The sequence below is a fragment of the Tasmannia lanceolata genome, unplaced genomic scaffold (genome assembly GCF_043159265.1).
Source record: "Tasmannia lanceolata isolate RefF3 unplaced genomic scaffold, GAP_Taslan_0.1 ptg000018l, whole genome shotgun sequence".
NCBI classification, from domain to species: domain Eukaryota; kingdom Viridiplantae; phylum Streptophyta; class Magnoliopsida; order Canellales; family Winteraceae; genus Tasmannia; species Tasmannia lanceolata.
The window spans coordinates 31,243,770-31,315,197 of NW_027518695.1; the positions used below are offsets into that span (position 1 = coordinate 31,243,770).

The 71,428-nt window shown below is 41.7% G+C and overlaps 3 protein-coding genes and 3 pseudogenes across 6 annotated transcripts; 2 read left to right on the forward strand and 4 right to left on the reverse strand.

Annotated features, from left to right (window-relative positions):
• Positions 1-2,960: 2,960 nt before the first annotated feature.
• Positions 2,961-8,284, reverse strand: LOC143851194 (mannose-1-phosphate guanylyltransferase 1-like; annotated as a pseudogene). The gene is made up of 4 exons (XR_013236250.1): positions 7,736-8,284; positions 4,132-4,171; positions 3,803-4,042; positions 2,961-3,707 (listed from the first exon to the last, which is right to left on the reverse strand). The product of XR_013236250.1 is annotated as a mannose-1-phosphate guanylyltransferase 1-like (transcript).
• Positions 8,285-13,477: 5,193 nt separating this feature from the next.
• On the forward strand, positions 13,478-21,749 carry LOC143851663 (uncharacterized). The gene is made up of 2 exons (XM_077361144.1): positions 13,478-13,922; positions 20,989-21,749. Exons 1-2 carry the CDS (start codon positions 13,568-13,570, stop codon positions 21,519-21,521), a joined length of 888 nt encoding a protein of 295 aa, XP_077217259.1. The 5' UTR covers positions 13,478-13,567; the 3' UTR covers positions 21,522-21,749.
• A 4,388-nt stretch (positions 21,750-26,137) lies between these two features.
• On the reverse strand, positions 26,138-35,714 carry LOC143850286 (wall-associated receptor kinase-like 20; annotated as a pseudogene). The gene is made up of 6 exons (XR_013235975.1): positions 35,558-35,714; positions 35,308-35,441; positions 34,670-35,179; positions 33,197-33,203; positions 27,981-28,025; positions 26,138-27,391 (listed from the first exon to the last, which is right to left on the reverse strand). The product of XR_013235975.1 is annotated as a wall-associated receptor kinase-like 20 (transcript).
• LOC143849386 (L-type lectin-domain containing receptor kinase IV.2 pseudogene) lies at positions 29,993-32,202 on the forward strand (annotated as a pseudogene).
• A 10,491-nt stretch (positions 35,715-46,205) lies between the features above and the next one.
• On the reverse strand, positions 46,206-55,028 carry LOC143850287 (uncharacterized). Its single transcript, XM_077359544.1, has 3 exons — positions 54,855-55,028; positions 47,666-48,769; positions 46,206-46,484 (listed from the first exon to the last, which is right to left on the reverse strand). The coding sequence occupies exons 1-3, from the start codon at positions 55,026-55,028 to the stop codon at positions 46,206-46,208; spliced, it is 1,557 nt and encodes a 518-aa protein (XP_077215659.1).
• A 7,859-nt stretch (positions 55,029-62,887) lies between these two features.
• On the reverse strand, positions 62,888-67,591 carry LOC143849788 (putative beta-D-xylosidase 6). Of its 2 annotated transcripts, none has more exons than XM_077358982.1 (6): positions 66,770-67,591; positions 65,547-65,713; positions 65,317-65,414; positions 64,298-64,537; positions 63,796-64,212; positions 62,888-63,640 (listed from the first exon to the last, which is right to left on the reverse strand). In XM_077358982.1, exons 1-6 carry the CDS (start codon positions 67,502-67,504, stop codon positions 63,042-63,044), a joined length of 2,256 nt encoding a protein of 751 aa, XP_077215097.1. In that variant the 5' UTR covers positions 67,505-67,591; the 3' UTR covers positions 62,888-63,041. The 2 variants fall into 2 exon arrangements, with proteins under 2 accessions (XP_077215097.1, XP_077215096.1); XM_077358981.1 differs by having other exon boundaries at positions 64,298-64,648; positions 66,770-67,590.
• Positions 67,592-71,428: the final 3,837 nt, after the last annotated feature.

The window sequence follows — 71,428 nt, forward strand, 5'->3', positions numbered from 1 at the left end:
CCCCAAAAAAATTCTCTTTCACTTGTAAATACGAACCCTCCTGCGTTTAGCAACACGCAATCAATGATCTTGAAAGTTAGGAGAGGAATTAATAGAAATATCCCTTAGAAATGTCTTTACTCAATTAGCAAAATTCCTAATCTCAATCAGCCTTTAGTGCTCCCAATTAGAAATCTCCTAATCTAAATTAGCCTCACCCTAGGATCCCTAATCTAGTTAGCATTCTAAATCTAGTTATACTAGTCTAACCTTAAAATTCCTAGACCTACTTAGGGCCCTAAACTTGATCAATTTAGCCTAACCCCTGCATTCTTATACCCTGTAGGCCTAAACCCCAATTCCAAAGGAGACTCACAGCCTCCATTGATGCTTCATTAAGCACATCAACAAATAAAAAGTTTTTCATTGTCCTTGTCCCTTCTCACATTCCCTTCATCAGCTTTAAGCTATCTTCGTCAGCTTTAGAAGAACATTATGACTCGAAAACTGATTATTAGACTCAAAATTAAGGCCCTGTTTGTTTTGTATTCTGAGAACTGATTGTGAGTCTAAAACTGATCGTTGGACTCAAATTGACATTTAGGCTCTGCTCGTTTCAGATTATGACAACCGATTCTTGGCCCTAAGCCTATTATTGGACTCAAATTTAAATGTAATTTTGAGTCCAACAATAGGTTTTGGACTTTCGGTTGTCATAATGCCTGAATTTTTAGTCCAATAATCAGTTTTGGACACAATCAATTCTCAAAATCCAAAGGCCCTGTTCGTTTAAGATTCTGACTACCATTATATTCCAACCAATTATTGGACTCAAAATTAAAATGAATGGGGCCAAAACAAACAAGGCCTTAATTTTGAGTCAATAATTGGCTCTGGACACAATCGTTTGTCAAAATCCAAAACAAACAAGGCCTTGCAATATGTTAACAAATGCTTAGAAAGGCATTATTTTTTATAAAAATAAGTAGCTCAACCCGTAATCTTACACAGTGCCCAAAAAACACTATTTTTTGGTAGGTAAGCTGAGATTGAACCTACAACCTCAAGGTTGATATAAACATTGTATAAACAAAAGGGTTTCTACTTAATACCAACACAACATTAAATCAAAGACTTTTTACAAATGAAAACCTTGAAGATGTTCTTCAGATGGTTGGAGGTGATATCATGTCTAAAAAACAAGATGGGTAAAAGTTTGGTGGCAGGGATCAAATTGCAAGAGAGTGTGAGATTGAGAGTTTTGCCATGATCTTGGGATGCAAGCTTGGATGTTTTCCAATTACATACCTAGGACTTCCACTAGGCTTTGAGATACCCACACCATCATTGTGGGATCCATTCCTTGAAAGGATCCATGATAAACTTGCTTCCTATCTATAATTGAGTGGTAGAATTTCTCTAATTAAATGAGGCCTATTTAAATGAGGCCTATGAAATCTTGCTGTGTATTCCATTGTATTTTCCAAATGCCATCAAGCGTGACAAAAATAATACGAAAGCTCCAATAAGACTTCCTTTGGGAAGGAAGAGAATAGAATAAAATATTCAAATATTTTATGCAATGAGAAAGAGTATGCAGACTGAAAAGAAAGGGAGGAATTGAATTAATAAATCTCAAATGCAGGAATAAGGCTTTCTTGGGTAAATAGCTATGGAGATTTAGCCAACAAAAAAAAACACCATGACACTAAATGCATCATTGGGATGAATTACAAGACAGATTGAGACAGAGTAGGAATCTGCATATTGTCAAGGGGTACAACTATCTCTTCTGCAGTTGATAGTTTTCCGGGTAGAATAGGGTTCTTGAAAATGACTCGACCAGATAGGTTTTCGGGAAGGGTAGGGTTCTGCCCGACCCCCCAAGTTGCAACCCTGCCTAAAAGAAAGTGAAATTGAGAACTTTTCTTCCCTTCTGGATATTCTTGATAGGGTATACATTCCTTATTAAAAATTTGATAGAAGGATATGATGCCAAATCTTTTTGTTTCATTGCATCATGTCTGTACTGTTTTGTGTCTGAATTCAATTATCATTTTCCAAAAGAAACATTAAACCAATGTGCATGTCCTACTAAGAAAACATGGATAAATTACTCCTTTTTTTTTTAAAGTTGACATATTTCATTAATATTAATATTAAGATAGCAATCGGGACCAGTAGTTCCATCCTGCATTACAAAATATTAAGGTGGGACTGGAGCTACATGCAAGCACCAGTCCAAGAAAAAGATGACATTGACATTGGATTATGTACATCCCTGTACTGCACAAAGGTTGTGATCTTTACAATATCATTCAACCACAAAATATTTACCGACTAATCAAAAGTAGGTCACCCGACAAGTACACTCTACTTGGCCACACCTTGGGACCTATAAACTTCATCTTACGAGAATGGGAATTAAATGATTTTACCCCTTTGACCTCTGCATTTCAAGATTCCTTCATCCCCGCCGCAGGACCCAAATGAAAATAACCAGACAGAACGAAGCGAAAGAACGAATCTCTCAAGCTACTACCTTTAAGAGAATTCTGGCTATTTTTCAACCAACGAGTAGTCCACAATTCCTGGGGATGAGCGTACGTCAGATTCTTAAATCGGAACTTTGGCACACATGGCCAACCCAGAGACCCTTAAAACCAACTAAAACAATCCTAAAATCAAGACTCCTTATCTCTTAGAACTGAAACATATTACTCCTACTGTCTTCTCCTAATCCTTTTATCATTTTCTTATTTTCCTTTCCTCATTCCATTTGTCTACTCCTTTACTCTAATCCATCATTTATTTTACTGATTTTCTTTTTCCTCTCCTTTCTTCTTTTGTTTTGCTTCCTCGGGGCCAGATGACAAATCATTCAGGGTTAATCCCCTCAGAATTACTCCTTTCTCAAGTTTTTCCTCTCAAACTCACTAAGACGAAAGACAGGCATAAGCTTTACACTTGCAAACCAGATGGAAAGAAGAAGAGAAAACAGACCTCCATATTTACAAGCACACTCCAAGACACTCTTTTTAAGTTAAGCACCACAAATCACATGATCATTTCCGGCTTCAAGATGTTGGATCTGATCTCCTTGTGAGGGAGGACGACACCTCCATTGATGGATATCTCATCGCAGACATGGACATCTTCTCCGAGGATGGTCAACTTCTCAATTCTCGCCCACTGCCCGACTGTGGAGTGCCAACCAATGATACTGTTAGAGATGCACATGTACTTCTTGATTTGGGCCCCACGCATCACCGTACATTGTGACAACCTCACTCCCGACTCCACGCAGCCCGGACCGATGGCCACATCAGGTCCAATCAAACACCCCTCGCCAATCATAGCACTCTCGTGCACCAAGACTTTTCCAATTATAAGAGGGCCGATGGCCAATTGAGAAGATGTTTTCTTGCGTAACGAACTTAAATACAGTCTCAAGCCAGTGATGTAGTCCCTCGGCTGTGTCCAATATCCATCCAGATTCCTGGTAAATCCATCGCATATAGCTTTTGATCTGCCGCAATATTAGGGAAGACTTCTTTCTCAATCGATGTGGGTCACAATTGGATTCGATCAAGAACGGAGGGGTTCAGCAAGTAGATCCCGGCATTGATCTTGTTACCTACAAAGTTTTTTGGCTTTTCAACAAATTTCTCCACCTTCCCAGTCGCCTCCTTCATAACCACAACACCATATTTTGAGGGCTCATCTACCTATCAGTACAAAAACTTATTTAGAAGCTTCTCAGATGAATCTTGTAATTGAATGATCGATCAACAGAGCAACGAGATTAGAAGATTTGAATTACCTGGGTTATCATTATGGAGGCCTCTTCGCCATGAGCTTTGTGGAATTGACTCAGTTCTTTGAGCGGGTAGTCACTGATAAGATCACTATTGAGGACAAAAAATGGCTCACCAGAATCATCGATCAGTTTGTCTCTTGCAAGAGCAAGTGGACCTGCAGTTCTGAGCGGCTCAGTCTCTTGCGAGCAGGTGATCTTGATCCCAAGTTTAGCCTCAATTTCTTTCAAGAAATTCAACATCACCTGAAGCAATACAAAAATTTAGCTGCAGAGTGATCTAAAATAAGTGTTGATAGTCTGTTGAGATAAAATGGATGCTTACTTTCTTTTACCTGTGGTTGGTAATTGATGGGCAAAACAACTTCAGTTACACTAACAAAAAACACAAACAACTCCTTGTTAGTAGAGGTTGATTCATCCATGAAAATAAGCAGAGAAATAAAATAGAAACATTCATTTTTCAGACAGAAGGCTACTTCTGCAAGAACCTTGATATTCCATCTGATGTAGAATCTATGCAAAAAACATAGAGGTAATATCAGAGGTTGGATTCAATTCCTGAAATTAAAAGTCGTAAATATAGAAGAGAGTATTTTGATTGTTCTTCTTCTTCAGTCGGCAATGGGAGACAGTTTTTCATGTGCATAATCACTTGATCTGACTTAGAACTTACAGAAGCATCAGATTAAGAGACAATGATTTACTGCACAACCACCAATTGACAAGAAATTTTACCCATACAATTTTTTCAATTTAAATGGTAAATTTGGAGTCTTTTTACATTGCTCACAGAGGACTTGATTTGAAAATATGTGATATAGGATTTAGAGAAGTAAGCAACTCCTGAATAAACATAGAGATTGGAGTCGAGCAACTTGAGTTTCAACCCTCAAAACCAATAGACAAATACCGCAAGAAATCTAACTAGTGAAAATCCTTATAAAATAAATAGAGTGAGCCCTTCATTGTTTGGGTGATCCAAACCGTTCATTTGTTGGGCGCTGAAGTGGATAGGGTGAGCCCCCACAAATCCTCTCCAAAGGATGATCCTAACATTCGTTTATGTTGGCTCATGCGCGCCGAGTTTCAGGCCGATATAATCCACAATACTGCATCTTTTGCAAATGTGGAGGACAATCCACAATGGTGGCAATGGGAGAAAAAATTAGAAAAATTAAACTTTTGATTTCCATTCCGATTTCATTGAGTTGAGATTTATGAGACGTATTTATATAAAATATCACACAAATGGGCAAATGGCATGAGCCAACGAAAGCGAAAATAAGTCCCTCACACACGCAAGAGACGTGTATTCGGAGGTAGAAAAAAAAATGGTTTCTTTGGGGTTTCACTTCCAGCCTCAATCCAACGTCGCACCCTCCTTCACACAGAGCTTGTATTAGCAATTAAATTAGAAAAGATATTACTAAAATCTCTCTCTCCCTCTCTCTACACTATTTAAACGAGAATTCTTGAGATTTGATCCAACAGCTCACAAGTCTCTAAAAATCAGCAATTAAATTAGAAAAAATATTCCTAAAATCTCTCTCTCTCTCTCTCTCTCTCTCTCTCTCTCATTAACTTGCATCCAAACATAATTAAGCTCATGACTTTCCCCAGGTTTACATGGCATCCAAAATCCTGTCCCCCTCCATAGTCTTTACTTCCCTAAAGAATGCTTAAGCATCCAAACAAAGCCTTGCGGCCCATCAAATGGACGGTTTGGATCATCCTATGGGTGTCACGTACAATACTTCTTAAAAAATACTGGAATATAAGGTTTTACACCATATAAAATCCCGAGAAATTATATGTTGGGTTTGCAGCTCAAAAATCTTCCCCATAGGATGATCCTAACCCTCTGATTTGTGGAGGTTCTCCACAGATCAGAATGTTAGGATCGTCTTTGGAGAAGTTTTTTGGGCCTTACCCTGTCTACTTCAGGGCCCAACCAATGAACGATTTGGATTACCTATACAACGATTTGGAGAAGTTATTCTCTATTCTCATAAACAATTCTATGCCTGATTAACCTTAGACATCATTGGTGGGATACGTGGAGAATACTTCAATTAGGATTCAAATAGACTGTGACCTAGACATGGGTGGATCCAATCTGAATTATGTCCGTTAATAACTCAGTTAAAATGTCTCAAGATGTGTAGGGTTTAGGATCCAAACAGACAGTGATATAGGCATGGGTGGATCCAATCCCAATTATGTCTGTTAATATACCTAATAAAAACGTCTAAACCTGAAATTTGGTATAGAGTATTGGAAAATGGAGTTGGATACATTTAAATCTCTTGATAAACAAAATAGCTCTGCGCACAACCCAAAAAAAAAAAAAAAAGAACAAAAAAAAGAAGATAATCTAGCTATTATTTATTTATTTTTTGATCGGTAAGCTAGGGTTAGGCAGAAACCTACGAGTATATTAATTAAAGAAAGATATACAATAAAAGAAGGGGGGTGAAAAATCGACTCCCAAATATGATAAATTGACTCCCCATGTGTCTTTCTCTCTCCTCTGGGATAGAGAGAGAAAGAGGAGAGAGATAGACACATGGGGAGTCGATTTATCATTTTGCGGGGGTCGATTTATCACTGCCCTAAAAGAAACAAGACTACACCCCAATCCTTAGAACAAAGTCTAAGGAAGGGTAGAACAACCAAGGTCACATGATACCCTTGAAATCGAAACTCAAAGAAGCAAGAGAAGAGAGATAGATGAAGAAGAACAGAAGGGCTTTGATGAGTTACGAGGCAACCGGAGAGCCGGAAGAAGTAGGGGAGTGCGAGAGATAGGGGAGTTTTTGAGGTGGTCGATGATGGGTTGGAGGTTTTGTTTTGCTTCTTGTGGTTTGTAGAAAAGGAGGCCTAACTGAATGTAGTGAAGAGAAAGGTGAGATAGGTCCCAGCCTGTTAATGGGCAGTGTTGTTTTTGTTCTTCTGGAGTTCGGTGTGGTTTGAGGGTGCAATGAGAGATGTGTCGGACATGTGACTGACTCATGGTTGTTTCAGGTGAGGTCAAGACTAAATAATCATTGTTGAGAAGAGTTAGAGAAGATATTGAAACACAAGGGAATCTACCGTTTTGTAATGCGTAAATGAGACAATCACGTCGGACAAGCAAACAAGCATTGTTTGCTCCCTTTTCATACTTATTTGAAAGAGGAATGCTAGCATCAAGTGGTAGAATTGCGGATTGAATGCACACGGGTTCCTATTGCTTAATAAAACGCCCACATAGCAAATTTGAGTCGACTTTTCCTGCTCTTTTTTTAGGCTGCTTTTGTTGGGACTAAATTGCCCTTCTTTCATTCAACTTCCCCTGCTAAGTTGGGCTCCTTTCACTCGACTTTCCTACTTTTATGGGCTCCCTTGCAAATGGACTCTCTCTCTCTCTCTCTCTCTCTCTCTCTCTCTCTCTCCATCCATGGATGATGTATTGATGAACCCCAACTTCACAGCAGTCACACATTAAGACATTTGCCTCGCTGCTTTCTGCAAGAGGGAAATAGTTGAGACGGGAAAAGAGCTGGAACAAAGGCCATGGGTATTAAGCAAGAAGTAGTAAGAAAGAGAAGATGATATAAAGCCAGATTGAATTTAATTGTAGAAACTGAAACAGGCAGTAAGCAAGATGAGATTTTATAAATTATTAAAGATTTTAATCACACTATAGGCTATATTGGTCTATGAATCACAAAGAGATCAGAAAAATGCATATAGGGTTTCTTACTCAACCAAATAAGTAAAACTAAAGTGATCAATTCAACTGCAAAACTGAGTTGAGTGTGCCTCAAAAGCTGCAAGAAGATTGAAATTGAAGATCAAATTTGCTACTAGAGACTCTTGAAATCAAAACCTAGTAGAGAAATCATGTAAGAATACTAGTAGAAACTTTAAAAGGGCAGAAGAGAGAATGTTTACATGAAACATTGAAACGAGCCATAATCAGACCGGTTTTACGAGAGGTCCCTTATTTCCTTTCTATTTACTATCTTCCAGAATTGGACTTTTGCAATTGCTGGAACATTCTACAACTCAACAATTGGAAAAGAAAACCCCTCTCTGATTTCTTGCCAAAATTCTATCCGTCTCTTCTATTCGTTAAGAATTATGGAATCAAACAAGAAGGAAACCTTCAGCATCGTGTATGATTATTTTTCTTCTTGGTCTTTTGGTTTATGATGTTGGAGAGAGAGAGAGAGAGAGAGAGAGAGAGAGAGAGAGAGAGAGAGAGAGGTGTTTCAGAGGCTAAATGCAAAGAAAATACAGCTTCGTTTCAGGGACCGAGTGGCGGAGGAAGAATATAGCCCAAGTGAGGGGGTAGGCCTTTCAGAAAGGCAATCCTGAGACAAAGCAAAGCACCCCTCCTGCTTTTATTCTTCTCCTTCCCCCTCTTCTTCTCCAACGTCACAGCTATCCCATAGCTTTTGTTAAGCATGTAGATTTAGCAAGTGAAACTCGTTTTGAAAGGCAGTGCATAAAAACAGGGAAGTGGAATGAGGGAAGGGTCACAATCAAAGCAGTTTAAAAAAAAACAGGAAAAGTTTGACTCAAATTTGCGATGCAATTCTACCGCTTGATGCTAGCATTCCTCTATTTGAAAAGGGAGATATATAATAATTAAATTAAAGGATTTGCTAGGGACCATTGTGGAAGGCATTTCGCGGATGGGCTGTTGCATGTGAGAGCAGCCACCTCAGGTGAATTAAATGAATTAGACAAAATCACCTGAGGTGGCTGTTCTCACATCTGACCAGTGTTTAAAAACTCGTTGACTCGGCTCGGAACTCGGCCGAGTCGACTCGGATTTGTGTTGACCGCATTTTGGAGTCGCAGACTCGCCGAGTCCGGGCCGAATCAAACATGAATCAAACTTTTTTTTTCCAGATGGGATCTACCAGCATGTGAATCTAGGCGATCCGTGACTCCTAAACTTCAAAAAGACAAGAAAAAAAAGGATCGGATCTTGATTTTTTCAACAAAATATCATACGATTCCCATTTCCATTCATCCTGAAATAGCCAGATCTACCTTAGTTTCTGCGCAAAACCCTCTTCTCATTGCCTTCATAAACTGGTTTTTGGTGGGTAGAAGAATCAACTGTTTTTGTTGCAATCATAAGCTGGTTTTTGGAGGAAGAAGAAGAAAGGTTTCCTTTTGTCTTGAGGTAAGTTGGCAAAGGAGGAAGAAGAAAGGTTTCTTTCTGTCTTGAGGTAAACGAAAATGAAATCCTAAATCACTAAATGTAGGTAAATGATACACTCAACCCTTTTTCTTACTTGGGACAGCCCTCTCTAGGTAAAAGTACAGTCATAGACACGCTGGGGTGATTTTCTCGAGTAAAAGAAAGTGGTGCACATATCACATTTGGGGCATAGCGTATTTAAATAGACAGCTGCCCATCAAATGGACAGCTGCCATTATATCACATGGGATGATCTAAGCTGCCCATCAAATGGACAGCTTAGATCATCCTATGATGTAAGCCTCTGGATGATCCAAGCTGCCTATTATAGGTCAAAGCGTAAAGAGGTTCTGCCCAAAAATTCATTTCAATAGGACGATCCCAGCCCTACTATCTGAAGTGGAAACTGCATATTATGGAATCCTCTATATAGATCAGAGGGTTGGGATCATCCAATGAAAATGATATTTGGGGCAAAATGTATTTATGATGTGGCTCATCAAATGGATGGGTTAGATCATCCTATAATGTTAGCCTTACAGCTTTAATTGGCTTTCCATAATATGCCGTTCCACTTCAAATGGAAGGTGTGGAAGGCTTGGATCATCCTACTGAAATGAATTTTTGGGCACAACGTATTTAATTTGTGGCTCAACAAATGGACAGCTTAGATCATGGGATCATCCCATGATGTAAGGCTTACATTTTTAATTGGCTGGATGATCCAAGCCCTCCATTTGACTTGGCCGCGTCAACCGCGTTCTTGATCGCGTCCTTGCCGAGTCGACAAGGATTTTCTTCTGCCGCGTTCCGCATCGAAACCGCATTTTTAAACACTGCATCTAACAGTCCATTGGTGAAATGTCTTCTGCGATGGTCCCTAGCAAATCCCATATTATTATGTAGACTTTAAAATAATAATGAGGAATGCTAAACTCAGGGGTGCCTTTGAAAAAATCAGATGAAAGAGCTCCCCAATTGGCCATTGAGTTTAACATTCGTCATAGTAATATATTTGGTTTACAGATATAAAAATATCCCAAATCGCAAAAAGGAAATCTTCTGCAAGGAAGAAAATGAAAAAAGAATCTCTCTCTCTCTCTCTCTCTCTCTCTCTCTCTCTCTAAGACACACAGAGAGAAAGGAAAGAGGGTTTTTTATACCAGTTGGAGCTGTTCCCATCATGATTAATTAGACAGTCATGTTAGGATTTAATCCTGGCCTTTAGTTCCTCATAATAATATTATGTCATCCTCAAAACACTCTATAAAGCATCCTCTGGTTCTTGCTTGAGCACTCCATCTTTGTTTCTTGTCTCTTCACAATCTACAATGGATCAAGAGAGAGAAACCGGGACCATTATCGATTAGTTGTGAGGTGAGGAGAACTAGAGGAGGAGAGAACATGCCTACCTTCCACAAACATCTCCGGCCAATTCTCAAAAACTAGTAAAGCTTTGAAAAACCGATACCAATGGCCTCTTGTAACTTTGTAAGCATGGTTTCAAATTTCGGTTTCGGAATGTGTTTCGTTCCTCACTGTAATCCGAAGCCTTTCTAACACGACCATAATCAGGTTCTGAATGGATCTTCCAATTGGGTGAATAAGGGCTCTCGGATTCACTTTTCTCTTTTTTCGGTATACTTTGCTCTTTTTTCGGTATACCGGCCATTGATGTATTCTTTCATCGAGACCCAAATCACGATGTCATTTTCTTGTTCCTATGTTCCTTCTGCCTCACTCCTCACCGAAATCAGAAGGCACACTACCAGGAAAGTCAGATAGCTTCTCCTCTCTTTTCATGTCTATACGTGAGTTACAGGGTCTTGTTAATGAGAAAGACTGATTGCCACAGCTCAAAATTTTCTAAATTTCAGCTGAAATCAGATGAAACCTATAAACTAATGTTTTATCTCATCCTAAAATTTTGGCCCAAATTACTGAGCATGAAATTTCGGAAGGATATTAAATTTCGGTAGAAATTTTGTAAGGTTTCGAGCATGGTTTTAAATTTCAACCAAAATCCAAAATTTCGGGTTTCGGTGGAGATTGAAACGGAAATCATAAATAGTCAAAACTGTATTTTATTTCAACCGAAATTATAGGGATTTCATAATTATTTAATATTTTCCCGGCATTTCAATAATTTAGGCCGAAATTCTGTATGAGCTTAAATTATAGGGATTTCATAATTATTTAATATTTTCCCGACATTTCAGTAATTTAGGCCGAAATTCTGTATGAGATAAAATATAATTTTATTGGATTTCGTTAGATTTTGTTCGAAATTTTGAAATTTCAGTTTCCGTTAGTACCGAAACGCATTCCAAAACCAAAATTTGAAACCATGCTTCCTCCCACCTGGAGTCCCCACTCTAGTGTCAGTCAAGGTTGCCTCAAACAACTCTCCTAGTATTGGATACCACATGTGTAATGGATGGAGGCCATTGATATTATTGCTCCCCGGGGGTGATCCACATCGTCCTAGGTTCCATGCCACACGGAAGTCCCATCTATATATCAATTAGTACAAAAATAGCAATCACAGATCTAGGCATCCAACTTTGAAGATTACAAACATATAACATTCCTTTAGTTTTGAATTTCAGCAGGAAAAGGTACTTACTACGAGGAAGTGGGTGTTGGGTTTTCCAGGCGAAAGAGGATCCCATCTTGGAAAAGCGAATGGATGTGGAAGAGGCTTATAAAGACTTGGGCACCCTTCCCTTTACAGCTAGGGTCTTTTCCCCTCAGGAGCCGGAAAATAGTTAAAATTTTAGATTAGACACCTTAAAATAAGGTTACCAAAAAGGCACTCAGTGCTAAAAAGGAGAAACCAAAATTCGAAAATGCCCTTGAGCCATTTTTACCTTGTTTCATCCATTTTCATCTCTTATTTATCTAGACTTGATAACCCCTGGCTAGAACTTGATAGAACTTGATAACGCGTGGCTAGACTTGATAACCTCGTGTTGGACTTGCTAACCCCTTGTGAGAACTTGATAACCCCAAGGCACATTAGAACAAAAGTAGGTTGGTATCGCAGAAATAATTTGGGGGTTTCTACTGATCCTTTCCGGAGAATTAGATGGTCTTCCCGAGCATGTATTGTATTGTTCAAAATAAATCGTTCTTTCTATCCATTATATATATATATATATATATATATCTATTCCACAGTGGATGCTTCCTTCATAACACAAAAAATACGGATACATGCGCATCACATATAATATAACTAGGGATGGAAAAAAAATGATGTGGTTTTCAAGGAATTTTTTTTTACATCTCTATTCCATATATTGTTCGAAGAAATAATAATTCGACTTGGGGGTGGGGTGCAGGGCGGACGATTTCAAAACGGATTCCTCGTTCATTAGATAGACAAAATCGCCAAGATTTATGATCCGCTGCAGAACCTATTCCAATTCCAACCCGCTACAATATGATTATTGTATATGAATGGACCATTTGTCCAACAAAACAAGGGAGTAAAACGTAATCAAGAAACTTGATGCACTATCTGGCTTAAACCCTTTGAGCGAAATGTGGCAAAATGAAGGAAAATCCGTGGACCAACCCCATCGTCTCCACCCTGTAGGAACTATGAGATCACCCCAAGGACGCCTTCCATTTTTTCTGAGGAATTGGCCGTGAGACATCCGATCCATGCATAATATCATGAGCTTGAATAAATAAATGAGTTCTAATAGAAATAGAATATATATGTTCTTTTATTCCAGTAGGGTGAGTCAATTCACCATAAACATATGAAAAAAGGGTTTACTGACTTCTGTTAAGCCCATATACTTAATTTCCCTGTAAGATGGGTGTAAAATGAAAAAAAAAAAAAAACTTAAAATTTGTTTTACGCTCATTTTACACCGAGAAAAGACAGACGAAAACAGTCATAAAATACATTTTTAATAGGGAAATGATAACAGTGCCAAAGTGTTTTGATAAACATGCTCTCCACTTGTCTGTCATGAAGTATTTAAAAAGATGTCAGAAGATATTACGGTTCTCAAAAAGCTCTTAAAACTCTTTAAATACTACATGATAGACAAGTGGAGCGCATGGTTATCAAAACACTCCCTTTTTACATGGTGTAAGCCCTTAGAGTCCACTAATTTTGAAAAAGCACAGCACCCCATTGGATGATCTAAACCATCCATTTGATGGGCCACAACATAAATAGGTTTTGCCCAAACATCCTAACCCTCCTATCTACTGAGGAATTGCACATCATGGAAACCTATATAAAGATCTTTAGAGCAACTGTATATTATGGAAACCTCTATATATCGGAGGGTTGGGATCGTCCTACGAAATGATATTTGGGCCACAACCTATTTATGTTGTGGCCCATCAAATGGACGGTTTGGATCATCCTATGATGTCACGTATAGTACTTTTTTAAAAAAAATATTAAACTCTACGGGTTTACGGTTTACACCCAATAAAATCTCCAATAGAATTTGTACTTCGTTTCTTTTTTGTGAAAAGATTAGGGTTATTTTTTTCGTCTTCAACGAAAGAAACCCCCCACACAGTCTCTCTGTGTAACCATGGCGATCGACAGTTCCAGACCGCCGGCAACTGCACCGGCCAAAATCCGGTGGGGAGAGCTAGAAGAGGACGAAGGAGAGGATCTGGATTTTCTGCTACCGCCTCGTATGATAATCGGACCTGACGAGAACGGAGTTAAAAAGGTCATTGAGTACAAAGTCAACGAAGAAGGAAAGAAGGTCAAAATAACTACCACTACCCGTACGAGAAAGCTCGCGAAGGCTCGTCTGAGCAAGAGAGCGGTGGAGCGACGCGCCTGGTCCAAGTTCGGTGATGCCGCTCATGAGGATTCCAGTAGCAGGCTCACCATGATCTCTACTGAAGAGATTCTCATGGAGAAACCTAGGGCTCCCGGTAAGTTTTTTTTTTTTTTTGTCCTATTCTCTGAATCTTTTATCTGTATATGATTTTCTATTTAATCTTATCTCTGTGCTTCTTCCTTTATTTGGGGCTAATGGTGTAGATATGTTATTGAGTTTCTAGGAGAAACATCCTAATAATCCTCTTTCTGAGTGGTGGAACCTAATTGATGCAAAGTAGAAATCTACTTAGCTTATTTCTTAGTGGTGGATCCCTTAACTGATAAAAAAAAACTCAATCTTTTCTTGTATGAGGAGTAAGCTATGCTAAAAAGAAAGAAAGAAAGAAAGAAAGAAAACCCTAATTTTCCTTTCTCCGACTTTTTTCTGTCTGATAAAACCCTAATTTAAAGAAAAAAAACTCAATCTCTCTCTTCTAGGTGATGAATTTCTTAATTGATTACAGAGAACCCTAATTATCTATTATTCGAGTTTTAAATTCCTGCTGTCAGAGAAACAAGAAAACCCTCTCTCTTTCTATCATGAGTGCTAACCCTAATTGATATAAATACCCTACTTCTCTCTTTTCAGTGCAATAAGCGAATCCTAATTCGCTTTTATTTCAGGGGTGAAACCCTAATTAAGAAATTATGATTTTGGGGATGGCATAGTTGATTCACGATTTTTATATGAAACATGATGATGTTGTATGCCCATATAGTGAGGAAATTTGAGAATTCTTTGTGTTGGAGCTTTGTAGATTAAGACGCAAAGGGCAGTCGGGTTGATGTTTGAAGTTACAAAGGATTTGAGGTGACTTTCGTAGTGGGTGGGGGTGAGAGAACAAGTTTGATTTGATGAGATTGGAGAAGATGTTCTGTCTTGAGGAGAGTTGGGAGGTTGAGATTAGAAACATGGTTTTTCAAATGAATGGTTTTCTTGAGAGGTGACTAGGATGAAGGAGTCTAGGGCGTGCAAGAAAATTTGTTGGATGAGGGTGGAATTTGTGAGTGGATTTGGGATTAGTGTACTAGTAGGACATATTGTCAAGTTCTTGGATGGTGTGACATGTAGAGGTCCCTCTGTACAGCATTTTGAAATTCTTATGATTTACTATTTGAGTTGAATCGTGTTCCTGAATCACTTTCTTTTACTATTCTAGTTGAATTTATTTTTTTCATCTAAACTATTTGGGCCTTTTATGCCCCAATAATATCTCTCTCACTTGCATTAAGCAATTGTAAGAGACATTTTTTGGGTTTTGAGTTTTTAATAAACTCTAGTGATATGAACTGGGCTATATTTAGTAAGATAATTTCGAGGAAGAAAAATGGATGAGCAAGACACAAAAAATCTAGGGCCGCTAGAAAACTGTCCAGGGATTATGCCAAAGTCAAAAGCGACTCCTAGAGAGCCCCACTCACAACAAAAATTGGCAGACTAGTTATTATGATGTTTTTAGTGCTTTTATTTAGGTGGGCACACTAGTAGGCACTATCAATAAAAAAAATAAATCCTGCGTTGGTTAGGGAGAGTGCAAGAAAAAAATCACTAGCATAAGCCCCACTCACAGAGGGTGAGCCTTGGCGCAACAATAAGGTTGCTCCATTGTGACCTGTTGGTCACGAGTTCAAGTCACGAAAACAGCCTCTCTTCAAAGCAGGGGTAAGGCTGCGTACATCTAGCCCTCCCCAGACCCCCCCGCAATGTCGGGAGCCTTGTGCACTGAGCCGCCCTTTTTATAAGCCCCACTCATAGCAAAAATTGGCAGAGACTAGTTATTATGATGTTTTTAGTGCTTTTATTTAGGTGAGCCTACTTATTTAGGTGGGCACACTAGTAGGCACTATCAATAAAAAAAAAAAAAATCCTGCGTTGGTTAGGGAGAGTGCAAGAAATAAAATCACTAGCATAAGCCCCACTCACAGAGGGCGAGCCTTGGCGCAACAATAAGGTTGCTCCATTGTGACCTGTTGGTCACGAGTTCAAGTCACGAAAACAGCCTCTCTTCAAAGCAGGGGTGAGGCTGCATACATCTAGCCCTCCCCCCCGCAATGTCGAGAGCCTTGTGCACTGAGCCGCCCTTTTTATAAGCCCCACTCACAGCAAAAATTGGCAGAGACTAGTTATTATGATGTTTTTAGTGCTTTTATTTAGGTAGGCACACTAGTAGGCACTATCAGTAAAAATAAATAAATAAATAAATCCTGCCTTGGTTAGGGAGAGTGCAAGAAAAAAAATACTAGCATAAGCCCCACTCACATAGGGCGAGCCTTGGCGCAACAATAAGGTTGCTCCATTGTGACCTGTTGGTCACGGGTTCAAGTCACGGAAACAGCCTCTCTTCAAAGCAGGGGTAAGGCTGCGTACATCTAGCTCTCCAGACCCGCCGCAATGGCGGGAGCCTCGTGCACTGAGTTCAAGTCATGGAAACAGCCTCTCTTCAAAGCAAGGGTAAGGCTGCGTACATCTAGCCCTCCCAAGACCCGCCGCAATGGCGGGAGCCTCGTGCACTGGGCCTCCCTTTTTATAAGCCCCGCTCACAACAAAAATTGGCAGACTAGTTATTATTAGTTATTATGATGTTTTTAGTGTTTTTATTTAGGTGTGGGCACACTAGTAGGCAGTATCAATAAAAAAATAAATCTTGCATTGGTTAGGGAGAGTGCTAGAAAAACAATCACTAGCATAAGCCCCACTCACAGAAGAAATCGGCAGACTAGTTATTATGATGTTTTTAGTGTTTTTATTTAGGTGGGCACACTAGTAGGCACTATCAATAAAAAAATAAATCTTGCGTTGGTTAGGGAGTGTGCAACAAAAAAAATCACTGGCATATTGACTATGAATTAGCCAAATATATTTGTTTGGCCTTAGGCTGATATGCATACTGATTTGGATATTTAAGCCTTTGACCGGATGAGTTCATGGTTAACCCTGTGCTTTCTTATTGACTAAGATGAGTTGGGTGAGTTCTTGATTTGGTAGTTCCAAAGCTATCCAATGATTGATCAATGATGCTTTAAAAATTGTTGAAGACTATACGGCCTTGAGAGCATATGATATAGGAGAGTATGTGCTATAGCTAAGCTTTATTAGAGGAAGGGTGGCTAATCATGAGTAAGGAAAAAATTGATCTAAAACCTTTATAAATATTATGAATTCAGACCCTTCTAGGCTCACTAGGACCAAGTTTACCACTTTGCAAGCAACTCTTGTGATGAGCTTAAGATGGCCCGCCAGTTCCACCCAGTCACCATCTTTGATGAGGCTCTATATGGCTGAAGACCTTTGATGGATATTTGCTGGGACGTCATTCTGCCCAAGAGCCTCTTTTTTTGGAACAAAGATGGTATATTGCCTCCAAACCTTATCCTTAGTGAAGACTGTTTCATGCTGTAGTGCAAACTCGATCAAGTTCTTTGAGAAATGGGCATAAGCTGTTTCCATAACTTGTGACAATTGACAACTGATTTCCCTCTAAGGAAACCTTAGTTTCGTTGCATCGTAACTAACATTATAGTAGATGTACCGGCTGCTTTCCCATTTATGTCTTTTGATTGTCTTTTTTTTTTTGCATGATGAGCATTTTGCTATTCGAAAAAAGTGGGCACCGCAACCGAGGTTGGCCGGGGCTACCTTAGAAAGAATAACAAAGAGAAAAACATGAAAACAAAGCAAATCAAGTAGGAAATAAAAAAAACCCTCTAATCTTGCGCTGGAATCACCAGAGTGAGCCATACGATCCGCTTCTTCGTTAGCTGATCTCCGCACACGATGGAAACGGATCGAAAAACCATTCAAACAATCCCGAATCTCAAAAAACTACAAAAATCTCCACGACGGAAAATCTGAACCATCTAACCATCTAATGACATTGAGGGAGTCTTCTTCTACAAGGACATGACTCAAGTCATGGCTGTTTTGATAATCCGAATGCCTTGAGGCACCATTCTGATTTCTGCCTCGTTAGAGTCCTCCCCAATAGGTCCAGAGAAGGCCCATCTAGTCATGTCCTCCTCTTATCTCTTAAGAGGCTTCCCACCCATGTCGGACCATGGTCGCCAATGCTTGATCCGTCGAAATTAAGTTTCAACCAACCTGGGTTTGGAGGAGACCATCTAGGGAGATTGGCTTCGCCCTTTCTGGAATAACATATATCTCCTTCCAACATCGCCTGATATCCGAGGTAGAATAAGTTTTAAGCAAGGCAGAATCCTCACCTAGGAAATGATGATCGAAATGATCTTCAGGTAGACGGAATATCCGCTTTTGGAAATGTTTATGAAGAGCCGGGCATTCCTCCTTCCAAAGGATCCACAATGTGGCTAACAACGAGAGCCTCCAAAGAATTCTGCCCTTCCCAGTCCAGTCGACAGAATACCGGCTAACTAGGAGATTAGAGAGGCAGCACAGGAAAACCCACATCAGTCCAAACCTGGCAAGGATACGACTCCACACCTTACTGGTAAAAGTGCAGTGGGTGAGCAAATGATCAACCAACTCCCCTGCCTTCACGCAAAGAGTGCAATGGTCGATGATAATCATCTCCCAATGTCGCAAATCATCCACCGTAAGAATCTTGTCCTAAAATGCGGCCCATCCAAACACGCAGACTTTCGGAAGTGCAGGGATTCTCCATATACTTTGGCTAGCTACGAAGAAAGGAACCTAAGTGAGATGTGGAGGTAAAAGGACTTTACACTGAACTTACTAGATGAGGTTAAGATCCAAACCCTTTTATCTTCACCACAATTCTGGATATACAAGGAATCAAGTATGTCCAACAGATTAGCAACTCTTCCATTTCTCAGTTAAAAAAGTTCCACCCGTAGTTTAATTTCCATGATATTTCATGATATCTTCCTTCAGGAAGCACTTTTGGACCCACGCTTCATTGTTTGACATCACTCCAAAAAGGTTGAGGAACATGCCCTTAAGCACATCCTCCGAACACCATTTATCTTACCAAAACCTCGCTATGTCGTATTGGTTCAGTGTAAACTGAATGCCCTTGGCGAACATGTCCTTAAGCCTGTCCTCTTCTTTGGTCTGCCTTCTCCAAGAGGGCAGCCCAGGTAACCATGGTTTTAAATTTTGCCAGAAATCCGAAATTTTGGCCAAAATATTTCAGCTTCAGTTTGGCCTGAAACCAAAAGCATATTGAATTGGTTTTTCACAGGATTTTGCTGAAATTTCGCCGAAACCCCAAAATTTTGTTGAAATTTACAAGATTTCCACCAAAAATTTAACCGAAATTTTAAAGATTTCCACCGAAATGTTAAGATTCCCACTAAAATTGCCAAAATTTTCATCGAAATTTTAAAAAGTATCGAAATTTTGTCACCAAAATTTACATGATTTTGGCTGAAATTTCCACAGAAATCGAAATATTTTGATTTCGGTGGTAGCTGAAACCGACACTTTAAATCCTTGTAAACTAGTGGGAAATGATTCAGCTGAGCACTCTAGCAGATTAGCCAATCTCTCATGTACACCCTCTAGATGAATTCCCATCAGCTTGGATTTTCGAAAATTAGACCATTGCCTGGTAAGTGGTAACCACTTCATAGCAGTTGATTACGGCTTTATTTCTCAAAAGTCAAAACTATTCTCAAAACTTTTTCCTCTTCTGCCTTGCTGAAAATCAATGTGTCGGCAGCGGCAAACTAGAGGTGAGATACTTCCACACGTCTTCCCCTCCTAGATGAATGCCCATCAGCTTGAATTTTCAAAAATTAGACCATTGCTCAGTAACTACATAGCACATAATCACGGCTTTAATTTTCAAAAGTTTTCCCTCTCCTGCCTTACTATTCTGCCTTCTTTCTTGGTGTTCTTGGGCTTAGATGTTTTTTTTTTTTGGAATGGTGAGGAAATTTTATTAGAGAAGAAGTACCGAAATGGTCCGATACATAAAGAAAAAATAAAAAGAAAAACAATATAGAGAAACCAGCAATGAAGATAGATGAAGGGCAAGAAAGATAGAAGGACAAGAAAGATGGATGAAATCAAGGGGGGAGAAAATCAAAACTGCTCCAATGACTCCAAAGTCCAAACTAACCCCTCCCTGGCCAACCTATCAGCATCTGCGTTAGCCGATCTCACATGACGGAAATTAATGTTTGAGGACCCCTCTAGTTCGTCGATCTCATCAAATAGATGAGCAAAACGCCAAGGACAAGGGAGGGAACCACTTAACCAATGGATAACATTAAGGGAATCCCCTTCGATCACCACTCTATCCGCCTCATCAGCCTCCAGAAACACTTGATACCTTGATAGGCGGCATGGACCTCCTCCTCGCTAGAATCTGCCATCCCAATAGGTCTTGCAAATGCCCACCTGACGATACCTCCACTGTCGCTCAAAACACCCCCGATCCCAGACGGACCCGAATTTCCAAAGCTAGATCCATCAAAAATCATCTTTAGAAATTTGGATTGGCGGATGTTGACTTGATAGATCTTGGGCTTACATTTTGGTATTAAATTTATCATTTTTTTGTCTCTTTTCTATGTATTTTTTTTGCTTTATTCTTAACCTGTTGAAGCTGAGTTTTTGCAAGAAACTGACTAGTAACTAGTAACTAGTAACTAGTTTCATTTTCTTTTAATTTCTTCAAGGCACTTGCTATGGTTAACCTTATGATTGTGTTACTCATATTTTTTATGGGTATAGTTGTATTTCTAAATAATAATAAATTTTTTTTTATTAATTATAAATTGTCTACGGTGAGGGATGCTCACTGTGCTATGCTCTGCACGTTTGTGGGGTTCCTGATGCTGAGATGATCAGACATGGGCAAGGATAGATTGACTAATATTTTTACTAGGAAACTCGTTTACAGTCATTTATAAAGGATTGCCATGACGTGTTTTTTTCTTTGTTTAAACATTTGAAAAAATAGTTGCATTACTTTAACAACAACTGTAGAGAAACAGTTTCTTGCTGTGGAATCTATTGCTTGCTATTGTTGGTTGGCTTATGTTTCATGTATCTTATCTGGTTTCTTTTTCTGATCAAAGCTTCCTTTCTTTCAACAAGATCAAGTCTTGTGGTTTTTATATGTTCTGATAACTGACATACAAGGTCTGGATATACTATGCAACTAAATGCAGGAAGTAAAGCAGAAGATACCAAGGTTGCAGGAGACCCCTTTGCTGCGCTTGGAAAAGGAGGTGCTGTTCTTATGGTTTGCAGGACTTGTGGTAAGAAGGGTGACCACTGGACTTCGAAATGTCCTTACAAGGATCTTGCCCCACAGGCTGAGGGATTCATTGACAAGCCTCCAACATCAGAATCTGCGGCTCCTTCTCCTGCTACAAAGGGAACCTATGTTCCTCCAGGAATGAGAGCAGGCGCTGAGAGAACAGGAACCGAGATGCGTCGAAGGAATGAAGAGAACTCGGTTCGTGTCACCAACCTCTCAGAAGATACCCGTGAACCTGACCTGCTTGAGTTGTTCCGAACGTTTGGTTCTGTGAGTCGTGTTTATGTCGCTGTTGACCAGAAGACTGGCATGAGCAGAGGATTTGGTTTTGTCAATTTTGTCAACAAGGAAGATGCGGAGAGGGCTATCAACAAGCTCAATGGTTATGGTTACGACAATCTCATTCTCAGAGTTGAATGGGCTACACCAAGAACAAACTAAGAACTTCTGTCAACGAGAATAAGATATCAGCAGCAATTGATCAGAGGCCATCTGAAGTTGCTGGTAAGTGTGTTATGTGTCTTATGCTTTGAACCTTATGGTGTTCAAACATTATATGATATTCTCATTTTGTTAGTGCTTTAATATCATCAGAGTTGTAAAACATTAGAAGTCATGCATGTCTTTTTTATTTCAGCATGCAATTTTTTTAATGAACTTCATTTTCAAGTTTGGGTTTGATTAATAGTTACAAAATTCTCTTAATAATTGAAGCATACTGGACAAATCTCGATTCTTTCCCTATCTAAACTTCAAGAAATCTAGAATAATTCATAAAATCTCATAGTTATTGATTTTTGTTTTGAATTAAACGGAAGTTTAGCAATTATTTTGTCTACCTATTATTTGAAAATTGCACGAAAAATTCAAAATTATTGTAAAAGACGTTGTAAGGAAAATTCAACTCACATCCTAATTTGCAAGTATATGTACTTAATCATCCTAACCCTGCCATCTGTTGAGAGAAAAACTGGGCCGAAACATGGACACACAGTGTCTGTCCATTTTCCACTCCACCTTTGATTGGGTTAGGATGATCCTATAGTGCTGATTTTTGGCACACACCCTATCCATGGAAGGGCCTTCCAAATGAATGCTTTGGATCCCCCAAAAAATGTGGGGCCACATGTGTTTTTGAGCTATAGCTTAGATAGGCTTAGATAAGCTATAGCTTAGGAACACTTTCCTCATATATATATATATATATATATATATATATATATATATGAGAAAACGATTCCTACACATATGTGTAGATAAGTTATCTACACACTAGCTTAAAATACAGTGGGGGCCACATTATTTGGGTGATCCAAACCATTCATTTTTAAGGCCCTCACATAGATAGGGTGTCCACAAAAAATCAGCTCCATAGGATCATCCTAACCATTCGAACTGTGGAGGCAAAAAATGGACTAATTTGTGAAGGTTTAAAGACATCCATTTTACCTCCACAAATCGTAGGGTTGGGATGATCCTATGGATCTGATTTTTTGTAGACACCCTATCTATGTGAGGGCCTTTAAAATGGATGGCTTGGATCACCCAAACAATGTGGGCCCCCACTGTATTTTAAGCTAGTGTGTAGAGAACTTTCTACACATATGTGTAGGAACCGTTTTCTATCTCTCTCTCTCTCTCTCTCTCTCTATATATATATATATATATATATATATATATATATATATATATATATATATATATATATATAAGGAAAGGTGTGCGTACTCGGTCGAGTAGATAAGCTTATCTACTCGGTCAGGTTAAAAACAGTGGGGGCCCACATTTTTGGGGTGATCCAAACCATTCATTTGAAATGCCCTTACCTAGATAGGGTGTCCACAAAAAATCAGCGCCATAGGATCATCCTAACCCATCCAACAGTGGAGGGAAAAATGGGCAGATTTGTGAACAAGCTGTGTTTGTCCATTTTTTCCCATTTTTCCCTCCACTGTTGCATGGGTTAGGATGATCCTATGGGGCTGATTTTTTGTAGACACCCTATCTAGGTAAAGGGATTTCAAATGAATGGTTTGGATCACCCCAAAAATGTGGGCCCCCACTGTTTTTAACCCGACCGAGTAGATAAGCTTATCTACCCGACCGAGTACGCACACCTTTCCCATATATATATATATATATATATATATATATATATATATATATATATATAGTGTTCCTCCGCAGCTGCTCAGAAAGCTTATCTGAGCAGCTGCTTCAAAAACTCATGTGGCCCACATTTTTGGGGTGATCCAAAGCATTCATTTGGAAGGCCCTTCCATGGATAGGGTGTGTACCAAAAATCAGCCCTATAGGATCATCCTAACCCAATCAAAGTTGGAGGGGAAAATGGACAGACACTGTTTCTGCCCATTTCTCTCTCTCTCTCTCTCTCTCTCTCGACACACACACGCACACACACACACACACACACACACACACACATATATATATATATATATATATATATATATATATATGAGAAAACTGTTCCTGCGCAGCTGCTCAGATAGCTTATCTGAGCAGCTGCTTCAAGAACTCATGTGGCCCACATTTTTGGGGTGATCCAAAGCATTCATTTGAAAGGCCCTTCCATGGATAGGGTGTGTACCAAAAATCAGCCCTATAGGATCATCCTAACCCAATCAAAGGTGGAGGGGAAAATGGACCATTTTTTCCCTCCACAAATGGCAGGGTTAGGATGATCCTAAAGGGCTCATTTTTGGTACACACCCTATCCATGGAAGGGCCTTCCAAATGAATGCTTTGGATCACCCCAAAAATGTGAGGCCACATTAGTTTTTGAAGCAGCTGCTATCTGAGCAACTGTGCAGGAACACTATTCTCTCTCTCTCTCTCTCTCTCTCTCTATATATATATATATATATATATATATATATATATATATAGTAGATAGAAAGAGCTTTTGTGATGAACATTGTTTTCCTACCATTGTATGGTTGGGCCCATTGCCATGTGTACCGTGATATGGTCTATGGATATTGTTGATCTCTTTGGTCCCACTCTAATTTGATTTGAGGGTGCGATCATATGAGCAAAAATACACCGGATCCCATCAAAACTTTGAAGTTAAGCGTGCCTGGGCGGGACTTAGTACTAGGATGAGTGACCTTCTAGGAAGTCCACACAAATTCGCTGGATCCCATCAAAACTCTGAAGTTAAGTGTGCCTGGACAATAGTACTTAAGATGGGTGACCTTGTTAGTTGGAAGTCCTCTTGTTGCACCCGTGCTTTTTTCATCATTCAAAAAAAAAAAGAGGATTACTCCACACCATTAATAGGCATGATGAAAAAGACGTTGTTTAAGATTACTTTAGATGCCACAATTTTGCATGCCTTTGAGTTATGACAATTTTTGTGCACATAAAAACAAGATTATCTTGCCAGTTGATCTCATTCGTAGACATGCATGTTTTAACCAGAGAACACATGCATGATTTTTTTTTAAAAAATTTTCAAACACCTATCCTACTTTGAATCCGAAGTTTTGTAGCTATGGGTTTGACAGTTAATTAATATTATTTTTTTGAGAAGGTAATTTGAATTCATAAGCAAAGATACATAGTGCGGAACCAGGGGACCCAAAAACAATAAAGAAACAAAATGTACAAGTTAAGCTATGGGAAATTGGTGGTAGTTAACTAAAACATCACAGTTATGGAAATTAGTGGTTGATAACTAAGACATCACAGTTATGCCTGCCTTAGCCAATGCATCCGCTTCTTCATTTGCTTCTTTTAATCATTGATTCAGACAAGGCTTGATCAGTGTGCAAAGATCAACAGTATCAAGTATGTTTTTCATCTGTCACTTTACAAGCACTGCCAAAATATTCTTTAAAGATCTGCAAACCAGTTAGTAACAATCCTGCTTTTGCTTTGTCTGTGTCCGTCACTTTACAAGGCTTAGAAAAGCATTTGAGAACCTCTGTTGAATATTTCCTGATGATACCTCCAATTCTAGCTGTTCCAGGGTTACTTTTATAACTACTGTCAACTTTAAATTTGATCACATACCAATGGGGTGATACTATGAGCTTCCGTTTTCTTTCCCAGATAATCATCATTCAGTTGTTTAAAGTAATACATGAGTGGATCACATCTACAGCCATCTTATCTTTTAAATAACTTAGTAGATCAATCCTTAGTTCCATTATTGTCTTCCAATCAACTTGCTTCTTTCATTAAAGATGCAGTTATTGCGCATTTTGCTTCTTTCATTAAAGATGCAGTTATTGAGCTCTTTCCATATGTGCCACAAAACTCCATTAGGGACATGTCTATATAATGCTTTGCCATTCCAACCAAAAGGGCCGGATTTCCATCCAAATGTAATGGGTTTGATTGAGTTTAGAAAGCTCCATCCCATGTGAAATTGAGATAGGATAGCTTCCCAAGCTTTGAGAAGGGTAGTGAATCGTTAGGTGATTTAATTATTCCTTGATGCCTCTGCTACCAAGATGATGAAAGTGTATTTTCTTTATCTTTTTTTGACATCTACGTCTACTTACTCTAAGTAGGGCCAAAGAGGACCAAATATTAGTCCCTAACTCTCTAGAAGGGATTTAGATCAGGTCCTTTGGTTGCATTTTCCTCTTCCTAGCATTGTTTGGTTGCCATTTACTATTCACATGACAGTCCTCACACTGGGTGTAAAATTTCCAAATGCAAACCATGTTTTAGTGTTCAACTTTCCTCTGAAATCAAGAGGAAAGAAGGTAAAGAGATGGGAATCTGTTTTCCGTTTCGTCTACTTTTATATTACACATTTATATTATGTACATCCAAACTGAACCAAAGGGGCCAGGTATCCAAATCCTTCCATCAGGTTCTTGATAGTCGAGTATCCAAATCCTTCTATCAAGCTTTGACAAAAAAAAAAAAAAAAAACCTTATCAAGAGTCTCCAGAAGGGAAGCCAACTTATCTATTTCACTACCCTTTAGGTTCAATAATGTCCTGACTCTAAAGCTGAAGGCGGTGTCTAATTTTTTGGAATCAAAATCCAAATATAGGAACAGCAAGTTACTTGTAGCATAATGCAACAAAAACCATACTCAGAACAAAGCCATACAGAAAAACAGAACCCTGTAACAAACTCGAGTCTACAATATCCTACAACAGATTCAAAAAAGAATCCCATTCTGTATCACAAGACAAGCCAATGGACACTCAATACACAACGAAGTAGAACTGTTCCATGATCTCAATCTCTATGATGTCACACCATCTCCAACACCATCTTCACCGTCTCCTCGATACTCATAATATACTCAATCTCTTCCACCACTTCTTTCATCGACGGCCTGTTCTGTCTCCTCTCCTCCAAGCAACCCAATGCCAGAAAACCCAAAGCTTTCATGTTGTCCAAACTCACCTGGGTTGCACCCTCTTTCAGAGTAACATCAATAGTCTCATTTAGCTTCTCTTCCTCCGCCCTCCGTTGAGCATAAACCGCTAAATTCACATCGTCCTCCCCTCTGTTAAAATCAATTGCTTTCTGGGAAGTCAAGAGCTCCAACAGAACAACTCCGAAACTATAAACATCTTTCTTATCCGTCAACTGGTAGTTTCTATAGTATTCAGGATCCAAGTACCCTAGAGTCCCCTGCGCGCAGGTAGAGATATGGCTGAGATCGGTCTCGGCCAGTCGCGAGAGCCCGAAATCCGCGACCTTGGCGTTGAGTTTCTCATCTAGTAGAATGTTGCTAGACTTCACATCTCGGTGGTAAATGGGTGGCACGGCGGAGGAGTGAAGATATGCAAGGCCCTCGGCGGTTTGGCGAGCAATGGTGAGTCGTTGGAGCCATGGGAGGACCGGACCGTCGGGTCAAAGGCCTCGAAGGTGGTCATAGAGGGTGCCATTTGAAATGTATTCGTAGACCATGAGTGGTTGCTCGAGCTCTACGCAGACACCTAGTAGTCTAACGAGACTATGGTGGTTTACTTGGGCGAGGATTCAGACCTCATTAAGGACTTGGTCTGTGGATTTTGTGTTTCCGAGCTTGGCACACTTGACGGCGATAATGGTGCCATCTTCGAGGAAGCCCTTGAAGACCTCTCCGAAGCCTCCAGATCTGAGGAGGCGATCGTGGGAGAAGTTATTGGTGGCTTTCTTTAACTCTTTGCCGGAGAAGATCTTGGCCGATCTGCCGCCGCTGTTGGCGTTGAGTATCTCCTCCCACTCTTTGGTTAGGCGTTCTTGTGCCTCTTTGATGCGCTGTTGGCGCTTGTAGATGAGAATACCCGCGACTATGGCTAGCAGGGCCGTGCCCAGGCCTGAAGTTAAGCCTGTTAAAGGGTCAAATTATAGGGTTGTATCATGTTTAAAGAAGAATGAATCAAGAAATTTCATGTAGGCAGTAGTTAGTATGGTCCAGTGCATAGTTGCCGGAAACTCCTTGGGCGGGTGGAAAACCTGTTTCCTAAAATGAGTTTCTCGTAGTTGGGAAACTCGTTTCCCCTAAAATGAGGGAAACACGTTTCGGAAACGTTTCCAAAATATGATATAAAATTGGAGAAATATTTCTGAAACACATGGGAAACATATGGAAAACTTATGTAAATAATGTGTAAACGCGTGATAGACGCATGCAACACTCGTAGAAAACGCATATGAAACGTGTAGGAAACATGAATGGAACTTACGAAAATCATTGTGCAAAAAACTCATCATTTCCTAAGAAATTTCTTGTATCAATTTCTATTTTTTCTTGTTTCTCTTTTCCCCTGTATTTTTTTTCATGCGTTTTCCGTTTCCGTTTCCGTTTCCCACCTTGGTAACTATGGTCCAGTGTTTAAAAACTTGGCTCAAATAGGGACTCGGTCAAGGTGAAGCGGGTAAACAACATAAATGAAAAACTTTTTGGAGGAGACTTACCTGCGATGAGTGGAGCTCGATTTGTCGAACCGGAATCCGTCACATCTGCACAGAGCAAGAAACTATCAGTTTAAAATGTGCACGTTGAGATCAGCAAAAGAAAAATCTAAATGAGCTAGAAATGCAGAAACAAAAGGCAGATTTTAAGGCAAACTGGAGATCTGGAATGTCCATCTAGTTGGCCCGAATGTTAATCTAGCCATCTAGGATTGGTCTCAGCCCAGCATTTATTGGACAATCACGGCCCCTCATGCCATAATTGCCATTGTAGTGTTTTTTTACTAAAAAAAAACCAAACCAAAATGTTTTGTGATGTGCAAAGCCAAAAATTACCTTACAAAAAGACCAGAATATCTGTTACGCTCAATGAAATGTTTTGAATCAAGGGTGTGGAAATATCATTTCTCTACATGTTTGCATTCTTAGCCCATGCTATGCATGGGTGTAAAAAAATAGACCCCATCCCATCAAAACATGAGGTGTACCCTATCCTATTCGTGTGACCTATCCTGCTAAAACATGAGGTAGAATGGCGAGCCTCAGTTGATGCATGGGCTTTCTTTGTTTTTGAAACCCGCTCTATCGAAACATGTCACTAAGCATGTCACTGGTATATGTCTTTTTATAAGGTAATTTATCAGATTATGTCCTTCCACATAGAAGGGCAATTTGGTCTTTTACGAGTCAAAAATTTACCACGGTTATTTTGGTCAAAATACATATCACTAGAAGACATTTTGCAAAGGGCGCTGAGATGTTCCCCTCACCCCTGACGACCACCAACGGGAAAAGCATGTTTCCTATCGTACAACGGTTGGTGGGCCCAACAATTAATTTGTTTTAATCTGTGAGCAAGGTAGGCCATATAATATAGGATGATCCAAACCATCCATTGGTTGGGCGACAAAGTAAATAGGTTGTGTCGCAAAAATCATTTCCATAATATGATCCTAACACTCCAATATGTTTAAGTTTTCATAATGTGCAGTCCCTCTATAGATTTGAGGGTCAGATAATCCTATGAAAATGATTTTCGGGGCACAGACGGTTTGGATCATCCTATGAAGTGGGCCGTACAACACAATTTAAAAGAATACGGGTTTGTACAGGCACCCATTATATAATTTCTCATGTTTAAAAAAAAAAAAAAAAAAATACACAGGCGCCTACCTTGTTTAGAGAGAGCAAGAGAGAGATTAACCACCGGTTAAAGGAGGCCATGTTGCATACTTTATCTATTAACAGGCTAAAGGAGGGCATGTGGCAAACATTAATTTTTTTGGCATCAATTCATCGTTAAAGAGAGCGAATTTCTCCTAAGGGGGGGGGGTGGTGCAAAAGATGACTTTTTGCTAGTCGAGTCTTGAGATTAAGCAAGGTCACGCCATCCTCTGGCTTATATTGGTACAAACCCGATTGAAGGGGAGAGTGTACACATGGTATATTATTTTAGAGAGAATTTATATGGAGATCACTTATGGGAGCGTTAGGATCATCATACGGAGATGATTTTCTGGGCACATCTCAGAGCCCAATGTCTGGATCACCCAAATAATTTTCTATCATATCATTTCTCTTATTTGAGAGAGAGAGAGAGAGAGAGAGAGAGAGAGAGAGAGAGAGGAGTGTTCCACAATTTGAAGTCGTCAAGCAAGACAAGTGAAAAACTCTTAAGATAAATCTATACACATGTCACAATCTTATGTTGATCGGGTCCATTACTTAGGTTAAATCCAGTTAAGTAATGTGCCTTGACACGAAAATCTTGTCAATTGGGACAATCTCAGCAGTCCAATCGTTGGACTTTTCACAATTATTATACTAGAATAATTGCCCTCCTTTTCTGATCAGTGCAATTTTTGTTCATGTATCATCAGATACATGAACAAAAATTATTCCCACTTGCTCTCAATCTTAAGTTAAATGATACTATACATGCTAAAAGATGCTATTATCGATCCTGACCGTTGATCTATAGGGCAGTCTGATCACCATACACATATGCCACACGTATGGTTAAGATTATTGGCCATTCATTGTATGGCCCTACAATGGTGGGAGTGTATTTTCCAGAGATGGTTTGGTGAATATTTCCTTGATTTTATTTTTTATAAGTCTTACTCCTCCTCTTTATGAAGTCATGCTATCAATAACGTAGTAAAAGGCAAGGAAAGTTTGAGTTCTTAGTTTTAGCAATGTTGTCTAAGATCCTACTGTTGTTTGTTCTCTTCAACCTTTCAGCCTCAGAAGGCAAGGACGATGATTTCACCTACAATGGATTCTTCAGTTCTAACTTGACCCTGAAAGGCATAGCAGAGATAACACCAGATGGCCTCTTGAGGTTAACAAACGATACCCAGCAAGAGATTGGCCAAGCCTTCTATTCCATTCCACTCTACTGGAACAACACCTCAAATGGTAGTGTTTTCTCTTTCTCTACTACTTTCGTCTTTGCAATTCTCCATGAAGATCCCACTTTGAGTGGCCCCGGGATCGTCTTTGTCATCTCTCCATCCGAAGAGCTCCCCGGAGCTCTACCCAGCCAATATCTAGGCCTCTTCAATGCGACCAACAATGGAAATTCTTCTAATCATGTCTTTGGAGTTGAGCTTGACACAATTGAAAGCATGGAATTTGGGGACATTAATGACAATCATGTCGGAATAGATATAAATAGCTTGAGATCAATTCTATCCTCTCCAGCAGGTTATAACTCTATTGACAATGGGGGATTTCAAAACCTTTCCCTTAAAAGTGGAGATGCAATGCAGGTCTGGATAGAATATGATGGGGTCCGAAAGCAACTTAACGTAACACTATCCCCTATCGATGTACCTAAGCCCGTCATTCCTCTCTTGTCTTTGCCTTTCGATCTTTCGACTGTGATCAAAGATCCCATGTATGTCGGATTCTCATCTTCTACGAGGTCAATGCTAACATCTCATTATGTTTCGGGATGGAGCTTTAAGTTGAATGGGGAAGCTAATGCACTCAATCTTTCAAGCCTTCCACCGCTTCCCGACATTGGATCGTCTGTTTGGAAACAAAGAGCTTTGAGAATTGGGTTGCCCATAATCTCTGTACTTCTTTTCATAATGACCCTATTTAGTGCAATCTTTGCATATCAAAGGAGGAAGAAATTTGCAGAAATACTCGAGGATTGGGAACTCCAATATGGTCCTCATGGGTTCTTCTATAAGGATCTATTCATAGCCACAAAGGGCTCCAGAGAGAAAGAGCTTCTGGGTGTTGGAGGTTTCGGTATGGTGTATCGAGGTGTGTTACCAACATCAAAAGCCGAAGTTGCGGTGAAGAGAATTTCCCACGAATCCAGACAAGGAAGGAGGGAATTCATTGCCGAGATTGCGAGCATCGGCCGGATTCGGCATCCGAAGTTGGTAAGACTCCTTGGTTATTGCCGCCGGAAGGAGAGCTGCTCTTGGTTTATGATTTCATGCCAAATAGTAGTTTGAACAAGTTCTTATTTGATGAGCCAAAGATTTTGCTTATTTGGAATCAAAGATTTCGAATTATCAAAGATGTAGCTGAGGGGGTGCTTTTTTTGCATGAAGGATGGGTTCAATTCAAGTAGTCCTACACAGAGATATCAAGGCCAGCAATGTGTTACTAGACAATGAATTGAATGTGAAATTAGGAGATTTTGGCCTTGCAAGATTGTGTGATCATGGAAGTGATCCTCAAACAACCCATATGGTGGGGACTTTTGGGTATCTTGCACCAGAGTTGTCTAGAATTGGCAGGGCAACTATGAGTACCGATGTGTTTGCGTTTGGGGCTTTTATGCTTGAGTTTGCTTGTGGGCGGAGGCCGATAGAAGGAAGAGTGCGACCTGAGGAGGTTCTCTTGGTGGATTGGGTGCAAGAATTTGATAGAAGAGGGGCGATTTTAGAGGCAGTAGATCCGAAATTAGGAGAGGATTATGTGGTTGAGGAAATGGAGATGGTACTAAAGCTTGGTTTGCTTTGCTCTCACTCTTTGCCGGAAAAAGGCCTAGCATGAGGCAAGTAGTGCAATTTATGGAAGGCCAAGCTCCTTTTCCCTATATATCAGATGGAACCAATGTTAGAGCTGCGGAGCAGGAAGAAGGGTCGTATCCTACTACGAATTCGGAGTCTCCCTTCTCCAGAGGTGGAGGGTGCCGTTGATTCAGACAAATTGGTAGAGCTAATGAACTTTGTATGATTACGAAAGTTATTCGTTATAGATTGTGTGACAAGGGATTGTCATTACAAAACCTATTATTGAACGTAAAATTAAAAGTAATTTTGAGTCTAATAATAGGTTCAGGATTGATAATCGGTTGTCATAATCTAAAACGAACACGGGCGGCTTTACGTACAATGCCTAATGTTTTCAATTCACCTTCTTCGTTGTAAATGGTGTTTTTTTTTCTATGGTGTAACAAAGATATCTATATAGAGTGATTTTATCATGAGTAGTGACTTGTCTCATTTTCATAATCTATTTTGATCCCATGTGAAAACGACTCGACGAGGATTGTACAGGGGCTTCAGTTGGTTCGACTTTATACAGCTAAATGTCTCTTCCTATTCATGCAGAAATCTTCATCTAAGGCCATGTGTGACTTCCAGTAATTTTTTTTTTCCTGATAAATTAGTGTGACCAAGTGGCAAGAGAGGAGTTTTGAGGGTGGGAAAAAAAAAAAAATCATGGTAGCCAAACATGCTCTGAGGGATTGTTTGGATGATTGCAGTGTTTAAAAATGCGGATGTGATGCGGAATGCGGCCAAGAAAAATCTTTGTTGACTCGGCGCGGATGCGGCCAAGAACGTGGTTGACGAGTTTGACGCGGACATAACTTGGGAGAGTCGAAGGAGTTTATTGACTCTGTAGGACAAAATGCGGAATGCGGATGTGGTGCAACGCGGAACGCGGCCAAGGCAAAAAGGAGTCGACTCGGGGGAGTTCCTTGTCGAGTCAAGGAGTTTTTAAACACTGGATGATTGGATCTACGGAGACAAGTATGGAAAAGAATATTTTCCAGGAAAGTTTTTTATGAGTTTTTTCTTTTGGATTTTTTCTAAGTTAACATCGCCATTAATTTTTTTGGATCTTTTAATTCAACCGTTTTGGGTAGTTACATCCACCTGATAGTGGGAGACGCATATTCCTGTCAGATGACGTATCTTGTTCTCGCCACTCTCACTGATCCCTGAAAGGGTTGGCTTGAGCACTGCAACTCTTTACAATATTTTCTAGGAGATCTTCTCCGATAGTACACGTCCATGCCAAAGTCCGAACAATCTCTTATATCAGGCCAACCCTATTGGGATAAAACCAGCCGACGAGAAAACAGTGGCAGAAAATAGAGAAATACAGTGGAAACAGAAAGAAAGAGTGAGTAACAAGAAAAAGAATCAAACAAACCAAAAAGTAGATAAAAAATTTAACGTGGTTCCACAACAGCCTACATCTACGGGAATGATCTTCTTCTTCCTCTTAACAATGGCAAAAACAACAAGTTATAGGAATACAATATACAGATAAAGAACCCTAGCTACCGCCAGAGAAACGGGCTAAAAACTTCCTTCGTTCTTCCCACGCCAAAAAGATGTGTATTACAGTTTTCGGTATAAGAATCCTGTTTCCATGCCCAATACATGCATCCCTCCATCTTCCAGCATGTTTCCTATCGTACAGCGGTTGATGGGCCCAACAATTAATTTGTTTTAATCTGTGAGCAAGGTAGGCCATATCATGATCCAAACGATCCATTCGATGGCCCACAACGTAAATAGGTTGCACCCCAAAATATCATTTCCAAAGGATGATCCTAGCCCTCCGATCTAGAGAGAAATATCTATAGATTGGAGGGTTACGATCATCCTTTAGAAATAATATTTTGGGGTGCAACCTATTCACGTTTGGGCCATCGAATGGATGGTTTGGATCATCCTATGGTTCAGGTCGTACAGTAACATTAAGGCCCAATTGTAGGCCCTACTTACATTTTTCAAAATGAAGTGTACGGTCCACACAATAGGAGGATCCAAGCCGATAATTTGCTGGGCCGCAACGAAAATAGATTGTGACTTGTGCCCCCAAAATCATTTCCACAGGATGATCGCAACCCTCCGATCTATAATATTTTGGGTGCAACCTATTTACGTCGAGGTCCATCGAATGGATGGTTTGGATCATCCTATGGTGGAGCCTATCTTGCTTGATGTAGTGATGTAGGCTGTCAAAGAGGGGGTTGGGGGATGAATATCAGCCCTTTGCAAATAAATCTAGGGAGATGATATTGTCACCCCTCTGCAGTACGCATTCGCCCCTGTTAACGTGATTTGAAGTCAAAAATCGTTAAAGTTGTCCACTGTTCACGTTGGAGAGGAGGGACATTGGGACCCACTACGTCTCAATGATATTTCTACCCCCTTGTGTACGTATTTTCTAAAAAAAAATTGAAGTCAATGGTTTTGAGAAAAGACATACGTGGAACTTTCTACCAACTCGTGTACGTATTATTTCTCCATTCCTATCAAATCAGAGCAAAACCAAAGACTACTGCACAGCCATGTTTTAATAATCGCACAAACTCAGCCTGTCTTTTCCTCTTTTGGGTTGTCAAGAAGACAAGAACCATAACAAGTTTAAATAATAAAAACCAAGACGAGTTAGTGCAATAACAGTGCAAATTTGAGTACCCAAAGCAAAGAAAGAGAGAACTCACCGTTAGCACATGTCGCGGAGAAAGGATCCCACTGGAGCCCAGCCACACAGAAGCACCTCCGTCCGACACCGGACGGGTCGGGCCCACAAATAGAATTAGACCCCACCTCACAATCCGCCTGCGACTGACACGTGGGCTCCGACGGCAAAACCCACTGTATCTCCAGCGCCGCCTCCGGCCACCTCCTCACCGGCAAAGAAGGGTCCAAATTCACAAAACTCCGATACGCATTACACGCAACTCCCATAATCCTAACCGAATACGAAGTTGTAGACCCCCCTGCCTTAAACATGCAACAAAGCGACCTGCTACCCCTACAAGCCGAGGCCTCAGGGGTCTGATCAATATAAGTGTGGCAAAGACTGAGTGAAGAGCAATTTAATGGGGAGGATAATAAGTAATCAGTGCAATTTAATAGCATGATGGTTGATGGCGAGGAATCCGGGTATGCGATTGCGTGGTCGGTCGAGAGCCTCCGCGGGGTCTGCAATCACAAACAAAGGGGGTCAGGGGGGTCCGGGGTGGGTCCCGGACGACCACTTCGACACCCAAGTCAGATTCTTCGACCAATCAATATAAAGGACAGTGAGAAGAGGAGAGGATCAAGTTTACCAGAACCAAGGCGCAGATTCTTTTCTTGGTGTGTGGGCGGATGGGTCGGAGGAGGCTAACAGGGAGAGTGGGATTAAGTTCCTGGCGTTCTCTGCTGTTGCCTTCCTCTTTCTTTTCCGGTTGTCTTGTGGGAGCTGGCAAAAAGGATCCAAGAGAGTGTGTGTGTCCAAGCCAACCTCCTTTTCTTCTTCCCTTCTCCTCCTTTTAAAGGGGTGGCGTGTGGGCCTTTTCATCATTATGGAGAGAAAACCTTCCTTTGCAGGATTGGGCCATTCTCCTGTTTCGTCGGCGCGCGTGGCTTTGCTGGATAATCCCTTCCATAGTTTGCGATGATGAGGTTCGGACGGCGAGAAAGTGACACGTGTCGTAATCGTACGGTCTTGCCGTTTATCAGCACTTTCCCTCATGATGGTTTAGGCTTTATTGGTGCATGGACGACACGTGGCGAGATTTGGGAGCAGCGCCGTATTTATGTCCCATCATAACACCCCCTTACTCCTTTGGTCCATTGAATGGGCCAAGGGAGTAATGTCTGGTCAAGCGATGCCATGGTAAGGGCATTATTTATGGGGGTTCCGGAGTACGAGGAGACGTGCCGTTTTATCCGGCAGTTATCCCCGGAAAATGGTAGCGTCATTATGTGGCTTCCGGCTGGAGACACGTGTCGGGTGGGTCGCCTCGTTTGGAGACACAAGGATTTCTCCCTCGAGCTTAAAAAGGAAGACCATCCCTGCGTTCTGTCGTTACTCTTTTTTTTTCTGGGATAGGTGTTTCTCCGCACCCTTTCCTTTTTTTCGGCAATATGTCTGGCTCCCCTTCGAGGGTTAGGGGCAAAGCCCCTCTTTCCCAGGAATCATCGAGCGACCCCGACCTGTCTGCCGACTCGGAGGAGGACCTTACTGCCCGTCGGAAAAGGGCCAGAAGGGACTCGGGCTCTTCGTCGGGCTTTCCCCCGCTTCGTCTTTCCTCCTTGCCTAGGAAGGACAAGTCGTCTCACTCCCGTGTCCCCAGAAAGTGGTCTTTTTTCTCCCGGGCCTATCACCAGGGGATAAAACTGCGCGGCCGGGTTTCGAAGATGGGTAAGGAGATTGAGGATTTGAAGCGGGAGAATGAGGCATTGCAGAGAAAGGTTCACTCCCTCAACGAGCAGCTGCTTGAATACGAGGTGAACCCCTTGCTAGAGAGCTCCTGGGAAGAGGAGGGGAACCCTTCGGGAGAGGAGTCTTCTTCTGATTAGTTTCTGGCTTCTCCTGTTTTCCTGTTTTTTTTTTTCTTCCCCTTTCTTGTCGGGGATTTTTGGGGCCTGCGTGCCCTATGTTCGGTTTCTTATCCCCCCTTTTTTTGTAGGCCTGTGGGCTAAGAGGATGTGAATGGATGGTTTTTATGAGTTTGTGCCTTGTTTCTTATGCTGCTTTTCCCATCTGTTTGGTTGCTTTTCCACTGTGTTTGGTATATAATTTCCTTGTTGTGAGGAATTGTGGCATTTTGCTCGAACCTGTGCGGGGTTCCGAGCCTTTACCTGGCGCGTTTAGTTTCTCCTCCGCCTGTTGTGTTCGTGTGTCGAGCTCTCGTGCCGAGGCTCTGGGCCTGGGCGCGCATTTTTCCTCTAGTGGCTTTGAAGTCGGATTTCTTTGCTTTGTTTCCCACCTCCGGATCCTTCCTTTTTCATTAGGTGGGGAGGAGTTGAAAGTGATTTGTGATGATGAGGTTCGGACGGCGAGAAAGTGACACGTGTCGTAATCGTACGGTCTTGCCGTTTCCCAACTCCTTTCCTCATGATGGTTTAGGCTTTATTGGTGCATGGACGACACGTGGCGAGATTTGAGAGCAGCGCCGTATTTATGTCCCATCATAGTGTATAAGGTGTATAACACCCCCTTACTCCTTGAATAGACCAAGGGAGTAAGTCTGTTTATCTGGTCAAAGAATATCGTGACGAGGGCATTTATGGGGCCTTGGAATACGAGAGGACGCGATGTTTCGTTTGGCGGTTCCTTCCCGAGGAATTGTAGTGCCATTACGCCGTGCTTGCCGGTCATCCAATAGGAAGTGGACATGCGTAGGGCAAGTTGCTTTGTTTTCTTACCCAAGGGTTTCTCATCAGGTTTATAAGGGATGACTCTCCGCCTTTTACACAGATCGCTTTTTCACTCCTTTCTCCTTCTTTGCTTTCTTTCTGCCTCTCTTCGGGCTCGCCAGAGATGTCGTTGTCTCTCGAGGTCTCTCTCTAAGTGACGAGGGGAAGGCTGCTACCGAGGGGAGTCCTCCCAGCAGCCTTGAAACAAACCCTAACTGGTTGGGGCCTCAACAACCAATTCCTGAGAGGAGCCCGCCTCGAGGGTTTCCCCCACGCTCTCATCCTCCCCCCCTTTACGAGAGGGAGTCCCATGAAGCCTTCGTCCATCGCAACCGCTCGTTCTTTTCTTATGTTTATCGTAGGGAAATAGAGGTTTGTAACCGGATGATTGACATGGATCGAGAGATCGCAACCTTGCGTGTGGAGAATGACTTGTTGAGGAACCGGGTGAGGTGGCTGAATGACCGGGCAGTGGTGAGCCTGGCGGATCCAGATTGGGGCAGCTCTTCGCGGGAGGAGCATAGTGATAAGGAGCTCTCTGATGCGAAAAACTTTTTCAGTGGCCAGTCGCTTTAGGATGGAGGGAATGGGATGAGGCGGACTTTGGAGGGATTCTTTTCCCCGCCTTTTTTTATTTTTTTATTGGGGGTCTTGGGAGCCCGGGCCTGCGTGCTCTATCTTCTTTGTCTCTACTCTCCTCCCCCCTTTTTGTAGGCCCGCGGGCCAGAAGAAAATAGTTATGAATGGCTTCTTTTTGTACTTCTGACTTGCATCTTATGCTTCCTTTCCATCTGCGCAGTAGCCGAATTATTTGAGCGGAGTGGTAGAAGTAAGACCGGGCCTTTGTCATGCGACCCGAGCCCTTTCCACTGTGCTTGGTATTTTCCATCTGGTGAAATTATATTGCGATGGGTCCCGAGCCTTTCCCCACTATACTTGGTACTTTCCATTTGGTGGAATTGTATGCCGGGCCCTTGTGAGGGGTCCCGAGCCTTTCCCCACTGTACTTTGTATTTTTCATCTGGTGGAATTGTATGTCGGACCCTTGTCATGGGTCCCGAGCCTTTCCCCATTGTACTTGGTATTTTCCATATGGTGGAATTGTATGCCGGACCCTTGTGAGGGGTCCCGAGCCTTTCCCCACTGTACTTGGTACTTTCCATCTGGTGGAATTGTATGCCGGGCTCTTGTGAGGGGCCCTTGTGGAAAATACCGAGCCTTTCTCCACTGTACTTGGTATTTTCCATCTGGTGGAATTGTATGCCGGACCCTTGTCATGGGTCCCGAGCCTTTCCCCACTGTACTTGGTATTTTCCATCTTGTGGAATTGTATGCCTGACCCTTGTCATGGGTCCCGAGCCTTTCCCCACTGTACTTGGTATTTTCCATCTGGTGGAATTGTATGTCGGACCCTTGTCATGGGTCCCAAGCCTTTCCCTACTGTACTTGGTTTTTTCCATCTGGTGGAATTATATGCCGGGCCCTTGTGAGGGGTCCCGAGCCTTTCCCCACTGTACTTGGTATTTTCCATCTGGTGGAATTGTATGCCGGACCCTTGTCATGGGTCCCGAACCTTTCCCCACTGTACTTGGTTTTTTTCCATCTAGTGGAATTGTATTGTGATGGGTCCCGAGCATTTCCTTTGATTAGGTGGCGAGGATATGGGGATGGCTTGCTGGGGAAGGCATTTAATGGTAGGGGTAGCAACGTCTTTTCAGTCGGGGGAGAATGGCGCTTCGACTTTTTGCGATTTCCTCGAATTTCCCAATCGGCGCCACGTGTGCGCGTCCCATCGGATTAGACAGGGAGGGAGATTAATCAACGCGTGCTGAAACCCTAGCTCTTTTTAAGGCCTTTTCGAGGATTTCATTCTTGTCTTATTTCTTCGTCCTTCTCTGGTGAAGTGGGCTTCCTTCTGCGGTGGTTTTTCTGGGTGCTGCTTTTCACCAACCTCTTCTCTGGTTTTTGCCCTTCTTCGTTTGTCTGCTTGGTGAGTTTTGTGCTTTTATTTCGTCTGTCATTTGATTATTTTACGATGCCTGTCGCAACCGGTTCTCAGAGTCCGTCTTCCGTGTCAGTAGAAGTAGTGGAGAGGGCTCCGCCAAGGAAAAGGAGGCCGTTGGTAAAAGGCGGGGGCGGCGGCTCTCGAGATGAACAGCTGCCCAGGGAGTTGGAAGGTAGCTCCGGGGCTTCTGGATCTTTGTTGGGGGCCGCTCCCTTTGAATCTCCCCCTCGAGTTTCTTTCGCTCGTGAGGCGGAGATTAGGGACATTCAGTCTGGTGCCGTCATCCGCCCTGGTCGGGTGGTGTGTTGTAAGAGTTCTTTGGAAGAAGGGGCGGCGGAGAGGATTAGGAGGGAGTTTCACATTCCCGATGATTACGTGATTAGGGTTCCCTCTTTCGGGGATGGGGTGTGTGAGGGCGTCACAGAGGAAGAGGTAGCTTTCTACGTGGAGGCTTTTCGGGCGGGGATTAGGTTTCCGCTTTTGGGTATCATAGTAGAGGCCCTCGAGTTCTACCGAGTGGCCCCCTCCCAACTAGCGCCCAATAGTTGGCGTACTCTCTTGGCCTTTGTGGCCAAGGTGGGTCTTCACAAGATTCAGCCTACTCTCCCTCTGCTTCGGAGTTGTGTTGCCCTTAACCCATTGATGAAAAGGGAGGACAGCTAGTTGTACTTGACCCAGCGTCCTCAGGTGAAGATCGCGGCGAACTTGCCCTCTTCCATTAAGAAGTGGAAAGAGGAGTATGTGTTTATTATTCCTCCGTCGGACGCTGGTTGGGGCTTCCCTCGTTCTTGGAGGCGCTCCGTTGAGTGGCGAAGGAAGTCCCTCTCCGATGAGTCCGACTGTAGTAAGTTTGACTTGGAGAAGCTCGCCTCTGGGGAGGCTATCGATGTTTCTGAGTTTAGATGGGAGAGAGGTCTGAGGAGGTTTGGTTTGCTGGGTGCTATGGAGAGGAGGGCCCGCTGTACGGGCGAGGAAGTGGGGGAGAGTTCCGCCAGTCATCGTGGTGAGCCTTTTTTCCCTGGGTTTGTCCCCTCCTCTCTCCCCCTCTTTTTTTTAGCTTGTCGTTTTCTTTGCTCTGAGTTGTTGTTGCTCTTCTGTCAGCAGGTATGTCTTCTTCTGGTGATGCTGGTAGGGGAAAGGGGGTTGCGGTGGCGTCTAGCTCTTCCGGTCGATCGGTCGGAGAGAGGGGTACGGCCAAGTCTCCTCCCCGGGAGTTGGAGCCTCCTGCAAGGAGGGTTGCCCCTTCTGGCACTAAACAACGGAAAGCCGGCCGTGGGGCCCGTCCTCCTGCTGCATTTGTGGAGGACATGCCGAGTCGGGTGGAAGGGTTGGTTATGACCAAGTTGCTTCTGGAGCAAATGAAATTTTCCCCGCAGTGCTACCGAGCGCAAGGAGAAATGTTTAAGCCCGACTGGAAGATCGGTGTAGAGGATAGTGTCCTTGGGAATCCCCGGGTCGGGGTGGAGCTGGGGTTGATGACCGCCCTTCCTGGCGATGAAGCTGAGTTAGAAAGCTTCCCCCGCAGGGCTCTAGGGGCTCGATACCTTCAGTCGATGTCCTGCGTAAGTATCGAGTGGCTGGATTTTCTGTTTGTGCTTTCACTTTTTCGTTGCCTTTGCGGCAATTCTCTGATGGTGTGCTTGTGGCGAGGGCTTTTGTAGGCTCAAAGTTACGCCAGGAAGATGCTGCAGTACATGGTTGAGGACGAGTTCGAGATCGGTGCTTTCGAGGACCGAGTTCGTAAGCTGAGTGAGGACCTGGAGAAGGCCCAAGCCGGAAAGGCGGCGCTTGACGACACCGTTTCACAACCGGGGGGAACTCCAGCTGGCCGAGGATGGGAGGAACCGTGCGGAAAATAACTTAGTGGTGACCCGACAAACCCTTAGTGAGGTGCTGGTGAAAGCGCGAGAGGAATGGCGAGATTCCGAGGAGTTTTTTAAGGCCGCAGCCTTGTTCAGCGTGGATATTGAGATAGATACTTTCGTCGAGTGTCGGCGGCGCGTTCGCGAGGTTGACTCTTCCTTCTCTCTTGAGAAGTTGGTGCATGAGGCCGAGGAAGCCGTTCCGGAGGATCTTTTGCCGGAACCAGTGGATACCACGAGACTTCTTGTTTTGCTTCTTTTCATGCTGGGTCTGTAATAACTCTTTGAACTCTATTTTATTTTTATTTTTTAAATATTTATATATACAATGCGCCGGGGGCCATTTGAGCTTTTCGGTATTTTTCTTCGCGGCGGGTTATTGAATTCTAATTTGGTTGGCGAGAATACTTCTAGTGCGCCCTTGTAGGGCGTCTTGTTCATGGAAGGACCATCTTCCCCTCGAGTGATCAGCTCGGAGTTAATGGGTCCCGCCTGCCCTTTTAAAAAGGGGAGATCTTTTTTTTCATGGGGAGCGTTTTAGGGTATTTTCGGGGGGATCAGCCTAGATGTTACCTCTGTCCCACTCCCTGTCTTTTTCCGGCCCTTCATTCATCATAGGCCGGAAAGTGGAGATGCACACGGTTCAGGTAGAAACGCTATTCCATTAATTTGTAAAGGGAAAAACATGACTTTGCTTCTGAAAATAACAAAAAGAAAACAAACAACATTCGTCATAACTTAAAAGAAAACACGGACCTTACCCCTTCCTTTTTACTGGTAAAATTCTCGAAGGTTATCTATGCTCCAACTTCGAGGGACTGGGGTCCCGTCGAGGTGCTCTTGCTGGTAGGCCCCAGGGTGGAGCGCTCGAACGACCTTGTAGGGTCCTTCCCATTTTGGTGCGAGTTTCCCGGTGTTCCGGGGGTCGGATACCTCCGCCCGCCGTAGTACTAGGTCTTCGGGCTTTACCGTGCGCTTTTTTACTCGGGCGTTGTAGTATCGCGCCACCCTTTGCTGGTAGGAGGCGGTTCAGAGGAAGGCCTGCCTCTTTTTTCGAGTACGAGATCGAGAGCGTTCCGGAGGAGCTCAGAATTTCCTTGTTCGTCGTAGTTCTCCGTGCGGAAACTGGAGAGGCCGATTTCCAACAGAATGACCGCCTCGGCCCCGAAGGTCAGACTAAAGGGGGACTCCCCCGTTGCGACCCGTGGCATCGTTCGGTAGGCCCAGAGGACGCTAGGGAGTGCTTCTACCCAGCTCCTTCCAGCTTCTCCCAATCGCTTCTTGAGGCTTTGGAGCAAGATTCTGTTAGTTACCTCCACTTGTCCGTTGGCCTGCGGGTGTGCTACGGAGGCGAAACGGTGTTCGATGCTCAGATTACCGCAGAATCTGCCGAATTCAGCACTTACGAACTGGGGTCCGTTGTCTGTTATGAGTATTCTTGGAATGCCGAAACGGCAGACCACGTCATGATAAAAAACTTCTCTGTTGCTTTTGAATTTGGCCTTGCCACGGCTTTAACTTTGACCCACTTGGTGAAGTAGTCTTGTGGACCCCGATCCGAGAGAGGCGGCGGGGGACGCGCCCCCACACGCTAACAGTCTCACGATCATCCACGTGAATGGAGAGCTCTACCAAGGAACTCTCGAAAGAAGTGCCCTTCACAGCATGAGTGGCGATATAAAGGGGAATACCTCTCCATTCGGGGACTAGCCCAGATTCGAGGCGTACTTTAAACAAAGAAGAGTCGCCATCCAGGGAAGTAGGCCCTGGATCCCATACTATGCTCTGTTGCAACGGATAACCAGAGATATAAAAGAAGGTTCGTGCCTGGTTACGAATTCGGAAGGTCCAAAGAGCACCTCGTCCGCCCAAGTGCAAGCACCTGGTCTCTTATGCCATTTACTTATTGATTTTGAAGAGTTTTGGGCGAAAGTCATGTGAAATGGGAACGAATATCTCCGAGAAGACGTCTATCTAATCATGCATGTCTCGGAGATGAAAATAATAAGCACACATAAGATAAATGAAATAAGTGTCACTTGAGAATAACTAGGTTATGAATGTCATACCTAATTGGTGTCTGAGTTCTGGTGTGCAAACACATGCATGCTACAGTTAAAGGTATAGGATCTGTACATGAAAATAAGAAAACACAGCAAAACACACAACACAATTCAATTCTATACATGACTGGACAAGATGAATCCTACAACTTTAATGCGACTTGACTCGGACCAAGATGGCCGTCCATCTCAGCTGCTCTACGTATCCCGGCCTCGGGAAGAATCGGAGTCAACGTAGTTCGATGCCCTATTCCAAACTACTATGCCTAACCATCTAGAACCGCTATCCTAGACTCAATCCACTAGACTTGACTGATTTTTAAAACTTTTTGTACGATTGCTTAAGTTCAGGTGAATTGTAATTTTCAGGACTCTCTATATGCCCTAACTAATGCAAGTTGATTAGCCTTAAGCTAATGCAGGTGGGCCCTACATCCTATGTGTAACTAGGCTGTGCATCCTAAGGAAAACCATGGGCTGACTATATGCTTCCTAGTCTAGCCATCGGTTCGACTAAATGTCTAACCGATCGACTCGAGGCCTCCTAACTCTAGGGACACTCACACGACAGGACATACAAAATCAATACAAATCAGGACAGCCTCCTAACTCTAAAACGCCCCAAATATCTAGGACAGACTCCTAACTCTAGGGGAAGATTTTTTTGAAAAGGTTTTGAAGAAGATTTGTATTTTTTGGAAGGTTTGAAATATTTATTTTTAAAGGTTTGGCTGGACCTGGGATAAAGATCCCGAGCTGCACTACGTACCCTGTGGCAAGGGATCAAGCCAACGTAGTCCGGATTAGATTTTCCTAACCACTCCTAATGACTCAAGACTTTTGAGATTTTTGATTTTTTAGATGTTTTTGTTATTTTTGACACAAGAGGACAAAATCCTATCATCATAAGGGGAGGACAGACTCCTGATATCCCGCAAAGGTTGGACAGCATCCTATGCTTTGCGGGGGAAAAGAACAGAATCACAGCTCTGCAAGGGTTGGACAACATCCTATACCTTGCAAGAGACTGGATAAAATCATATGACTTGACGAGAGGTTGGAAAGAATCCTAACCCCTACGATGATAGGATAGACTCCTGAAAGAAGGACTGACTCTCTAGCTAAGGACAGACTCTTATGCTAATGGAAAAGAATTTTCAGCTAAGGATGGACTACTATGCTAATGACTCTGAGAATGACTCTAATGAGACATGACATGTCTCCTAAAACAAAAGGAAAAGTAGGGCAAATGAGACAAAGCCTGTCTCCGAAGGATTTGAATTTTCTTACATGAGACATAGCCTGTCTTCTCAAAAAGGGGGGTGGCGTTTCTACACGAGACATAGCTTGTCTCCTAAAAGGGTTTGATCTTTCTGTTGAGACATAGCTTGTCTCCCTAAAGGGTTTGATTTTGTGAGACTTGGATAGTCTCCTATGAGAGGTTTGATTTTTCTGAGACACAGCTTGTCTCCTAAAAGAGGGCTCTAGATGACTCTTTCATCGCCCTTTGCAATGATAGAGGGAAACCTAATGCCTAGGGTATACACATACAAAAAACTGGTCAAGTCTTTTGAAAAGAAGAGGGCAGTGCTTACTTGGACTGAGCAAGTCCCCTAAGGATGGGCTTGAGCTAGTGCCTTCATCGCCCTTTCGTAATGAGAAAGGGCAAGTGATCAAAGGGCGTCTAGAAAGCCAAGAAACTTCTATCTGAAGACGGAGAAAGAAAACAGGGGGTACTACCATGACAAGGTATGTCCCTTTACATATGGGCTTGGGCTAGCGCCTTCATCGCCCTGATGTCTAAGCTGTCGATATCAAAATGGTGAGGGCTTATCAGCCGACAATCTTTTCAACAATGCAATATTTTGCTATGACCCTCTATCATCACCAAGCACATCTGAACTTATTGAGTGACTTATCTAACTCTTCAGGAACCATGTCCTTATCATGACAAAATATAGCAAACAATAATTGGAGATCAAACAAATTGGCTCACATCACCTTATGACCCAACAAAGTAAATTTACATTGTTCGGTAGTTGATTAGCAGTTGAAGACGAGTTTCAAAGGAAATAGGAGTAAGGCTATGGTTAAGGTAGAAGTTGATAGTTAAAAAGGTAGTCACTCAGTCACCCTGAATTTGTAAACAAGATTAAAAGGGCCAAGAGATGCAAGACATTGGGCTGAAGCTTACGAACTTCAAGATATCAATAGGATGGGAATCCAATAAAGCCATTGGATGCCACAAGCAACATCAAATTATAAGTTCAATCAAATGACAAAAAATGAGCTCCTGATTGAGTCAGCATCCTCACAAAATAAGATTGAATAGCTACTATTTGAAAATGAGTCAGCTTAGAAGATTCTTGATTAGCTCAAACAATATCTAAGACACTATGCAGTGTGATTACCTAAAATTCCTAACGACCCTGTTTCAATGACCATATCAACATCGCAAACACAATTATCAATTTGAACCAAAATTATTCTAAAATTACACAGAATATACGGGCCTGATAACAATAACTCATGTAAAACTACCAATTTTAAAAGGAAATCATCATATTTAAATAGTAAAAGCTTCAATCAAAGGCTATATAACAAAATCAGAAAAAGAAATAACTAATCTGTGAACTTTCAAGTAAAATTTTTGACCTAATGAATCAAATTGGTGAAATGATGAAGAACAAGAGAAAAAATTATTTACACTTACAGAAGTGAAGATGACCGAAGTTGCAGAAATCATCGGAATTTGCAGAAATTGCCGGAACTTGCGATTCTGATTGATTTCTTGCTCAACTAGCAGAGCTTCTCAATCTAAGCTTCAATGAAAAAATCAAAACTCGAGCTCCATCTTTCTAATTCTGAGCTGATCTTTCCTCTCCTCTCCTTCACCTTTTTACTCTTCTCTCATCTTCCCAAATCACATTGACTTGCAAGATCGGAACCACAAGAGCAGCTCCAAGAATCCTCGCAATGACTACAGCATCAACGATCTGATTTCTTTGCTGACTCAATCCTCCACAAACCACAACCATCAGATACTTAGTCCTCTCCCTCGCCACCAAATCACTAAATCTCTTATAATCTTTACTAAATTCTAGACACGGCCGATAACCTAATCCGTTCGGTTGCTTCCAAAACTCAATCTCGTTCAGATCTCCTTCAATCTTTGAATTTCTCAGATCTAACAATAGAACAGAGCTTCTGATCCAAGCTATTTGGCCTTCGTGAGTCGTGCACAGATAAGGAGAGAATGGGAGTATAAGATCGAGATTTAAGGTGATTTTTGTTATTTCTATAAAAGTGAAGATGAAGAGGAAGAAGAACCAGAACTTAGGGTTTTTGGTACTCGTGAAGAATTTGTTCTTGCTTTTGGAAGATTTTTTAGGAGAGATGAGGAGATTTTGTAGTGAACAAAGTAACATGAGGGAAATAGCTAGCTGAAACCTGGTTGGAGCTTGATCGAAGAGGATAGCTGGATTTCATGGAGATCAGCCGGATTCCGTCGAGTATCACAGAGAAGATGAAGAACTAGGGTTAGATTTAGGGTTTAAGAAGTTGGATTTAGGGTTATAGGATGTAGATCCAAGGTTATGGTGAATGTAGAAGTGAAGAAGATGAAGATAGTTGGGAAAATGAGGAACGAAATAGGGTTTGGGTTTTGAGCTCTTTTCTCCTCTCTCTCGCTTTCTCTCTGGATTTTTTTTACGAAAAATGAAACCCCTGACCTACAGAAATGGATTTTTTTTTTATAGAATAAAGAAAAGAGGGATATTGGCACTCCATTGATGGGTGCACAAAAAAATGATAAAGCGCGCCCGCAAATTTTGTCCCATTTGGCCTAGGTTCGGCCCCATCCAGGATAATCCACCCCCCTTTTGCGAACTTGCACCACGACATTGCTTGACTCGTTCGCTAGGCAAACGGGCTCGGATTTCGACGAAATTTCGCAGGGTCCTTGGCGGGACCCAAAGCTAGCCTAGGGTGAAGTTTGGGACCTTAGACCCTTGATTTGTTGGGGTTTTGCATAAAATTGGAAGGATTAGGGCACAGTCAAAATGGGGTGTCTACAAGTCTATTGCGACGTACAACATCGTGTGCCCCCCGGGGCTTTTGGGAACGGCCCGAGCAGGTCCATGGCCCACATGGCGAAAGGCAGGGGTCATGCCATCGCGGTGTATGGAGTGGCCGGTTGACGGGGGGTGGTGGCGAACCTCTGGCACGGGCTGCATTTTTTGACGAACTCGTTGGCGTCCCTGAGGATCGTAGGCCAAAAGTAGCCGTGCCTTACGATCTTCTGGGCTAGGATCCTGCCGCCTCCGTGGTCTCCGCAGATTCCCTCGTGTACCTCTTGTAGTGCGTATTCTGACTCGGAAGGTACCAGGCATCGGAGGTACGGCCATGTGTACGATTGTTTGTACAGCTTGGGCCCGTGGAGCACGTAGTGGGCGGCCTTTGTGGTTAGGCATCGGGCTTCCAGCTTATCTTCGGGCAGGATCCTGTCTTGTAGATACTGCATGATGGGGTCCATCCAGTTCGGTCCTGGTGGAATTTCCAAGACTTGTACTTCATCGATGCTGGGGTGGAACAGTATCTCTGTGAGCACGGTACCGAAGTCGTGGGTTTCTTCAGAGGCCATTTTCGACAGAGCATCCGCTCGATTGTTCATGTCTCGCGGTACCTGGAGAATCTCAACGTCCCCCATTCTCTGCAGCTTTTCTTTTAACTTCTGGAGGTATCTCTTCATTCTGAGGCCCCTGGCCTCGTATGCCCCGTTTACTTGTTTGACAATCAGCTGGGAATCGCTATAGACTTTTAACTTTCCTGCGCCGAGCTCCGCGGCTAGGCTTAGCCCTGCCAATAAGGCCTTGTATTCAGCCTCGTTGTTGGAAGCTGTGAAATCTAGCCGGAGGGCGTATTCTACTGTGAATCCGTCGGGGCCGTGGAGGACCACTCCCGCCCCGCGCCCCATTTTACCTGCTGAGCCATCAACGTGCAGGGTCCAGTGAATCTCACCGCTCTGTTCCGTCGAGTCGGGCCCCATGTCTTCGCAAGCCGTTTGCTCGGTGGGGCCCCTGGTCTTCTCCCTTATTGCCTGTTCCGTGGCAGGGGCTGTGGATTCTACTATAAAATCGGCAAGGGCCTGGGATTTAATGGCCGGCCTCGGTCGGACCTGTATGTCGAACTCTCCCAACTCGACGACCAAGCTTACCATCCTGCCCGAGGTCTCCAGTTTTTGGAGGATCCTCCTGAGAGGCTGGTCAGTCAAAAGTATATGGGATAGGCCTGGAAGTAGGGGCGGAGTTTCCGGGCGGCGCTGAAAACTGCGAGGGCGAATTTCTCTATGTTCAAGTACCGGATCTCCGCACCGTGGAGGGTCTTGCTTACATAGTACACCGGGTGTTCCTTCTTGTCGCTCTGTTTGGCCAATACCGCACTTACCGCCGTAGGGCTGATGGCCAGATACAAAATAGTTCTTCCCCAGTGTGGACCCCGATCCGAGAGAGAGGTGAGGGAACGAGCCCCCAGCGGCCTCTTGGATCATCCACACGTGAAGGAGAGCTCTACCAAGGAACTCTTGAAACAAAAAATAAAACTCAGAGTCGCCATCCATGGTATACGGCCATGGATCCCTAAAAAAATATGCTCTGTATACCACGGATAACCAGAAATGAATGGGTTCGTGCCTGATTACGAATGGAGAAGGTCCGAAGAGCGCCTCCAATTCGTCCGAGTGCAAGCACTTGGTCTCTTATGCCATTTATTATTAGATCCAAAGAATTTTGGGTAAAATCATGTGAAATGGGAACAATCCTCAGGAGTCGTCTACCTAAGCATGCATTTCCTGAGAAATAGAAATAATAAGCATACAAAAGATAAATGAAAGAAGTGTGCCACCTAAACATAGCTAGATTATGAGTGACATGCCTAACCGGTGTCTATGTTCTGGTGGACATACACATGCAAGCTACAGCTAAAGGTATAGGATGTACAGGAAAGGAAATCTAAAATTAACAGTTAATCATGAACAGTAAATGAAATAAAGAATAAATAAAATGTCAGGCAAATACCAGAATAATGAAATAAAAAAAAAACTACGACGTGCACATAGCGCCTACCTACAATGGGGCGAATACATAGCGCCTAATATAAAAACCTAACACATCCCATCTACAAAGCAGTAAATGACAGATAGAAAATGCAGTAATAAAAACCTATGGCGTGCACATAGCGCCTATCTACAATGTGGCGAATACATAGCGCCTAATATAAAATCCTAACACATCCCATCTAGAAAGCAGTAAATGACAGATAGAAAATGCAGTAATAAAAACCTATGGCGTGCACATAGCGCCTATCTACAATGTGGCGAATACATAGCGCCTAATATAAAATCCTAATACATCCCATCTAGAAAGCAGTAAATGACAGATAGGAAATGCAGTAATACCGTAAAGTGTCACAACTAAAAAGATAAACCTGCACAGTGAGCAAACGTCAGTAGATGATAGTAAAAAGATAATAATCAATAATCTAATAACGATAGAGAATTACAGCTAAGCACGTAAGAGCTACAACTAAGCAACTAGGTAAACAAGGAAATGAACACAAACTATCATGATCCTATGTAAGAATTGATATACAAACACAAGCCCTAAGTGCTAACAACAGACCCTATGACTCTAATGTTTAAGCCTGAGTCCTTAGATGATCTGATGTTCATCCAAAGAAGCCTACGTATCCCCGCCTCCACGAGAATCAAGGCAACGTAGTTCTTCGCACTTATTCTAAACTATGATGCCTAAGACACCTAGCCCTCTATCTTAGACTCGATCTAAAAGACCGGACTAGTTCTTAAAGCTTCTTGTGTGATTATTTAAATTCTAATGGATTTTAGATTTTAGGACACCCTATATGCCCTAACTAAATGCAGGTTAGCCCTAAGCTAATGCAGGTGGTTCCTACAACCTATATGTAACTAGGCTGTGTTTCCTAAGGAAAATAATGGGATTACTAACGTATCCAAGACCTAGTCATCAGTCGGCAATGTGAATCGCCAACTGACCGGACGGAGGCACTCCTATAACTCTAGGACAGACTCCTAACTCTAAAACAAGCACACAGCAAACAAACAATCAAACACACTATAAAAAAGAAACTCCTAACTCTAAAACTCTTTATTTAAGAGAAACTCCTAACTCTAGAGGAAGATCTTTTGAAAATAAGATTTTAAAGATTTTTGAAGAAGGTTTAAAACATTATTTACAAAAAGTTTGGCTGGACTTGGGATATGAATCCCAAGCTGCACTACGTACCCTATGAAAAGGGATCAAGCCAACGTAGTTCGGAACAGATTTCCTAACTACTCCTAATGACTCAAGATTTTTGAGATTTTTGGTTTTTTAGATGTTTTTGTTGTTTTTAAGTATTTTTGACTCAAGGGGGACAAATCTTATCATCATAAGGGGAGGACAGACTCCTGACATCCCGCAAAGGTTGGACAGCATCCTATGCTTTGCGGGGGAAAGAACAGAAACACAGCTCTGCAAGGGTTGGACAGCATCCTATACCTTGCAAGAGTGGATAAAAACATGATACGATGAGAGGTAGAATAGAATCCTAACCCCTATGATGATAGAATTTGATTCCTGAACAAGAGGATTGACTCTCTAGACTAAGGACGGATTCCTGTGCTAGTGGACTAATCAAACTAAGATAAAGCTCAACAAGTAATAAGGAAAGACCTTGTGCATATTTGGCAAAGGTAAAACATCCAGCCGGGCCGGACAGCTACCTAGCCCTAGGGTGCAACAAATGTGCAACCCAATACCCATAAGGGTAAGGGGTATGATGCCAAGCCGAGTAGGATGTTCTCCCAAAACCAAATGATGCACAAAGAGGAGGATGCTAATAGAATGAAACTGGGCAAGTCTCTTAGACATATAGGTAGGATAGAGAAAAATGCTAACAAGGAAAAAGAGACCTTGTGCATATTTGGTTTAGGTAAAACACCCAGCCGGGCCGGACAACTACCTAGCCCTAGGGTGCAACAAATGTGCAACCCAATACCCATAGGGTAAGGGGTATGATGCCAAGCCGAGCAAGGTGTTCTTCCAAAAACCAAAAGACGCACAAAGATGAGGTTTAGGAAGAAAAATGAGATTGGATGAGACTCCTAAACAAAAAGATGAGCTCCAAGAGAGGTGCTAACGAGACATGGCATGTCTCCTAAGGATAGACTCACTAATGAGACAAAACTTGTCTCTAAAGGATACAACTTTCTCTGTCTGAGACATAGCATGTCTCCCTAAATTGAGGCTCTAAATGACAAAGTTTAAGGGTATCTCAAAAGACGGGGCACGTCTTAAAAACAAACGAGGGAAGGGCTACTCGGACTAAGAGAGTCCCCTAAGGATGAGCTTAGGCTAGCGCCTTCATCGCCCTGGCGATGAATGGAAAGATCTAATGACTTGAGGCTATCTTTAAAAAGACAAAAGGAAGAGGGATACTACACGGACCAAGCAGGTCTCCCTAAAAGATGGGCTTGGGCTAGCGCCTTCATCGCCCTACAAGAAAAGGGGATTCTAATATCTAAAGAAAATTAACAGCAATCTATAAGACTGTGTTAGTCTATCAAAGAGAGAAGAAAAAGCTGCCAGATAATTGTAAATTTCACTCTATTTTTATAAAAATAAATCAAGTGCTAAGCAAAGAAGAATTCTCAATAAAACAATACACGATCTAAAGCAATTATAAAATGATAAACAACATTAATTAGTCCAGACCAGCCGCTGGATAGCCTAATAAAATAAAATAAAACAATATCAAACACTTCTATGCCCAACCACAAACACCACCCCAATATGGGGATGAAATTAGATGATGCTAAAGTAATCATCTGATATCATATACACATGATAATATTTCTATATCCCGCCTTGAGATCAGACAGTACTCATGTCGATAATATCGAATAGAGTAGTCATCTGATCTCCTTCTTCCTATTAAACAATTTATTTAAATAAAAATGAATGAGTATAATAAACTTTGAGATAATCTCACCTGAACAGTCCATTTATTACCGTCTTCGAACCCTAACTCAAAGCTTAGTATGAAAGAGAAGTATTAAATTTCCAACAGATTATAGAAACACATTAAATGTTATTTTCAAATTGTACAAATTTTAATACATAACAGGGCATCAACTTGTGCAGATTCAAATGTAAAAACTGTGAGAATGAAATATAAGCAGATTTGTGCCAACAGTGGGGCCGAAATGTGAACTTATTTGTACCAAGCAAATGGGTTAAAATATGGACTTATTTGTGCACAACAGGGGACAACAAGGTGTGAATAGATTATGTGCATCACAGGCGGGAATACTCACCACTATATTACAACGATAGATTTATGTGCAATACTTAAGACAGATTTATGCAACACAAAGACCGACACAGTGATGAATTATCTTATTGTGCTGCCCTGCTATACATCCCAAAGCTTAACATTTTCTATTCAAAACTATAACAGTACAAATAAGAGAAAAGTGACTATAATACAAACACGAATGAGCGTGATCGCTTAACAAAAGAAACATAAAAATTTGAACAATCAGAGACAAGAGCTGTAAACTTCTAACTATAAGAAAATACTACTAAACAATAGTAAGTGCAATTTTTGCGAAATCTATGTGATTTTAATAGAAAAATCTCAAATGATAGTGAAACTTATAACTGCTCATTCATAATTTCCATGAAGAACAGAGCAAATGTTTCATCTCAATTGAAATAAATCAGATGAAAACTATAGTAATGAAGAAAAAAGGAATACGAAAATTACCTCAACTTGTAAATGATCACAAGCAAACCTCACTCTTCAGAGATCTCTCTCGATCACTTTCTCTGTGCCGTAGCTTGATTCATAACAGATTCCGGCCGACTTGTCGGAGAAGATGAATCCCTCTCTCACTCCGATTTTCAATTTTTCCTTGCAAATCTTCTTGTTTCTCTCAGAATTTCGAAAAATCATTGTCAGGTTTCATAGGCTGTCGATGTCATAGTAGACAATCGGATTCCGGCAAGTTGTCGCCGGAGAAGACGAAATTGAGTGCTTGAATCTGTCGATCTTGCCGGAGCTGACAAGACGAAGATCAGAGGGATCGGCTCGCCAGTGAGATGAGAAATTGATCGGAAATGAAGCCAAATCAGAACCCTTTCTTTTTTTTAGGTCAGATCCGGAGGGAGTGATGATGGAGGAGGTAAATGACAACAACTGAAGGAAGAACACAATCGGAGCTCCGGCGGATTGGCCGGAGAAGAACTTGAAAATGGCTAGATCTAAGATTTTTGGAAGCTCAAAATGAGGAAAATCAAGGTTCTAATGAAGATGATCTTGATGTTTTTTTTAAGTAGAAAAATGAAGGAGAGGATCTCAATAAAGTAAAACTAGGATTTGATCCGCCAAATTCCGACGAGCATCGTCGGAGAAGATGAGAAGCCGGTGGAAATCCCCTTCTTTTCTCTCCCTCTCTCTATCTCTGATACTCTCAATTTCTCAGATCTGTGACAAAGAACAAGGAAAAAAGTTCAAAATCAAGGGTTTCAACAGGATCTTTGAAGTAAAATTTGGAGGTAAAGGAGATCGGATCCGAGCCGTGGTAGCAGAGGTGGCTGGATCTAAAGAAAAATGGAGGAACGGCCGGAGCTCCGGCGAGCTCCGATGATATGGCCGGAGAAGATGACCCAAGGAAAATGGGTTAGGGTTTAGATTTAGGTTTTTCTTCTCTCTCGCTTTCTCTCTGGATTTGTTGAAACGAAAAAAAATGAGAGTCCCCTTTGTTTATAACGAAAAACAGGTTTTATATAAGAAAAAGCTAAATTCGCACCCCCTCTATTACCTTGGACAGCCCCATCTAGGATAATCCACCCCCCTTTTGCCGGTTTATACTAAGGCATTCCCTCGGCTCGTTTACCAGGCAAATGCGCTCGGATTTCGACGAAAATTTACAGGAACCTAGCTGGGACCTTGACCTAGCTAAGGGTGGAGTTTGGGATCCTAGCTGATTGATTTGGTTGGATTTTTGCTCAAACACGGGAGGCTCAAGGTACGGTCAAAATGGGGTGTCTGCACCCAGGCTCGGGTTTGGCTAGTACGGGCGGTGTTTGGAGGTACTGTTTCAAGGCGTCGAAGGCTTCTTGACAGGCCGGGGTCCATTCGAATTCTCGTATGTTTTTCAGCTGCTTAAAGAAGGGCTGACATTTCTCTGCTGATTTGGGCATGAAACAGCCGAGGGCGGTGATTCGTCCCGCGAGTCGCTGTACCTCTGCCGCTGTTGCCGGGGGTTCCATGTCCAGGATGGCCTGGATTTTTTCGGGGTTGGCTTCGATGCCTCTCTGGCTAACCATGAACCCTAAAAACTTCCCAGAAGTCACCCCAAAGGCACACTTTATGGGGTTCAGCTTCATCTGGGCTCGCCGCAAGGTGTCAAAGGTCTCTTGAAGGTCGGAGATGTGTTTGGAGGCTTCCAAGCTTTTTACCAGCATGTCATCAACATACACCTCCACGTTCCTTCCGATCTGCTCTCGGAATAGCTTGTTCACGAGCCGCTGGTATGTGGCCCCCGCGTTTTTCAACCCGAAGGGCATTATGGTATAGCAGTAAACGCCTTGATCGGTGATGAATGCGGTTTTCGGGATGTCTGGTTCGTGCATCTTTACCTGATTGTAACCGGAGAAGGCATCTAGGAAGGTGAGGAGCTTGTGCCCGGATGTGGCGTCGATGAGCTGGTCTATACGCGGGAGGGGGTAAGGGTCTTTTGGGCATGCTCAGTTTAGGTCTATAAAGTCTATACAGGCCCGCCAGTCCCCACTGGCTTTCTTGACCATGACCACATTTGACAGCCACTCGGGGTACCGGATTTCTTTGATGAATCCGACTTGTAACAGTTTCTCCACTTCGGCTTTTATGTGAGTCTGGCGCTCTACTGCGAAGTTCCTCTTTTTCTGTCGGACAGGTTTGAGGGTCGGATTCACGTTTAACCTGTGAACGGCCAATTCGTTGGGTATCCCGGGCATGTCTTGTGCGGACCATGCGAACACGTCTTTGTTGGCTCTAAGGAAACTGATCATTTGGTCTCGTAAGGCGCCTTCTAGCAAGGAACTAATCCAGACTTGCTTTTCTGGTTGATCTTCGGCTATAGGGATGGAGTCTAGCTCCTCGGCGGGTTCCCCTCTGATCGTGCGGGCCGCTCCCGGGGGTCTTCGCTCCCGATCGTAAAGTTTTCGGCCGGGGCATTGCTTCCTTTCAAGCTTGCCGCGTAGCACTGGCGTGCTATCATCTGCTGCCCCCGGACTTCTCCTATCCCGGTCTGAGTTGGGAACTTCATTTTGAGGTGGGGGGTGGAGACTACCGCTCCCAAGTCTCTCAGAGCGGGGCATCCTATGATGGCGCTGTAGGTGAACGGTATGTCTACGACCATGAAGGTGGTCAAGATGGTCTTTTGGAGGGGGTACGTTCCAAAGGTTACGGGTAAGTCGATTTTGCCCTTGACCCGCACCGATGCTCTGTAGAACCCGTAGATGGAGTACTCAGCGGGTCCTAGTCTCCCCTCACCCAGTTTCATTTCTTCAAAGGTTTCGAGGTGCAGCACATTGACGGAGCTCCCCGTGTCGACCAAAATTTTTCCTATGTCGAAGTTGGCGACGATTAGTCTGACGACCAGTGCGTCGTCGTGCGGAACTTGCAGTCCGCTGAGATCTTCGGAGGAGAAAGTGATGACCTGATCTCGTGGGGAGGATTCGTCCGGGCCTTTTTGGAAGGCATTTCCAAGGAGAACACCCGCTCTACGTACGCTCGTCGACCAGCTGTTGTTGGTCCCCCCGCCGCGGGCCCACCAGCGACGATGTTGATTTTTTCGACGATGGTGGGCGGCTGTTTGCGGGCCTACGGTCGTTCAGGCAGCTCTTCTTTCTTGGGACGCTGGTGGCGGCGTGTGTCGTGTCTGCTGCGGGCTCGGTGCTTGCTCCAGGAGCGATGCCTGCTCTGGGATCGGCTTGTGGATCGGTGCCGGCTACTGGACCGGCCCCTGCTACGTGACTGACGTCTGCCTCTGGGTTCGTCGGCCGGGGGATGGGCTTCGCGCGAGTTCTCGACAGGGCTCCTGAGATATTGATTTAGATGCCCCTCTTCTGCCAGTTTTTCTAACTGGAGTCTGAGGTGGAAACAATGGTCGGTTTCGTGGCCATGGTCCTCGTGAAAATCGCTTTCTGGTGGACCGCTTCTTCGGGTCCGTGGCCATTCTCTTGGGGGGGGTCATGAGACCCTGATCTCTGATAGCGAGTAGGACATGGGAGAGGGGAACCTTCAGGGGGGCGCTTCTAATCCTTTCGAAGACGGGGACGGGGTTCCGGCTCCTCTTTCTTTCCTCGGCCCGTGGCCTCATGGCCCTTTGGCCGTCGTTGTTTTTTCTTTCATCGGGGCCGGGCCGGCTCCGCTCTCGTGCGCAGGCTTCTTCTGCTCGTACAAATTTGTTAGCCTTGGATTCAAGCTCCTGCAGGTCCCGTGGAAGATGTAGTTTGAGATTCGGGTCGGTTGTGGCATGCTTTAGTGTTGCGACCGCTATTTGGACGTCCATGTTGGAAAGTTGGGTCAGCTCGGCATTGAACTTCAACATGAAGTCTCTTAGGGTCTCGTTTTTCCCTTGTTGGAGGGCCAAGAGGGCATCAGCCGGATCGTGGCGGAGGCGGTTGTTGGCGAACCTTGCGCTGAACTTCCTTCTGAATTCGTGGAAGGATGCGATGGAGTCGGGCTCCAATCTCATGTACCAGTCATTAGCGGTTTTTCTCAACAGAGAGGCGAAGGCTCTGCACATGAATCCGTCTGACGCGCCCCGAAGCGTCATTACCCTTTTGAAAGTTTAGAGGAACTCAAGGGGGTCTGTGCTCCCGTCGTACAGACCGAAACGGGAGAGGTCTATTCCTGCTTCCACTGGGGTCTTTAAGACCTCCGAGGTGAACGGGGATGCCGTTTCCCTCTCCCATTCGTCAAGGATGTCGTGGGCGTAAGGCTTTTTCATTTCCAGCTTTACTTCTCGAATTTTCCTTTGCAGGTCGGCTAGGGGGTCTGGCCCGGTGGGCTGCGCTGAGGTCGCTACCTCCTCTGTCCGAGCTGGGGGTGGCCCCTGGAAATGAGCCGTCCGGACAGGGGGAGCTCGGCTGAACGTAGCTTGCTTTCCGTCGTTTCGCTGGTGCCCCCTGGCCATGGGAGGCAAAGGGCTATTTGCCGATGGGGAGGGCGTCTGGCGGGCCTATACTCGCCTTCGCTGGGGATGACGCTCCCCCGGCTGTTCCTCGTCACCTTTGTCATAAGCTTCCGCTGGTTATTTGTTGTCGGGGGCCTCCCCGGGGCCGGAGGTTCCGGCGGAGGCAAGCGTTGGAGTAGCTCCTGGCGGAGTTCGTTGAACATTTCCATGGTGGGGACCATTTGCGGTGTGCTAGAGGAGGGCTGGCGTCGGCCCGTGAGCGGTGGGTTTGGCTCCTGGGAACTTGAGGCGTGGGTTTACGCATGTTGGGCCTGGCTCCTGGTCATTACCCCTATTTCTTGCTGTTGGGTGTGGTTTCTCATCCCCGTAAGGCGTTCAATACTCGACGAGTCCCACGGATGGCGCCAATATGATGGCGTCGGAATCCGGGTCTGCGATCACGCGGTCGGTAGAGAGCCTCCGCGGGGTCTGCAATCACAAACAAAGGGGGTCAGGGGGGTCCGGGGTGGGTCCCGGACGACCACTTCGACACTCAAGTCAGATTCCTCGACCAATCAATATAAAGGACATAGAGAAGAGGAGAGGGTTCGATCAGGTTTACCAAGACCAAGGTGTAGTTCTTTTCTTGGGGCGTGGGTGGATGGATCCGAGGGGGCTAGCAGGGAGAGTGGGATTAGATTCCCAGCGTTCTCTGCTGTTGCCTTGCCTCTTTATTTTCCGGTGGTCTTGTGGGAGCTGGTAAAAGGGGATCTAAGAGAGTATGCGTGTCCAAGCGAACCTCCTTTCTTCTTCCCTTCTCCTCCTTTTAAAGGGGTGGCTTGCTGGCCTTTTCATCATTATGGAGAGAAAACCTTCCTTTGCAGGATTGGGCCGTTCTCCTGTTTCGTCGGCGCGCGTGGGTTTGCTGTAAATCCCTTCCATAGTTTGTAATGATGAGGTTCGGACGGTGAGAAAGTGACACATGTCGTAATCGTACGGTTTTGCCGTTTGTCAACATCTTTTCTCATGGTGGTTTAGGTTTTAGTGGTGCATGGACGACACGTGGTGAGATTTGGGAGCAGCGCCGTATTTATGTCCTATCAGCTACTACAGCATTATTGCTAGGGGCAATCAAGTGTTACCAAATGAGATGACAGCCTAGCAGACCATGCTCCTCCTAACTATGTGCATAATATATATATATATATATATATATATAACAATTCAAGGCACATATGGCATATCATGGTTAAGATGCTGGCTAGAAGCCAAAGAGATTAGATGTTTTAATTAAAGATGAGGGTACAATCTCCTTCTTAACAAGCAAGAAGGCTAAAAGCACCAATTGAGTAGCTTTTAACTTAAGGGTTTGATATCTTACCATGTAGCTAATACCAAACAAGGGGAATATAGAGTGCTATAGACAAACAAATATAAGCACACCAAGGATAGCAAAAGATGACAAGGATTTAGAAGTCTATCCTAGGACAAGCAACTCTATCCTATTGAAGGCTACTAGTTTTAGAAGATTTCCTATAAAAATAAACTAGTTCTCAAATATTTAGGGAAGATTTATTTTCATTTTCATGTTCATATTCCCTATTAGCTTGTAAGATGTGTTTTGATGAATTAATTTCAATTAAATGAATAAGTGCAATTTTCAAAACACATTTCACTTCAATTTTCTCTTTTAAAGCTAAATTTTATACATTTCTCATTTTAAGCACATTTATGGCTTTATAGGCACAATCTCATGATTTTAATGATGTTCAAAAGTTTGTAGAAACATCATGAGATACAAGTTTGAGTGAATGATAAGAATGTTTTTACATAACTCAAACTTATAGTGATCTAGCTTGGGAATATTCTATTATGTTATACATAGATCACATATTTAGGCATGAAGTGAGTGTATCTTTTCTTTAGAACACATGCCTTTAACTAAGTGGATTTTAATAACCTATCACTTACTGATTCCACTTTTAGTTTGAAGTTCACATATTTAAAATGTTTCAAGTTTGATTACCTTGTGAACTCATCAATATCATATGGATGAAATCTATGGAAAATACATTCCATAATGACAATGTGTTTCAATATGCACACCTAAATCAAAATTTATCATGTTCTCATTTCTCTAGTGCACCTATGTTTGATGTGAAGGATTTTAAAATGATGAATGTTTCTTAGCACTTCACAACCCCTATTTTTTTTTAATTACAATTTCACTTGTTTGTTTGATTTATGTTAATTTTAGAGTTCTTTTCAACAAGTGAGTTTCATTTCAAAGGAGAATGATAATATTAAAGCTTTTAGACATGACTAGTTCGATGATGTGAATCGGATAATCCATTTGGATTTCTCATATTGAACTATTATCAATTTCCCTTAAGAGTTCTAAGTTTTGAGTTCAAGGGGATTATTTCAAAAGCCAAGGATCTTCAATATTTTCTCATAAATGATAAACACCTTGAGCTAAGGAGCCAACTTATGAATTTTCTCATGATCTTAACAATAGTCTTGGAAATTCACTAAATTTTGTGATTTGACCCAATCTTGTTTCATTTTATTTCAAGTTTCAAGATGTTGGATTTAGGAACATAGTTTGAACTATCCAAGCTATTCCTATGGGTCAATAAGGATACTAAGTATATGAATGAGTTTCAAGTGAGACATCAAATACTTAGACCATGGTACATAATCATACCTTTATAAGATAGTGTTCTCTATTTTGGACCATAAATGAGTTTATGAGTATCAACTTACTATATCATGTTACTAATGGTATGAATGCCTAAGTATAGATACATATAGATAAAGCAAGGTAAGTAAATGTGTATCTATAATATATTTTCAAAGTGATGTGATCTTTAAGTACAAATATAAATTAGATATCAACATGAGATATCTAGGAAACCTTTTCCAATAGATATAACAATTAAATGCAATACATCAAAGTCTTATTGAGAACAAGTTTTAAGCATATGGACTTTGAAATTTTCAAAAAGATATTAATCAATTAAGCTCATATAATCTAGATACAAAAAGTAATTCAATGAGGAGAGGTATCTAGAAGGAATATAAATGATATGACAATTAAGCACATGAAATCTAAATACAAAAAAATAGGAACATTGAAATATAGTATCTAGAAGTTAAATCATATGATATAACAATAAAGCACAACCCCATATATCAATAAATTCAAATAATGATTTGAGTGAGGGACTTTGGAACACAAATTGCTTTTGTTCCGACCAAGTTTGTTTGCGGGAGTATATCTTTTCTAATCCAAACAAACTTGTTTGATTTCACAAATCTAAGCTTACATCTAGATATGTGATGCCCAAATCTACCACAATAAGTATAAGAATAAGCATGGGTAGATGAGGAGCAACTAGAACCACAAGAATACGCATGAGAACATATATGTTTATTTTTATCTTCTTGTAATCTTTGGTTCTTTAATGAAAGTTCTTTATTTACTAGTTTTATGACTTTTATCTCATTTAATTGATTTTCAAAACAATCTATTTTATGAGATGAACTAGTTTTCAATTTTTCTTCATTTTCACAAACATGTTTATACTTTTCATTTAAATCCATGTTTGTGTTTTCAAGGCTTCTATTTTCTTTCTCAAAAGCATTGCATCTTTGGATTAAGTCATTATTTTTATTTATCAATGTTTTGCTTAAATGACTTAATTTTTCATTTCTTTTCAAACTTTCATTAACTTCCGATTTCAAATTTTCAATTTGCTTTTTCAATTCGGAAATTGAATCTTTGAAAGAATTTTCCTTTGTAAAAGATTTTTGTAGAGTCTTTTTTTGTTCAAGAACAATATTTTTATCATTTGAGGAGAGACTATCATTTTTCTCATAAATATTTTCAAGTGTTGTCCAAAGTGCAAACTGAAGTAGTTTTTTATAGGTTTAAGTAGTTTTCCAAGTTTTTTATCATTTGCAGCTGCTTTATATGAATAAAGTTGATATGTTCTTGAGAATGTTATTATGGTTGCTATTGCCATTTTTTGTGGGCACATAATTGATTATATATTGTTACGCCTCGAGGGAGGTATTGCCTCATGGGAGGTGTTACAGTTATGCCTAAGAGAGAGAGAGAGAGAGAGAGAGAGAGAGAGAGAGAGATATCCATTGCTCTGATACAGTGTTAATGGTTGTGTATTAGGACTCTAAACAAAGGAAAGATCAAGAGGAAAAAAGGAGGAAAAAGAGCGGAGAGAATTGTTGATACTTAATGGTTGTGTATTAGGAGAATAAACAAAGGAAAAAGAAACAGTAAAAGGGAGGAAGAAAGAGAGGAGAGAACTGTAACAAGAGATTTCACTCATGCTCGCTTTCATTTTTGTATTTATATACAAAAATGTGATGGACTAAAATGCCTCCACACTTGTAAGCATACTCCAACAGTTACAACAATTTCAAGTTGGAGTCGTTTTTAAAAATTCAATTTTATATTTTAAAATGAGAGGAATGATAAACTGAAGGGCGCCCTTGCAAAAAACCAGCTACAAGAGTGCCCTCATTGGCCCATCTCAATAAAGTGCATTTAAAAGGGCACATAGAAGTATTATAATGGTGCAGAAAAATAATAACTTAAAAGGAGTAATAAGAGATTGGCCAATGGGGGCAGCCCTAGTAGATGTGTTTTCGCAAGGACACCATTCTGTTTATCATTATATATTGTAAAATCAATGAAGAAAAAAGCCCTGTTCTCTCAGCTCCACTTTTCTTAATGGAGTGTGCTCCATGGGAATAAAAATTCTTAGATAGGTTGTTCCTGAGATTGTTTACCCTGATTGGATGATTTTATCTCGAAAAAAGCTGTGAGATTGGCTGCCTGTTATTGTATAACGTACTCATTGGGACCTTTCTTGATGTAATGAGAGAATATCAAGCCTATCAGAGGATAAAATAATGCTCAACTTGCTATCCCCATGGACAACAGACCCAATGAGATTTTGGTGTGCAGTTAGCAACCTCAAATCAAGGAAAACATTAGCATCTTCCACATAAAAAAACTTAATCTTGGCGAGTGTGGAATGAAAAATAGGAGTGCGCGCGCGCGCACACACACACACACACACATATATATATATATATATATATATATATATATATATATATATATATATATATATATATATATATATATATATATCACATGATTCTGTTTATGTGCATATGATGGTCGTGAATTGCAGATGTTTTCTCATTTTTATTCTTGATCAGCCTAAAAAAACACAAAAGGAAAACAAATTTGATCTTTCCCGTTGGGGCAGAGTGAAATTGACCTTCAAGAATGGTCTATGACTTATGAATTTTATGCTTTATACCCCACTTGATTATTCTACTTTCAACCAAAGTCAGTCTCAATAAAAAATATAATGCTACATTTCATTTGGCAGCAATGAATGGCACAACAAATTAGTACACTGATTTCAATCTCATCAAAATACCTTCGTTAAGTTTCGATAAGGATCGGATGCTCTACACCTTCCAACATTAGAACATGATAGCCCAGAGATAGTATCCTTATCCCGCGTTCATTCACAGTGCTAAGATGCTTGCATGGATCTATTAAAATGCTAGTTCCAGTAGCTTTGTAGGACTCTGTATGCACTCGCGTGAATCCAACCAACTTTTTCTGTGGCCCACCTTTGAAGTTATTCTCCTCTCTTGAGTATAACATAACAACATGGGTCCCATCCATGTCACCATTGTTGAGCACAGAGATCTGTACATGAAACCTCAATGTGTCGCAGGATGCCACGTCATTAATGTAAACATAGTTGAGTCCATATTTTCTTGCATATAAAGATTTCTTATAAAGATCAGTCTTAATGAAAGACCCAGACAAACTAATTCTGTCAGGAACTGCTAAGAATTTGTAACCATAGTTTGAATAGCTCAAGCCATGTCCGAATCCGTAAACCACTTCTCCGGTATAGAATCGGTATGTTCTTCCAGGGTAATTGCGTGAGGGGTCAGCGCGCATGTTCATATCATTCATGGGGACACTAGTGAAGGACTCTGGATACCAAGTCACAGGCAACCGCCCACCTGTTTCACTTCAAGATTAACATCAAATATCTTCTAACAGAGGTGTAGTTGAAGTATAAATTGATTAAATAACACCTACTTTAACAGCTTAATCTTTTGGAGTAATTGGTTGTTTCACATGTATACAATCCTAAAAAATGATGAAGATTACTAACCTGGATTGAATATTCCAAAGATGACATCTGCGACTGCTTGTCCACCAGCTTCACCTGGATACCCAACCCAGAGAATGCTAGCAATTCGCGGGTCTTCTTTGGCAAAAGAAACATCAATAGGCCCACCACCCATAATTATCAATATCAATGGTAACTTACTTTCTTGGGCAACAGCAGTTACAAGATCCATCTGTTTACCAGGCAACATTAGGCTCACCCGGTCGTGATCTTCAGTTTCTTGTGAAAGATCTAGCCCCATAACCACCACAATCACATCGGCCTCTTTGGCAACACGAATAGCCTCTTTAAACCCATCTTTAGAATCACATGATACATTAAGGCAACCAGTAGCAAATGAAGTGTCTCTTATGTAATCTCGATGTCCCTCCAAAAGACTCTTCGGATTGCAAGGAATACCTACATAATTCGAAACCAGATCACATAAGCATGAAAGAAAAAGTCACGATAGATTCGACGGGAACACGTTATATGCTTAGCAAACCTGTGTAGCCACCACCCAATTTGCTTGTGTCATTTGCGGCTGGTCCGATGATGGCTAATGAGGCAACCCTATTCTTATTTATTGGCAAAAACTTGTTTTCATTCTTCAAAAGTACAATACCCTGCCTCGCTGCTTCGAGTGCCAGATTCCTGTGTTCTTTAGTACATACATCCCGAGGTCCCAATTTTCCGAACTGCTGCTTTTCTGGGTCTCCATCAAAAAGCCCAAGTCGTAGTTGAACTGAAAATAGATTGAAAAGTGCTAGATCAATGTCCTTTTCTTGGACCTTTCCTTGTTTAACAGCTGACTCTGTGTGTCGAAGCAAATATGTTCCACAGTTGATATCCATTCCTGCTCATAAGGATGATATATAATTCGAATTTCAGAAAAAAAATTATGGGCATTACTTGGGACAGTCATGTTGAAGTATAAATGGTTAAATAACGCCAACTCTAACAGGTTAAGCTTTTGGAGCAATTGGTTGTTTCACATGGTATCAGAGCTATTGCCTCACGAAAGGTCCTGCGTTAAAAACCCAACAACTCCTTGATATTAAAAATCCACGTGTACAGCAAACCCAAAAGAGCGGGCCACATGTGCCACATGTACGGCCAGCCCAAAAAATAAGGGCCACACAAGAGGTGGAGCGTTGAAGTATACACCAACTCTAAGAGCTTAAGCTTTTTGGAGCAATTGGTTGTTTCCATAAAAAAAAATATCGCTATATTTTTTAAAGGGGAATGATCTCAGCACAACATGTTTTGATACATGCGCACACATAGCTTGTCTTTAGTATTTAAAGAGCCGTAAAAAGGTTATTATTATTCCCCAAAAGCACTTACAAGCCAATTAAATACTAGACGACAAGCTAGAGCGCGCAGTATGAAAACATGGTTCTGCTGAAATCATTTCCCTTCTTAAATTCTTGGGATTATTTTGGGATTTTGTTGTTTTATCAAAATATCATGATAAAATTGCTATATTTTGAAAATATCAGAGATATTTGTGATGATGTCAACCTGCTTTGAGCACATCTGCAACTGCATCTTCAGGAGTTGGAGCATACTTTTGATTTTCATAAATTATAGCAACGGCATCGCAATCAGAGGTAATGTATCTGCATTAGCCTTCAAGAAATCACATACAAGTACACCATGATCTTGGCATCCAATATAAAACAACATATAAACATTTTAGTTACTGTCAAACGACGAACTCTGGTAAATTCCGATAACAGCCCATAACTTACCCTTTGAATCCCCACTCATCTCGAACTTTCTGTAAGAGATCATGTCGTGCACATGCAGGGACCCCATTGACCTGATTGTAGGAGCACATCAAACAGCTAGCCTTACCTTCTTCAATACAACTCTGAAATGGTGGCTGATAAGTGTCCTCCAAATCTTGCTTTGATACCTGTAACACTGATACACATCATAAGAGATGCACAGCTAGCAATAACTCAAATTTTGTTTCACCTACTGTTCTAGGGATTTGTATAAGATGTCATCCTATAGGAGTTGAGAAAAATCTGGTTATATACAGAATGTGTCTGATAGAACCAGATGATTATGTAATAGGTAACAATAAGATATCAAAATTTACAAAGCTACATAGAAGCTACAATGAGACAAGGAGATGAGCTTTTAGTGCAATTAATGGCAGATTGAATGAATCAGTTAGAATTTCTGATTCTGTCAACCAATACTGGAGCACTTTCTACATCTCCGTGAGTTCTGTTTCAGGTCAGTTGAATTAACAGTTTATGATCAACATCAACATATCTAAACATATAAACTCAAAAATACCACAATACTAACTTGCAATCAAATAGATGTTGGGCAGTGATAAAAAAAAACCTGTAACCCAAGAATCTCATTCCTTAAAACAACCGATGGGGTCTCCTCAAGTCAGCACATGAATGAGTTTGATCAAATATTATCAACCTCATAGAGTATCTCGTAAAAAATCAACCTTAATCAGTCCATACGAAACGAGGACAGCTTACAGTTTATTTAAATTTTCGTTCATCTACTCCATTATGAGAGCTGCTAGAGAACAATAGGTATTCTCTAATGTACAACTCTAATCTGAATATACCTTTCAAAAAAACAAAAAAAAAACTCTAATCTGAATATAAAAATAATCAGAAACCTCAATACCTCACCAAACTGTTCCACCACAGTCATCCTATTAAAATAGCAGTAATAAAATTAGGCTACTGATATTGGCACTACCATGTTTTAATAATTGCACAAACTCGGCTTGTCTTTTCTTTTTAATTGAATTTTGAAAGCTTTTTGGGAACTCTAATAACCTTTAACAGCTGTTTAAATAATAAAAAGCAAGCTAAGTTAGTGCAATTATCAAAACATGGCTGTGCCAATATCAGCAGCCTAAAATTAAGGGCTGAACTCTGAAACATCCCAATATACAAAAAAAAAAAGAGGAACTGAGAAACAAAAAGCATACCTTAGCATTAAAAGTATATCTACTGAAATTGCCCCATTTCTCCAAATCATAACCAGTGAAATGCTTGCAACAAGCAGAGAGCATTAATCCCTCTCCATTCCCTGAACCCTCCAAAACCCTATTTTCACTAAACCGTTCATCACCTTCACTCCCAAACTGCCCCTGAAAACCCTTAACATACTCAACCGCATAAGCCGCGGTAACGGTCGGATCTTCGCCAGGTGTTTCTTGGCCCCTTCCCCATCTGGGGTCCCTAAAAATATTGATATTAGGAGCCCAAAAGGTCAGACCAGCCTGACCCACATTGTACATAGCCCTTGCTTCAGCCCCAATTGCTTTGGCAATAGAAAACCAAAGACTTTTATTAAAAGACGCCGCGGTGAGGAGCACTTGGGGGAAACTAGTTGCAGATTTGATGGTACCATTGAAGAGGACACCAGGGCCATTTGTGGCGATTCCATGGAGGGATTCAGACCACCATTGGTAGGCTGGTAAGCTGAGTCTTGGTATGGGTTTGACACCATTGGAAAGTTGTTGGATTTTTTCTTGAAGGGTGAGAACGGAGATGAGAGATTGGGCTCTAGTTGGGATTGGGAGGGAGGTGTTGCAGAATGGGTAGGTATTGTGTGGGGGTTTGCAGGGAAATTTGGGTTCTGGGTGTGTTTTGATTTTTTGGGAGATTGAGAACAAGATTGTGAGGATTTTGAGGAGGAAAGATGATCTCCATTGGGACATCTGGAGATTTGAGAGTCTGAAAGTTAGTTGGAGGAAGCAAAGAATGGACTTTGGCTTTTCTTGTAGTTGTTCTGAATCAGTCAGTGCTTATGCAGAGCATCTAGATCAAACATGGAGTCAAATCTAGATCCTAGATATTGTCCTAATTCTGAGATTTTATCTTGTGTGGGGCCCTATAGTCTACCAAATTTTAAAAGTACTGTACATCCCACTCTATAGGATGATCCAAACCGGCCATTTGATGGGCCACATCATAAATAAGTTGTGCTCAACGAATCATTTATATAGGATGGTCCTAGCCCTCCGATCTATAGAGAAACTGCACATTATGGAGCTTCGATAGATTGAGGGTTGGGATCATCTTATGGGAATGAGTTTTGGCGCACAATCTATTTAGGTTGTGGCCTATCAAATGGACGGTTTGGATCATGTTATGGAACCAGTTTTGGGGCACAATCTATTTACGGTGTTTGTCGTACAGTACGCTTTGAAAACTACTGGACAATACGGACTTACACCGTATAAAAAATCATTTCTCATAACAAAAAAAAATAAATGAGAATAGTAAGTAGGAAACATTCAACATCACAGCCCCATTTCAATAAAAAAAAAAAAAAACAGAAGAGCTAACTAAGTCTTCTCCTTCACATACTCCAGCTAAATGAGGTATTTTTTTTTTTCCTTGTTGCATTGGCATGTGATTATGGTGATGATATATGATGTTATGGCACTACCCACGTGGCTTTTTTTTGTCCTTTCTGTTTTTATGATAAGATAACTCTGACACCATATAAAACTCACCCACTTGGATTGGATGGATGTGTATGAACAGCATGTTGTTGGAAAAAATGACATTGATTCCAAGTTTGGGTTGTTGTTGCCACCCATAAATGAACAGCGGAATTACAATTTACAACTTTATCCCATTTGATGTAGGGCAGAACAAATACCCTTTCAATTAGGGGTGTCAATTGGTCCAATTCGGATTGGATCACCTACGTTGGTCACAATCCAATCAGATCACTTTTCAGTTGGATCCTTTTGAAGTGTTTTTCTGATCTTTCTTTCTGAGCCTAGTTCATGATCCATTTCGAATCAGACGGTCCATCAAAGTGTACTAGATCCTACTTATGTAGTACACAATTAGGGCTGATTGTTGGAGAAGGGAAAAGGAAAGAGAGTGAGGAGAGTAATAACGTGGTCAAAGTAAATAAAAGTAAATAATGGGAAAATGAAATGTTGTTTGTGATTTTGATTAAGATTTGTTAGTGTTATGAAAATATCCCTCAAAATAGACATAAATGAACAAAATATGAAGGGTATTTTCATACATCGGTGCCTTCCATTCGGATCTAGGATGATCCATTTGGTTTTGTGGCTACGTCTGGGTCACAATCCGAAACAGTTTTGAACCTTAGGATATGGATCCAATGGACACGGAGATAAAAATGACGTAGCCAAATTTGTCACGCCCCGAACTCCACCCTGGGCGTAGGACGTGGCAGCGCCGTATACCTGCAAGACAAGTCTCACAAATGTACACGGCTACAAAGCATTAACAGAAATAAAACTGGCATTCATAACTAAAATATCAAAGTAATGATTAATAATTGCGGACCCATTACAGTCAGATCAATCTTACCTCTCCCCTGAGTTAAAGCAAAAAGAATTAATAAAGTCTTTACATACTATTCAAGTACTCACTTCTTAGTAATTGAAATAACTAAACTAGTCTCCGAGCCAAAGTCAAAATCCAAAACTAAGCGTCCTTCTCCCCGTTAACCTCACGAGGATCAAAACCTGAAAATAATATATATCCACAGTCAGCTGAAAAGCTCAGTACATAATAAAGCACTACTCTAAGCACAGTCTAGCATATCAGGATTCAATAGGGTCGGATAGTCAAAGTCAAAACTGAGTTCAAAGGTCTTAACTGATTCATTAGGCACAAACAGTGATAAGTGCAAGTCAAATATAGTTCTAAATTTCAAATCTTAGTTCGGATCAAAGTCGGAGATTTCGGAGTTCATGTGCAGAAGGTTTAGAGTTCAAATGCACTTCAGAGTCATCGGCATGGTTCAGAAGACATGTTATTGCTTATACACCGACAGTCCACAGTGTTCGAAAACAGTTCCTTCAGTTCAGATACAAGTCGACAAGGCCAACGTTTTATCCCACTGACGGGGCAGAAGTTCCAATGTACTACCCCCACAGTGGGTCCAGAATTGCCAAATGTTTTACCCCCATATGGCAGGGTCCAGAAATTATCCAAGCCTCCATAGAAGTGTTCAAAATGTTCAAGGTTCATATTCAAATGGTTTAGAATATTCAAAGTTCAAACTAATAGTTCACAGGTTCAGAGTTCAGAATAGGTGTTCATAACAGCATTTCAGAACAGTTATTTCAAAGGTTCAGAAGAGTAACAGTAGGTGAAACAAAATAGCATGATGGATCAAAGCTAATTCAGAAGTTCAAAGTATCAATACAGGTTTTCAAAGTCAATACTGATTCAAATGAGAAGGGTTTATAATACCCAAAGTAGTACGTTATTACGTACCTCAAAGAAGTTCGATTCCTTTCTTAATTCGGACTACGATTCAATATCTTGATCTGAACAGAACATAAGTGACAAATAAGGGCCCATTTGAATAAGTTACGAATTTTCGAAGTTTTGGAAAAATAAGTCGCTCCGGTCGTCTGAGAATTACGGACGTTCGAGGATCCGTCTGTCGCCAAACTTGGTACTCAGGAACGTCCGCCATTTGCCGGACGTCCGCCCAACGCGCGGATCCAGATTTCTTCTAAACGCGATTTTTCACCGTTTTTTACACTAAAACGGTCATAACTCCTTCGTTTGGGGTTTAAAACACGCAAGGTCGGATCCGATGGATTCGTATCGGCGAGAGGAATCCATTAAATATTATTTCAAGCTCTGATTCTATATGTATATTTTAAGAAAGAAATCACCAAAGATTCTACGTCAAATCTCCAAAGTTCTAGTTTCTGAATTCATATTCATGTGTATATATATATATATATATATTGATTTTGAGTTCTTTGGAATCGTAAATCAACATCGGATCCATGAAAAGTCAAGATCAACCCAAAGATTCTTATTTCTAATTCAAATTAATCAAAGTTCTTGTTTATTTTCTCTTTTCAAACCCTTGTTTTAGGATTTCTAACTATTGAATTCTTTCATAGTTCATAGATCTTATCTAGATTCGCGGTTTTGACTCCGAATTCGCGATTTCCTTGCTCTTCTCCTTCTTTTTCTCCAATTTCTTTCTCTAGGGCTTAAACAAAACGTTTAGGGTTTGTTTAGCCATAAAAAGATGTATTTATAGGCTTTATTATGAAGCACTAATCAGAGTTAACATGAATAGACAAAAACGCCCCTCTTTTAAAGAGCGGGACGAAATTTAAGTAGGGTATTTTTGGGTATTTACATTCTACCCTCCTTACAAAAATTTCGTCATCGAAATTTATTTATCATGTACCTATGTTCTCAAACAGAAACAGATATTTCGATTTCATTTTCTCTTCCAGCTCTCAGGTGGCTTCACGTTCTGAGTGATTCCGACATTGAACTTTCACATATGGAATAGTCCTTCGCCTGAGAATTTGATCCTTACGATCCACAATACGGACAGGCTGTTCTTCAAATAACAGAGCTTCTCTCAGATTCAGAGACTCTAATTCAATCATATGATTCAGATCTGATATGTACTTTCGTAACATAGACACATGAAACACATTGTGCACTCCAGACAATGATGGAGGTAAAGCCAATCTATAAGCCACTTTCCCAATCTTTTCTAATATTTCATATGGTCCCACAAATCTTGAGCTGAGTTTCCCTCTAACCCCAAACCGCATCTCTCCCTTGGTGGGTGACACTTTCAAAAGTACCTTATCTCCAAT

Coding starts and splice junctions, on each gene's coding strand:
- LOC143851663 (XM_077361144.1), top strand. CDS start 13,568: ATGGCGATCGACAGTTCCAGACCGCCGGCAACTGCACCGGCCAAAATC. Junction 13,923..20,988: donor GGAGAAACCTAGGGCTCCCG/GTAAGTTTTTTT, acceptor AACTAAATGCAG/GAAGTAAAGCAGAAGATACC.
- LOC143850287 (XM_077359544.1), bottom strand. CDS start 55,028: ATGCACGAACCAGACATCCCGAAAACCGCATTCATCACCGATCAAGGC. Junction 48,770..54,854: donor TGTATGTTGATGACATGCTG/GTAAAAAGCTTG, acceptor TCTGGCCATCAG/CCCTACGGCGGTAAGTGCGG. Junction 46,485..47,665: donor CAGAATACGCACTACAAGAG/GTACACGAGGGA, acceptor AGAAATTCAAAG/ATTGAAGGAGATCTGAACGA.
- LOC143849788 (XM_077358981.1), bottom strand. CDS start 67,504: ATGTCCCAATGGAGATCATCTTTCCTCCTCAAAATCCTCACAATCTTG. Junction 64,649..65,316: donor TGCAGATGTGCTCAAAGCAG/GTTGACATCATC, acceptor CCTTATGAGCAG/GAATGGATATCAACTGTGGA. Junction 63,641..63,795: donor CTTTGGAATATTCAATCCAG/GTTAGTAATCTT, acceptor GAAGTGAAACAG/GTGGGCGGTTGCCTGTGACT.